The 72,089-nt window shown below is 38.1% G+C and overlaps 1 protein-coding gene across 1 annotated transcript; it reads right to left on the reverse strand.

Moving 5' to 3' along the window:
* Window positions 1-20,414: 20,414 nt before the first annotated feature.
* Window positions 20,415-52,381, reverse strand: LOC311305974 (heparan sulfate glucosamine 3-O-sulfotransferase 3A1). Its single transcript, XM_084434042.1, has 2 exons — window positions 51,405-52,381; window positions 20,415-21,182 (listed from the first exon to the last, which is right to left on the reverse strand). Exons 1-2 carry the CDS (start codon window positions 51,989-51,991, stop codon window positions 20,561-20,563), a joined length of 1,209 nt encoding a protein of 402 aa, XP_084290168.1. The 5' UTR covers window positions 51,992-52,381; the 3' UTR covers window positions 20,415-20,560.
* Window positions 52,382-72,089: the final 19,708 nt, after the last annotated feature.

Consider the following 72,089-nt stretch of genomic DNA (forward strand, 5'->3'; position numbering starts at 1 on the left):
CACTGTTAAATGTAATCTTTAGAAATGTTTCATGTTGTAATGTACAATATAATGCTGTGAAGTCTAAATTCAATTTAGACTAGAATTATAATATCAGCCATTTAGCATAAAAATAATCAAAATTTTCTAAATGTTAATATAGCTGCATCCCTAAAAATTATACTTTGTATTTAGGTTGTAGTTCAATGCTCTGATCATAGAGACATTCCTGTTGCACTTATGTATGTGTTTGGGGATATGATTTAAATTAATAATTATTACATTTTTATTAATTTTTTTAATTCATTGCATTCAATTAAATGTGTTTTATTGTCAGTCTTAATTAAGACTGGACAATAACAACTTCATGATTTTTGGTAATTGGACCTTGCCGATACCAATTACTGATACCCGTATTTTTTGTTTTAAAAATATTTGGTAAAGAAACCAGAAGAATATGATTCCTATTAGGTGGCTTAATTTGTTTAATAAATAGATGTTTCCTTTAGTTCATGCTTAATTACGCCTTTTAAAATGTATTGTACAAGCTTCTGTGTAATTGATAATTTACACTTTTGCATAATAACTATTACAACACTGTCAACATTTTCTGATTTCCTAATTTGATTGAGCAGATATTTGAGGTTTGTTTTACTAAATACAGTCGAGCACAGTTGTTAACTGCGTTTGTATTAGTGTGACACTATATCAAGGGTAAATGAAGGCTAAAGATTATTATCCTGCTCTGTGTATTATTATCATATTTAAAGAAGAGAATGAAATCATTCTTTATTTTAAAGCTCATGGGAACATGGACTGCTATTACTGTTTGCATTGGGAGCACAGTATTAGACCTTTCAATCACTAAGAGTGACAGTCCCGCCACCACAAAGGAAACCGTATAATGTGAAGTAGAGGCTAGCCAGCACTTCGCCAGCACCTTGAACCCCTGACTGTTTCCATTTTCCCTTATTTTCTCATTTTTCCATCAAAAAACACCCTGTCATACCAACTTTCTAGGGCCTTGGGGTCTGCACTGCAACTTTCAGCGATAACCTCTAAAGAACAGCCGTTCCCGAACAAAATTACGGTCAGTGTTTTTGTGAGCTACGTCCCCTCATGCCCTGCTCCTCGTCTGGCCTTGCTGTTTTGCGGGCTCTATAATGGATGAAATCTGTCTAACAGCTTGTTGTGAAAGCTTGTAGTGAAAAAGATCTGCTTCACAGGGAGCTTGCCAATTAAACCAAGGGGCTTCCCTTTCTTCATGAGCCAAAGACTTGGAGCAGATTCCCCTCGCTGGGAGAGAAGGAACAGTTGGGGGAGAGGGGAAGAGATAGCGAGAAGAAGAAAGATGTTGCGGTCATTCACAAAACAGCTTGTCGGGAATGGAAAACATGTTCCTCTGAACACTAAACTTGACATACTCCCTCAAGGAGCTCCTGAAGTTTGACCAGTCACTGACCTGATTTCCCTGCTGGTCAAAGTAAGTGCATTGTTTGGTAAAGAAGTCTGGTCTGGGCCAGTATTATAACCTGACCTGGATCTGGATCAGGATCAGTGTGAGTATTTGAGTGACCCTGATCAACCTAATTATTGTAAGAAGCCGCATTGGTTTGGAGGTATGGCATAAAGTTCATCGTCTGTGTTGAGAACCAGAGCTAGTGTTGTTGAAATAGCTGACGACAGGCAGCTCCGCACACATTTTTCTCTCATGTCCTCTTGATGTCTTTCTTATTTGCTGCTGTTTTTTCCTGCCTGCGGTAAATGCGGTAATTTAATTTCACCCTTATTTCTGCTTTTGTATTTATTTTTTCTTTGAGTTTAATTTTCCTCTGTAGTGGGTGCCATGACACCTTTCAGAGCCGACTGTTGAGTTCTTTCGGTTTCTTTATATTTATGTGAATTATATTCACTTGGTGAGTGACCACAATACCAATCTTAACCCTGGACATAAAGTGCTTGAGTACTCCCTGCTCATCTCTGTAAAAAGAGTCACAATGGCTTTTTGTTTTTCATGTGTTAGACTGCCATGGTGAGCAGATGCCAAGTATGCATTTCATAAAGTTAGAGATGCACAACCCATAATTCAAACAGAGAAAGTCAAGGGATTTTTGTTTGGTTAAAATACATATCCTTGAATGCTGAGAGGTGCAGCAGCATATCCCCTTTTAAGTAAACGGAATCGCTCATATAGATTTAACGTTTACTTTGCTAATAATGTTCTCATGCTGAACATTTCCAAACTTTGAATCAACCAGAGTCATCATGCTTACTTTGTGAGACCATTCTGGGCCTCTTACAAAATAACTAAACTATCTCTCTGCCCCAGAAACTTTTATCCAGGTTAAACTAACAGGTGTAGCGCAGAGATATCTGTAGTGTGTTGGGAACAGCTGTGCTGATGCCACAAAGGCTTGTTCCCACTGGAGCAGAAGAGCAGTGATTTCATTAGCTACACTGCCTGGTTTATTTAGACAAGTCACTATAAACAGGAACCGGTATGATTCAGCAAACAGACGAGCATACACAGATGTAGCCGGCAGGCAGGCCTCATTAATCGATGATTAAAACCATTGCAGACCTATCTCTGCACCAGTGTGGGAGGTGACGCAGTATGTAATGCAGTGGTGTCACTCAGAGTTTAGTCATTACATTCAGTTTTGTGGGTACAACCAGGAAGTTACTGAAGCAACTATTTTTCTAGTTTTCTCATCATGTATCCCTGATCCTGTATTGGACTAAGCTTAGTGTTTTGAAACAGCATTCATTTTCTGTGCTGAAACTAGGAATATTAAACCGAATATAAAACCGAATATAAAATATACTATCAATCTATCTATTTATGTTAGGCTATTTATGTAAGGTAAGGCAAGAACACATTTTTTTAAGAACATTTATTTGATTTGATTATACATTTTTAACTAAAAGATTCCATTCCTTTCCGAAAGCATTAATTTTCTTGTAAGAGATGGTTTACAGTGCGTGCATAATTATATTCTGATCATATTTTTTTCCCCAAGTACATTTGACCAATTCCAAACCACATCAATCTTAATAACATTTACATTTACGCATTTGGCAGACGCTTTCATCCAAAGCAACTTACATTGCATTTCAAGGTACACATTTATATATAACTTCTAATAATAACTTCTGTTCATTTTGTATTTACACTTCTTTTACTGGTTCAATACTGGTAAATAATTTTTAACGAAACATCAGGTGAGAAATGCTCGTTAGTGTACCTTAATACAAAGAAATGTTGACTAATTTCTGGCATGACACAGTTGATCAGATAATCTCTCTAAAATTCCGCCCAATATGTCACGACTTTACTAACATTAGCTGTCCGCTCCGTACCAGCCAAAAAAATTCATTCCAGGCCTGTGTTTGTTCTTCATGCTCTCTCCGTCTCTCCCCACGCTTCAAAAATTCTGCATGTTCTCCCATTTCCTCCACATATGCTTCGCACACAGATGCCCAAATTGTTTTCGCAGCTTCCCACCTCTGCATCCCAGGAACCACAACTGGCCGGGCCCAGACCTGCGCCCGGCTCCCCACTTCCTCCTCCTCTTCTGGAGAGCTCCCACAGCTGTAACACATGCAGGCACGGTTTGATTAAAGCTCGTTCATGTATTTTGGCGCAGACCGTGGAGGTTGTAAATGCTCCGCTGTTAACAAACGGCTTGCATTCGGCTGCCAGGACCAGCCCCACAACCTGCTCGGAAATCCGCTACTCGCTCCCGTGCCATCCCACATCCAGACCTCTTTCCACTCATCCACACAACCCGACTCATTCATCCATCACTTCTGCTGCTGCTGCTTGCCCTTTTATCCGTCGCAATATTCGTCCTCTTCTCTCTTAGTCCCTTAATCCGCCTTTTCATTTAACTCATTTTCCAGGCTTTTGTTTTCCTTCTCTTTCTAAATGTCTCTTTCTGTCTCGCTCTGTCTTTGTTTGTTGTTTGGCAATGTCTGTTTGCTCTTATCATATTTGCACACAGACCCCCTGTCGTTCAGATTGTTCTAGAGGGGTTTGTTTCAGTCTCTGAAGAAAGAGGAATGAAAAAAGCAAGAACGACTGAGAATGAGAGAAAGCATCAGCATTAACACATCTGTTGTAGCGTTGCTGCTGAGGAGTTGAGCGCTGGCAAAAAGAAATCACGGCTGCACCCGAAGCTTTCAGAAGCAGAGAAAGAGTGTACTGTAATTGTGAGGATTCATGGCTTTTTCATATGGATAGAGACCTTGAGAGAGCAATCTGTTAGCACCACAATTCTTGTTCGTGGGCATTTTTGAGCCAGTCGCCAGTCAGTGATAAATGGCATTTTTGCTAATATGTGCATAAGTAAGCATATACAATAGAGAATGTAATAGTATATGTTGCTTGCAAAAAGAATTAGGGAGGAGAATCGATGAAAACAAAAATATTTACAATATTTTCAGTTTTCAATCATTTATACTATAATATAATTTTGTGTTAATTTTATGTTGCTTGTAAAAAATAATGATTATTTTAATCATGTTAAGTGCATCAATTACCCCAAATGAATGAAGAATCATCATAAGTATAGTATAATAAATGTTTCAAAATGATATGTTTAAATAAATAATGTTTGTTTAATACCATCTTTTTTAAATTAATAAATACTGATGAAGACTTGGATTTAGTGAGTTTAAAGTGAAAGTATATTGATGAACGTATACTATGTGCGGAGAGCATTTGCATCGGAGGTCTTCAGATTATTCATAAAATACAAACATTTGGATGCAGCATTTCTTTTTTTTTTAATAGTCCAGATTATTTGGAGAAATAAAAAATAGGGACTTTCATTCCTGCATTCCTTGAGCATTGTGATTTTAATTTATTTTTTATTTTTGCTTAGGGTTATGTACATACAAGGGAAAAAGAGTAAAAAACATAAAATTACACAAGAAAAAGCATACAATTGCTTCTATTTTTCTTAAACAGTGACTTCCTAAAACTATGGCTCTCTCTTTTTAAATAGAAAAAAGTCAATACTGCTGCAACCGGATATTTGAAAACTTGCGGTACGAATACATGTACCATTACACCCCAACTCATTCTTGTTTCTGCAAATGGTCTGTCTCCTCCTATACCGTCTGTGGTATTGGCTACAAAGCTTGTAGCAAATAACTGTAAGTTGTCTGCTAAAAGTCAAACCAGTGAGTTTTCTTTTTTCGTTTCATTTGTCCATGTGAGGTGTGCATTCGCCTAAGTTAAACACGCTCCCACTAGTGACATCTGCATTCTTTTAACAGTATGTCCTGAGTATATCTGACAGTGTCTTTCAGCTGACCTGGTATCTTAGACATTTAGAATAAAGACAAGACTGCAATTGATATATAGCAGAATGATGAGATTATCGATCATAAATCCATTATGATGAGACTGGGGAATGGTTTTGGAGGGGAGATCTGAAGGCAGACCGAACTCCTGGTGCAGACTGGATACGTTCTCCTTACTGTGAGTCATATTCTTTATGTTCCAAATATTTCTTTTTGTCTCCGTCAGAGGAATGCTTGTCCACCATGCCTGTTGAAGGTTCTTCGTGGAGCTGCTAATAACTCTTTGAATCATTGGCTGAAAAAACAGGCTGAGAAAATGTTTCTACAGCTGTTCCCAAGCTGTGCTGTTAGTGTGCGCTGAACCTTTTTCTAAGCCGCTGGATCAACTCTCAACAGCCACGGTCATTCATAAAACACACTGTATACCCCAAGAGCACCAAACCGTCACCTAGGAACTTGTCACCACAGAAACCTTACCAGTAAACCAGTCAACACTTTGCAATTTACGAGCTGAGAATACAAGGATTGAAATGTATCACAACAATGGCACTCAGGCGACGTCATGACGGCTCTGATTTTCTGTACCACTGGTAAATTGAAAGTGATACAACTGAAAATTCCTTTGGAACTCGTTGTACATTTTTTAATCGGAGCTGCAAGCTTTATCATTATAGGTTTAACAGATTTTGGTACATTTACTCTTATTTTTGCAGCCGTTTTATACAAGCTTGTCTGTAAGACAACCAGGGCTTTGGAGTAGAATGGCCTCCTTAAAAATTCAATTCTGATGCTTCATTGACCAAGATTTGATAGTGTTCCACACTTTACCCTTAGACTTTTACCTCCCTGTATTAAAATTAACAATCTAGAACTGCATGAAATGTTCTGAGCCCTGGAACCCCGAGAGCATGAACTATAGAGACAAATTTACGACGGGTTTCCGTACGTTACCACAGCATTACGAGAATGTGTGTGCCTCTGAATATAATGTTCCATGATTTTTTTGCCTTCTGTTTTCCTGGAAGTCATTAAGTTTGGAGCTATATTTTAAAAAGATGCATTTTGTGGTTTGCTACTGATATACAGCTCTTTATTTGCTATCTGGCCAATTTAATAATTTTTTAATCTAAAAAAACGCATTAACCATTTTGTGTGGCTATCCATAAACTGTTAGTTCACTAAATCATGTCTGTGATCCATGAAAGCTCTCCAGGCATTGGTCAGGAATTGGTCACACTCACCTGCTGAAATGATGGATTGGATGACTTTGTTATATTTCAGGACTGGAAAATCCCAGATCCAACTGGCCAATTTTGTTGTGAACCAGGGGACTGAATGATGTCTGTGAGGCAGAACCTAATGTTTATCACTGTACTGATGGAAAAACAGACCAAATTTAACACATTAAACCATGACTAGACATCTTCCCCCCCTAAACTTTGGGAAACTTGATAGTTTATATTTTGCAACACCAAATAGTATAGAGGCCAATGATACACTCTACTCTCTAAAATTGTCACATTTTCCATTTTCATTTGTAAAATTTCCTTAGAAATTCTCTCTTGTCACTCAGGGCTTCCAAGTCATTTAGTCCTTTTTTTGTACAGTTTAGCTCCACACCTGTTAATCATTTAGTGGCTATCTGAAAACACACTCACCTCATGGAATCACTCATCCAGCATCTGTTGTTCACATGCAGAAAGAATCCATTCCTTGGCATCTGTCGAGCACTTTGACATATGCACATAGTTTTAAGAACGTATTTTGCATTCACATCACTCTTGCACCTGTCTCATCAAAAGTAGGATAAAGATACATTATGAAGAGCAAGTCCAAATTTGGTGCTAGTTCATAGCTTCAAAGCTTTAATAGCTTTAACTTTTACAACATCAGGTCCTTGACTTCAATTGGATGCAACAACTGGAAGACCGATTCATCTTAACTCTTTCCCTGCCATTGACGGAAATTTCTGGCTTTCCGTGTTTTCACTCTTATATGGTAGAGGGCGCTATTATGCATCTTCTGTAAGACTGCTGAATCTCCTGATCAAAACACAGGCGAAGAAGCAGAAACTAGTGATATCATATGTAAGCAGATGCATATGTAAAATAATGCGACCATCAACATTAAACAGCATATAAATCAAAACTGCCTAATGTTACTGAATGAAATGTCGACCAAGGATGAGCTACAGGACTGTGCAAGCTTTGGGGGTGTTGATGGAGTCGATCTCCATCTATATGTTTTGATCATCTTTCTGAATCCGATCCAGAGGTAGTCTTTGACAAAAACACAATTTCTCAGATCTTTTTTTTTTTAAACTTACCAACATTCAAGTTTTGATATAAAAAAGAGTGCATGAAGCTAGAATTTTTTATTTTTTTAAAGTAGATGATTTGTTCTTTCTTTTGATATATTGCATAATATTCATACAACAAATTATTCTGGGGCCATGTAACTTGTGTGAAAATGATAAAAATGCTGGCGGTGACTGGCAACTTTTTTCAAAATGGCTGGCGGGGAAAGAGTCAATGTTGTAGTCTTGTTTGGTTCTTACCAAGAAATCACATTTGAGTTTTGCATGCTTGTGGTTGAGAGAATGAGATACATACACAACCTGTGCTATCAGTTATCCTGTTGAAAAGACAAGCATATGTTGTTGTTTTCTTGTGCTGTAGATCCTGTTTCTATCAGACTTCTTAACTAGCATACACCAGCCTGGGAGTGTCCACTTTCCATTCTTCCTCACCTTGTTCATTTTGCATACAAGCCCATTTGCAAGTAAAAAATTCTTTGTACACCGAAACCAAATGCAACCTTTTATGTAACTCAAGACTATTTCAGCTCATCTTTTCCCACAAGCCAGTCTTCTTGTCTAATACAGACAGTTGTCAATGACTGATTAACCCTGCGTCTTTTCCTCTGCTCTTACTTTAACTTCCCTCCCACATCTGATGATTTCTGACATCTTTGCATTACTTAAACTGACAGCACTTATACCATTTCCAGTGCTCTTCTGTTTGAAGATTGCTCCATGTGTCCAGAGGCAAGTGCTCTTGAAATGAGGATATACTACTTCCCAATTGAAGCCCCTTGAATCACAGATGCTCTTTAGGAGCGAGGCCCATCAGGTTGACAAAAAGCAACTCTTTAAAAAGCGTCTGGACTGCCCTGGTGATCCAGAGCCAGGAGCAGCAAAAGGTTAAAAGCGCCCGAGCCACACAGATGCATTCTTCAAGGGGCGAGTAATGGGATCAGGGTTTCCATAACTCTTACGAAGAGCCAATCCTCCCTCGTTTTGCCTGGTTAGTCCTCAAAGGGAAGTCTGTATGTCAGTGGAGGCTGGGTAGAGATTTTAACGGCTTGCTGCTGCTGCTTTTTTTTTTGGCCTGAAACTCGATTTTCATGGTGTACTGGAGAGGACACCATTTGAAACCAGGAAATAAAGATCTATTAATGTGGGCCATATAACCTGCTCTGGCATGAAGAGATATAACTGTGATTGAAGCGGCTGAAATAGTCATCGTTTCAGACATCCCACAGGCTCCACGGGAACCAAGGAAGGTCCAGGTTTTTTTCCGTTTTTTTTTTCTTTTCAACTGACATTGCTGGCTTAACTTTTTTTTTTTTAAATTAAGAAATGTGTTGATGCATTGCCCGTTCTTTGTCATTATTCATCTTTAAAATCTACTCCAACAACTTGCTGAGTGACTTAACACAACCCTGTTTCTCTTATCAATCTCTCTTTGGCCTTCATCCTGGATTGCCGTTCCCCAGACGGCCCTGAGGCGAAGTCAAACTCCCATTCTGAACCACTGCCTGAGAAAGTCCAGAGAGAGGGCTTCATCAAAACACAAACTTGACCTCTCACCTCTGTTTCTTCTGTGAGAACCTGTGCGTCTGTCTGGTGACCTAATGCCAAGAGTAAGTCACCCTAGACTACTGTATCCTTGTGATGATAGGTAAGCTCACCTCACCTCTAAATCTCAAGAGGGGCCTCATTTGTACTTTGTTGGCATTTGTTTCTGCTCTAGTGACTCATTTATCATGGTGGTCCCGTGTGCTGTGGTGTACTGTATTGGGGGCAGGATTTGGGATGTAAGTGTGGTCAGACTGCTAAACTTGGAAGATGGAGAGCCAAAGGCCCAGCGGGCGTGTCAGACTTCCGCTGCTGAAAGAAGCCATGGTGTGTTGCTCATTATGAGAAGCCGTATTTCAGTAATGTGGGCTAGAGAGAGGCCTAAACAAATACAGGCTTTCTGTAACCTGGAGGTTAGAAGTGACGGCGTGCCTGCTCCGTGCTAAACGTCAAAGTAATTGATTCAAAACATTTCTCTTCATGACAAAGAACACACCCAACCAACATTGCTGACTGCCTGACTGAATTGTATTAAGATTTTTATCTTTTAGTCTTAATATTATTGTTTAAGATTAATTAATATTAGTGCATTTTACCAGACTACATTTTTAGAATTTTTTTGATAAAAAATATCTACAGTATGTAGTTACACCCCCTTGACATTTTGACGTTTTGTGATCTCCGTTACAAAGCAAGCTGAGGAAAATATTGCTATTATTATTATTATTATTATAATTATTACTAACTTGGAACAATATGCACAGGTAAATTGTACACCAGGAACGTGCATTTAAGTAATTAAGGTCAGTTTTGATTTCATGTCCACTGTAGAAATCGATACTGGTGGCTCAAATCCAAATTCTCAAATGATATCGGCAAACGTGAAGCACAGAGCAATTACTGTACAGCCTGTGTTGGTAATGCTCGCCATTCATCGACTTCTCTCGAGCGAAGCCCAGCATTGCTGCTAATTAAAAGGGCTTCATTGTGTTGATCCGAACCCCTTTTCACCTCACCTTGGATCAGGTGACGCCAACAAGGGAGAAAATGAACGAGGGATTAGCAATGCAAAACAAAGCTCTCTAGCATGTCCTCAGAGTGCTCCTGGTTTGCCACCTGGACTCTGTTATCTGACCCTAGTTGACACACATAGATGCCACTACACTTACCTGGATCATATTCCCCATATCACCCTCAACCAAAGAAGGGCTACAGTAAATGTTTGTTTTGTTTGATTTCATCTGCACATAATTAATCATGCAGTGCTGTGTGCAATGTTCTAGGATGAAAATTAGCTTAACATGCTATTATATATACAGTGCATTAGTTAAGTGCTACTACAACATAGACTTTGTTTACCTAGAGGTTAGTCACCTGAGCAAATACAGCCTTGTAATTGATGTCTTTCTTGGATTTTTCAAATTGCCAGCCAGTTCGTCTGTATTTGTAGGCCTTATTCCATAATAAATTCCATAAATAAGTACAGTATTTCATGTAACTTATATATAAGTCTCAGGAGAAGGTGCCTAAAGTAAAACAATGGCACATTTCATGTCATTCTAAAGCCAAACATGGAATGTCTGTGTGAACTTGTCTGGCTCAACCATTGGCTCAGACGTAATATAACCTGTTTACAATGTCGTCACGGTTTAAGATGCATTAATCATACAGCGAGACCTTGAGAAAACCCACTCCTGTGGAGAAATAACAAACTTCCATATTTCTAAGGCTGTAACTGGGTTTTAAAGACTGCACTTCATAGCAGCACATTTGTCACAGCTGGAGAAACAAAAAATAAATGAGGAAGTTATTGCATGACGCATTATAGAGAAAAGCGAGATTGCTCAGAATACTTTTTTCAATTATCTAGGGGCTGTTCACACCGTTATTAACAAAAAACGCAAAACTTTTTATGTGTTTTGGCCGTTTATTTACATGACAACTAAGTTTTGATGACCTGAAAATGCAAACATTTGAAACCGGGTTTCAAAGTGCAAGTTTTTAAAAACGAGACCGTTATCGTCCTTGTGTAAAATACAAAAATGTGAATTTGTGAAAACAGTGATGTCATGAGCATGCGTATTACATGCTCGATGCTTTCGCCATCTTGATTGTTTGGCTGTTTCAGAAATCGCATGCTTCCCAACTATATAATTGGTGAAAAACAGTATGACAAAAGAAGTATGTCTGAATTCACAGTACTCATACAAGAGTAGGCAAAAAGTGGATTCTAAAAATCTAAAAATGTATATGAATAGCTCAGATAATTTGGGCTTTAGATATAATATGTATATACAATCAACAATTTAGTATATGGTATGTCAGTACAGTACATTACCTGTGAATAGCTGATAATTAATTTTTAATGACTGCAATGTATTGTATATTAGTATGGAAGCTTGTTTCCGCCACAGAATAAAAAAAAAAAAAAGATAATTGCGACTTTTTATCTCACAATTGCGAGTTTACATCTCGCAATTCTGACTTTATTTCTCAGAATTGCGAGATATAAAGTCAGAATTGCGTGAAATAAAGTCGCAATTGCGTGTTTTAAAGTCAGAATTGCGAGATATAAAGTCAGAATTGCGTGAAATAAAGTCGCAATTGCGTGATATAAAGTCAGAATTGCAAGATATAAAGTCAGAATTGCGTGAAATAAAGTCGCAATTGCGTGTTTTAAAGTCAGAATTGCGAGATATAAAGTCAGAATTGCGTGAAATAAAGTCGCAATTGCGTGATATAAAGTCAGAATTGCGTGATATAAAGTCAGAATTGCGTGAAATAAAGTCACAATTGCGTGTTATAAAGTCAGAATTCTGACTTTTTTTCTCGCAATTGTGACTTTATATCACGCAATTCTGACTTTATATCTCAGAATTCTGACTTTATATCACGCAATTGGGAGATATAAAGTCAGAATTGCATGATATAAAGTCGCAATTGCGTGTTATAAAGTCAGAATTGTGAGATATAAACTATTCTAAGGTAAAAAAAAAAAAAAGTCAGTCTTTTTTTCCCCCTTAGAATTGGACTTTATATCTCACAATTCTGAGAAAAGATGTCAGAATTGCGAGATATAAACTCGCAATTATGTGTTATAAAGTCAGAATTGCGTGATATAAAGTCAGAATTCTGAGATATAAAGTCAGAATTGCGTGATATAAAGTCGCAATTGCGAGAAAAAAAGTCAGAATTCTGACTTTATAAGACGCAATTGCAACTTTATATCTCAGAATTCTGACTTTATATCTCAGAATTCTGACTTTATATCTCAGAATTCTGATTTTATTTCACGCAATTCTGACTTTATATCTCGCAATTCTGAGAAATAAAGTCAGAATTGCGAGATGTAAACTCGCAATTGTGAGATAAAAAGTCGCAATTATCTTTTAAAATGTTTTATTCAGTGGCGGAAACAAGCTTCCATATATTAGTGTATAGTGCACAATGAAATCAATAATTGAGCCTATATATTTACATACTGACATGAATATAAATCAGACTGCATTATTTTATAGATATTCACTTTGTATATTAAACCCTTGGTATTATACATTATGCTAACGTTACAACGCATATCGAAGATTTCAGAACAACTTTGTTGTTGGCTACTTCCTATTTTTTTTCCTATTGTTTAAAATTAGGTCATTGTGGTTTTTTTTTTTTGGTCGGGACATGCCATTATAGTCATTTGAAAGGTCTCATATGTGCTTTTTTTTTTGTCAGATGGAACAGGAGTAGGAAACGCATGCTGTGATAAGAGTAGGGTGACAAGTAAATATAGATTGCTGGACATCCTGATTCCCATTGGGTTCATTAGACATTGTTCTCTTTCTTTCCTACTCTATTTCATTCACTCTGACACTCTCAGAAATTTTCCACTGGTCTGTTTCACCTTCTCTAAGAAGGTTAATTGCTGCCCTTTGGCCTCTTCGTGCCCGAGCAGAATTTATGTACTCTCCACAATTTCCATTTTAACCACATACAACCTTCCGGAGCACAGCTTGATTTATCCAGCAGCACCCAGGCAGAATGTGTCGGCACACAGAACCCAATAAATCCAGAGCAGACTGCATTTCTAAACCGTTCTTAAGCTCTTCAGTGAGTGTGGTCTTTTGTGATGTTGACCGGGATGGCAAACAAGCGCACTATTTAGGTGGCACCCTGTCCATCACTGCGGGTGCTTCTTGATCTGGCGGCCCGCATGGTGTGCTGGGGTCATGAATAATTCCCGCTCAAGTCGCTGACTTTGCCCCCCGTATGTTTGCATGTCATCTCTTAGCATGGCACTTTGGCACTCGGACGGCGTTAATTATTTATAACGTTCATCATCACTTGCTTTGCTTGACTGAGCTGTGTTGTTCAAGTGTGTGTGAGTGTGCATTTTTAAGTGTGCACGTGTGTTTTAATGTGTGGTTTCTTCTGTGTGTGTGTGTGTGAATACAGTGTGCTCTATGTGTTGTAGTGTTTTTAGGTTCTGCCCTTTATAATGAGGACAGGGTAAACACTGAGCTTTTCATTAATTTATAAACTTACTGAATGGACAAACTCGTTTATTACTTATTTAGAGGCGTTTGTTGCGGGCCACCAAGAAACAAGACGGTCCCACTCGTCTCATGCCGCTCTTCCTTACTGTCCCTATCACAAGGACGAGCCATTTATCAGCATGTATTTTTGATGGAGTATCTGACTGAGTGTTTCGTGTTTCAATAGGCTGATACGGTGTCATCGTGTTCACAAGTTTACACGCATAGCTCTTACTGGCCTATGTCCGTTACACTCAACCCAAACCTCTCTCCCATCCGGGTCACGGCACCAAATGTTACCGGTCCTACTCGACCCGCTCCGAGCGGGATCTGAATATCTATAGATTTATCAGCTACTGTGCCTGTCAAATGCAGAATGTTTTTTTTTTTTTTTTTTTTATGCAGTTAATTCCTGAATGCGGTAAAAAAAAAAATTCTACATTTTTTTTTTTTTTTGATTATGGAAGTAAAATGAGATTGATGGGCCTGCAGAACAAAAAGAAACCTCTGTAAGTCAGAAGCAGCTCACAGAGGCCTTTTGAAAGTTTTTGTCCAGCTCCCTGGCTCTCTTTGAGACTGCTGTTACCTTGTTTTTCTGGGCATTGAGTGGAACTTTTCATTAATATTTCCAAAAAAGCTGCAAATTTCTTTGAGAGTTCAGAGCAATATGAAGTCTTTTAAAGAGGTTGTGCTGTTTTCCTTCAGAACAGATGTGTTAATATTTCAAATGTTCAATGGGACGGTCGCATGCTCTCAAATTGGCCAATTTTGTCCATTTTATTTCCAGACTGGCACTTGAAAAGAAATCGCTCTGTAAACAACATATTTCCAGTAAGAGTGACATCTGTTCATAAAATACCTCTTAATCAGATCTTAAAAGAAACGGTCTGTTTCATGACAACGACAAATGACTCTATTAAACGCAGATTTTGATATGTTTACCCAGGGCGTTTGGCCTTGAGCTCTGCTTCATTTGAAAATCACTTGCTCTTTGTGTGGACTGTACATTCACACGAAGATGAAACAAAACCGTTTAAAAACCCATCCCAGGCGCGGGGCTGAAAAGCTCTTTTATTAATACAGGCTTTAGGCTGTGCTTTTGAATCGTGTTTGCTCAGATGATTATGAAGATTAAGCGTTGTTTCTGAGATCCAGCGAAAACAAAGTGCAGATCCCCCTGATCGCCAACCGCAGGCCGACTGCTCCGTGTGTGTGTGTATACAGTACGCACGATATAATGTCAGAAAAGTTGCATGTGCGCGTTGTAGAGACCACCACCACTTTACAGCATCAAAGGTGAATACTGATCCCCTCCACATTCTCATTTACATTGCATGACCTTATTAATGAACCGTGCACGCAACATCTGTACTGGATACCTTTACCGGTCTCAAATACCTCTTCCTTATTTTCCTGTCCTAAACGTTGTGGACTTTGTAAAAGTAGATTTGCCTTTTGGTACTTTATCTCTTCACCTCTTCACATGCCGCAGTGACTGATATCTTTATTCACTGTCTCAGAGGTGAGCCGGTGAATGTGGAGCGATTTGATGAAAACAAAACTAAATCAGCTCCTAAATCAGAAACCTACACCACCTACAACAACTGCAAAACTTGAAACAGAAATTATATCAAAATGTATGGACCATTTAGAGCATATAATGTCAAATACATTACAGACCGTTTAATGTAGAGCTTCTTTCCTGGGTAGATGAAGGTGTAATTGTCTAAGAATAGGTCAGTGTTATTTTAGTATCATTGAGACACTATTACTATTTTTTATATTTTGTTTTAATTTTAATTTTAGTTGAAGGTTTAGTAATTTTTTATTTCAGTTTTAGGTTTAGTTATTTTAGTACATCTAGCTAAACTAACTGAGAAAATGAGAAATGTTGCTTTTTTTATTTTATTCTATTTCTAAGTTTATTTTATGTTAATTTTATCAACCTCAATATATGTGTGTGTGTGTGTGTGTGAGTGTGTATGTATGTGTATGTGTGTGTTGTGTTTGTGTTGATTCGGATATTTTAAGAAACAGCCTGAATTATATTAGAGTTTATTTTACAGTTTATTTAAAGCTGCAGTCCGTAGCTTTTTTGAGTTAAAAATGATCCAAAATATCTTTTTGAGCAAGTACATAACCAGCCAGTGTTCAAAACTATCTGCTTGCCGTAGCTCGATTCAAAACGGTAAGCTTGTAATAATGTTTTTAAAGGAGAACTCGGTAACTCTAGCGAACTCTAGTCACTTCTTCGCTGATTTTCCCTTTTGTTGTCGCATGTTTTCCCCACGAGCTCCCCCTACAGCTGTGGGGGGGGCGTATATTTCACAACACAGTCGTAAAAAACTCACTTGCGGCGGCCTCCTCCCCCTCTCTACCGCTGCTCATGTGCGTTTGTTTTGATCAGAGCAAGCCAACTGTATCGCGTGGAGCTATGTCTACCGAGGTGGGTAATCTGGTAATACATCATACATGCGTGTTTGTTTATGTCGAATTGCCGTAAAGCAATTTGTGTTTCGCGCTCGTTTTCGATCTAGTTCTCGCTTCTCACGAGACTTCCAATTTCTATTTTGCCGGGACGGTAGTCCCCAAGTTGCAAGGTTGGTTTTCCGCCTGGGAACGCTGGGGGGAGCGGGGAAAGTCACCAATATCACCAGAACAGGTTGTTTAACCATCCAAATGATTTCTAGACAGTTTTATTAAGTTAAAAAAGTTACCAAGTTCTCCTTTAATTCCAGTGGTACTGGTGGATTTCCGCGGGAAATTCGAGCATGTCTTGGGGTGGCGTATCCAGAAAGGTTCAAATGACAATCACCAGTGACAACTGGAGATTCACCCGAACAAACGCGAAAGACTTCGGAGAAAAAAAGAGACTGCAATCGGCCCATGCGAAAACAAGGATAAATATCAAAAGGGCATTAAATATAGTCACGCAATGCTGATGTTGTTAACATCAACAATTTGAGAATAAAGTATAATTTGCACGGTTTGACGTGATATGATAAGCAATCGTTAGATTTAATCGGCACAATTTACTGCAATGCTTTTTTTCCTTAGTTGATCAGAACAAAAGTGGATGTTACTTACTTCTTCAGACGACATTTTACGGTGAAAATTCTCTAAACAAGTTAGAAAATTCCCCTCACAATCATTTTCAAGCAGCAAATATTGCCCCATGGTAAAAGATAAACTTTTAATATTGCTATCTGTCTGTCTTATTGCAGAACACATGGTCTTGCTGAGGCAGGAAGAGTGTGTTATCAGGGCTAACAAGAGACTGAAAGGGGGTAATTGTGCACAAGTGACTACACACAGGTGTCTTCACCCTCCCAGTGTTGAACTGACACAGGCCCTCGCTGACAGCTGAGGACAGGTATAGTGTTTTGTGTGTGTGTGTGTGTTTGTGGCCTTCATTTTCAGAGCCTCACTGTGCCACTGTCGTTACTATGCAAATGCAGCTTAGATGGTTAAATAGATTGAAGAAAATCAAATATGACATCATTGTTAGAATGTTCAGCATTTCAAATCTGATCAACAGCAATGTAAAGGCTGGAATGCACTATAAAACCTTTGCCCAGATTTTGCCCCAATTTTCAGCCTGGCCGTGTTGACGCTAGTTACCGAAAGTCTGCAGATTTTTGGCAGTCAGAGTTGATCGATTTTTGGAAGAAGTTATTATTTGTAACCCTCATTTTGAACTTCTGTCTAAAATGATCTGTTTTTAAGTGGTGGCTCCGTTATGGCGTGTCTGTAAACAGCCACTGTTATGATTGGCTAACATCTTTGCATAGGAAAACGTATCAACACCTCCACGCTATTGCACGTGAGTAAGTGTTTTGAAAACATCATCCATATAAAACCGCAATTTACAGACAAAGCATTATGAAATAATTAACAACTGCTGTCAGATCCAGTACAGCTGACTTCTTCATATGTCAACAAAAGTGTCTTTGCAAACTCTCCGTTACATTGTGCCTCGTTTACAAAACAATCTGCGGTCAAATGCTCCGAACAAACACATAAACGCATAAATGATTTCTCATGTCATGACCCCTTTAAGATTTTAAAATCAGTTCAGATTGTAAAAGTTGTGAGGTGTATTCCAGCTTTAAGTAGAAGATTTTCAAAAAATTAAGTTTGCAAAAACTGAACTAAGGCAGGAATTATGGGAATGGGAGTCTATATCTGAATGGTTTTGAACTGATTACAGAAAAGTCGACTGAACTTGAAAAGTTGTTTGCAAATCAGTATGATATATTCCCGGTTATTTGAGAAACTTTTACATCATACAAAGCATTGTAGATTTACAGTGATGGATGATTATTTTGACATTTGGATTATTGCATGTGTTTAAGCACTTGTGGCCTCATTAGTAAGTTCTCAATCCATAAATTCGACAGCTTTATATAGATAGTCCTTGATTAGGATTACGATGTGGTTGAGCTGAACAGCTGGAACGGAGCCTGTAAGAAACCCAACCTGTGGAATTTAATTTTGATGCGAGTCAGGTTAACACACGGTTTAAGTTAATAAAAAACACTGTCAGATTTAAGTTCATAATGAACACTGTCAGATTCCAGCCTGGCTGCACAGTCTCTTTTTAAACAAACGCACGGAGTGGATCGACGGGACTCGGGGGAGCACTGAGGCCAGCGATGAAAACGAAAACAAACGAAAGCCAAAGAACGAGGGATTGGTGGAGAGCTGGTGGCTGTCAAGAGCCTTAAAGCGGAGGTACATTTGCAAGTGATAAACTGAGAGAGCGAGCAAAAGATAAAGGTTGGGTTAAAAATCCAATTCCTCCTCAAGAGGTTTATGTGGTTGCCAGCGCAAGTGGACCATCCAAATATCCATTTTGTCCATGTCTTGCCGTCTCCGTTTCCAGCGGTGCTCGACAAATGGTCGTTAACCAGCCAAATTAGAAAAGCAAACTCCCGACAGGCTTATGCACAATCCAGAAAATAATAAACCCACAATGAGGAGCATCTTCTGGGGGCCTCGAAGCATCCTGGAACTGTCTGGCGTGGACAGAGATAAGCTAAGACAATGAGGCTGGATGGAGCAGGACAGATAGGACTGAAGCCAGTGGAGGATGAGGGCTGCTGTCTGCTGCCATGGTCTTGAGCCTTTCTGCAGCCACAAAACACTGCATTTTGATTATTTTTTTGTAATTTCATTTATGTAGAATTGACTAAGAACTGAGTGTCATAATTGTGAGCTAATAAGCTCTTATTGATGTAGGATTGCAAATAGAATCACAGTCTGGGAAATGTTTTTTTATTTTTTTATTAAAAGTGTGCTTTATAAAATCCATTATTCAAATTAAATAAACATAATTATAAAATAATAATGTCATTGATAATATTGCAAAGGAAAAAAATTTATTCACTCCCTCTGAACTTAAGGTGATGTGTGTAATTTCTGCACCGCCAAAAGCAAAAGGAAACAAATAATAATGACTTTTTAAGTTTCTAAACAGGTAAACCCACCCCAAAGTTTTGGAAAGTTTTAAAGCATTTTCACATTGAAAACTTACACAAATCACCTTTAAATTGAGTGTCACCCCAGTCACATTCACGGCCCAACTGGTCAGCCCCGGAGGAACTTAGGTTTTGGTGGGCCTAAGTCTAAGTCAATTCGGGTGACCAGTTGGAAAAGGGCCGCTGAGCTCCAGGGCCTTAACAGCTGATGCCTAAAGCCCACCTGGCCTCACTCTGGTCGGTGAGAAGAAATCAGACAAGGTCAAATATGACCGCGATGGATCATACTGTATGAGGCATTGAAACACTATTAAGTGTCTTAAAGGCACTGCTGCTTTTTAACAGTGTCTTTCTCTCTCACACACTCACATCATTCACATAGCTTTAAAATGGACTCTTAAAAGCTTGCCATCCAGTCAAATCACAATTTGTACCAAAAAACTAACCATGGGGAAATGCCATTGCATTCTGCATGTTTACTTCATTGGCAGCCCTATTGTTGTCTTTTGATCCATTGACACAAGGATTATTTTTTTAAATAACAATGTTTCATAACTCAAATATATTTCAGTAAATATAAAAAAAGCAATCTCAGTGAACTGGATGGTAAACATTTAAATGTGCACATTTGTAGACCACATTAAAAGTTTTAGAAAAGGCATTGTGTTATATGGTTCAAAATGCAAAATAAATCACCCCTGCACATGCAAAAAAGTGAAGGGAGGTGTTTAGTGAAGATTAAAAATATGTAAACTGTTTATGTGTACATATGTTTTTTTTAAATAAATACAGTTAAAAAAAATACACATTTATATTGTTTTGATATTTTCTTCCAAATAATTGCAAAGCTATATAAGCAGCTATTGTTTTTCTACTTTAAATATGGCAGAAGGACTAATCTGATCTCCAACTCAAGACATATAATTCACAGTTCAATGTCCAAATGCATAGTTCTAGAGGGATCTCTTCAGCTTTCAGCTGTCTCTCTTAGGTTCTCTTACGGTACAGTATGTGGCCGTTGAAATGACAAATATAGCAAAAACCCAATGGTAAAATTTAAAGAAATAAATGCCCACACTATTTATCAACAAAGGCAATGTTTAAAACTCTCTTTTTGTCTGTATCTTTTTGCCTGATGAGGATGGAAGAGGTCACATTTGAATCTGGAATCTGAATAGCACATTTACTCTTGTTTTTGACATTTGTTCAAAGTTCTGTACCTAACTTGAGTTGGATGTGGACTTCTCTTTACACTTTTGCTCTAATTTCTCCACAGCCAGATTGGGCTTTTTTTTCTTTTCTTTTTTTCAGAGAGAAGAAATTATCATAGTTATGTTGCTGGTGAGGTCACAGTAAGGTTGTTTCTTCCTTTTTCCAACATTCAGGGTCTATCTCACGGTCTACTGTTAGTCATCCCATCCAAATTTCCTGCCAGTCATCTGGTAGAACTTCATGTTGAAAGGCCTGTAGAAGTCTCGAAGTCTCTGCACGACCTCAGGGTCAATGTTTGGGTGGGTCCGCCCTTTGGTTTTACCCAGGCAATGGGGCTTGCTGCTGCCCTCGGCCTTTTTGAGACAAGGGAAGCCCTTGGTCTGGTTGAAGTAGAAGTGTTTGTCTGTGATGATCCTCTTGAGCCCCAAGAAGTCCTGCACGCGGCCCAGCTCTCCGGCCGGGTCGCTGATCAGCCGTTCTCCGCTCACGAACAGGATCTGGCTCATGGGGAAGAACTGCAGCCAGTTGTCCAGGTGTTTGGCGTAGATGCCGATCTGAATGGCGCTCCACGAGGTGTCGATCAACCCTGTAGTCCTGTTTTTGAACGTCAGGCTCTCAAAAGTAGGAATGTCAGGCTTCTTGGACAGTGTCTGCGTGTAGTCAGAGATGGCTCGTGTGACGGGGTCCCGGACCACCACGATCAGTTTGGTGTCGCGGGACAGGGCGTAGATCCGGGCCGGAGCCTCGCGGGTCACAAAGTAGCTTGGTGTTTTCTCCATGGTGATCTGGCCCTCCAGGGTCTTAGGCATCAGGTCTCTGTAAAAAAACAGAGATCAGTTGATGAAATTATAGCAACAGTTATGCTAACAGCTAATATGTACACTACTGGTCAAAAGATAACGGTGTGTATATATATTTGTATATTGTCATGACTCATGATGTATATTTTTCATCATTTTACAATATTTTTGTCAGTAGATCAATTGGTAAACTGTATCTAAAGCTTTGTTCTCTCTCTCTAAAACAGCATCTAACACTCAGAGTTCTCAAAGTTGACCTCTGTTCATTTCTGAGAGAATGTCTGCTTTTCTCAGAGGCTCTTAGTGCTAATTGAGACTCCATTAGACCATCAGGCAGTGACCTGAACATCACATGACCCTAGACCCCGTCTTCTATCGTATTGGTTTCTTTCCCTTTGTAGCACATTTACTGACAAGACAAATTATTCGCTCAAACTGCAAGACAGTGTATCTGACCAAAAAAAAAAAGTTTCTGCTCATGCTGGCTTTTAAGATAGTCCTCTCTTAAGAAAAATAACCATTTGTTTTGTTTCCATTACAAGCCAAGCAGGGGCATGTGATTTTTCTCTTGTGCTTTGCATTCTAGCCCTTTCAGATCTTGAAGAGGAAGAAAAGAGTCTAATCTGTTTGTCCATGCCGCTCTCACTCTCTCTAAGCCCACTGCTCTCTAGTGCCTTCAAGACACTGACCTGAACCAAAGAGGATAAAAGCAGTGGATTAATGATTTACAGCACTGCACTCCACCATTTAGAGCCTCATAAGGCCCGTTTGCTTCAAATTCAGCCCGAGTGCAGAATGCAGCCCTCAATTATTTATCTCCCTCCACTAGGGGGTTTAGGCCCTGACAAAATGGCCTCCCTCAACCCCGAAGTCAGTTTATGGGCTGTAATGGCATTAGTGGGCCGGGGTCAGTAGCTTTAGATAGCCCTTTAGGTCGCTCTGAAAAAGGTCCTTATTTTTCATTGGCAATTGTATTTCTTGTCACATGCCACCACAAATTCATGCCTCCTGGTAAAAACAAGAGCCCAGCGACTATCCAGCATGTAGCAGCGAGTGTTTATGTGCTGTGCAGCTGGGCCACTTCGCTCAAGTGAACACCGTAGGTTTCTGATTGAGTCGGGCTTGCAGCACTCCCACAGACGGAAGTTGTTACTGGAGCACAAATTAAAGTGGTGATGTAACACACAGCAAAACTTTTTGCATGCATATTAATAACTTGTTTTTCCATTTAAGCCGATGTTTTAACTGACTTTCAGTATGCTTATAACAGGTCCCCCCAAAATAACCAAGAATAAAGTGTTTTGCTCATGAGGATAACGATAGTTCAATGAAGGTTTGAGGTACTGAGGTTTCAACTTTCAGTGGTCATCAGCTAGGGGTTTTAACCACCAGCTACACAAATACAAAATCCCTTGTTTTTTCATTTACTTTTAGTTATTTATTATTCTTTTATAGTTTCTTAAAATGTGCATTAATTATAGCATGCATGTACAAATTCTGTTTGACAGGTTTACTGACCTAAATTTACTACTAAATGTTTCTAAATATGCTGCAAAGTTACAGAACATTATGAAGCCAAAAAGACAAATGTGTTATATATATATAATTCATGTGGTGTTGTAAAGAATTCAACACAATTTAAGTAAGCCATATGAGCTCCACATGTGAATTTGTGACTAATTATTGATGGGTAGATTCCTAATGGCCAGGTGGGCCTGACTTGCAGGTCATATCCTGCAGGTTGTAGGGGCATCAGGGACAAACTTTGTCCGTTGCAAAATGTACAACATTGCCTATATTATGAAATAGACATGAGCTTGGTCCAAACATAGCATTTATATTTAATAAGTTGCATTCTTCTTGTTGTCAAGGCAAAGTAGTTGTGCTGAAAGTAAGTCCAGGTACCACAATTAATTTAAAATAGTGGGTAGGAAACTCTATACAGATGTCATTTTTTGTTATTTACTACAGTTCAAAGTTTGGGGTCTGTGATTTTTTTGGTCTTATGCTCACCACGGCTGCATTAACTTACTTCAAAATATAAACACAGAATATTTATTACAATTTAAAATAACAGTTTTCTATTTTAATATATTTAAACATGTAATTTGTTCCTGTGATGGCAAAGCTGAATTGTCAGCGTATATAATTAAATACAAATTATATATTTTATAAATATGATTAATTTCATTTTTAATTTCAGTGCCCATATGCTTGAGTTTCATTCTTTCAAAAACACCTGATTGCTGTCTTTCTCCTTATCTGTTTCAAGGATGAATGGAAATCATAGAGGTTTGGAAACACCATTAATAATTCATGACAAAATATTCCTTTTAGGGTGCACTAACCCTTAAAAATATGAAGAAATGAGTACAAGACGGGAATCATCTTTTGGGATGCGATTGTTTGAAATAGACCAGCAGTCAGGATAAATCTTCTTTCTGTCACAGCACAAGGCCTTTTCTCAGACATTAGAGCCCGTAGAGAGTTTAAAAGTTAAACAAACTCTTGTATCAAATGATATAATTGAGAGAGAGAGGGGAGGGAGAGCAGGGAAGACATAGCGAAAGAGAAAAGATGGACAGCTTTCACAGCTTTACCGTTCTCTGAGGGGCAGTATAAAAGGGAGGGTGCTAGAGAAAGAATATTTTTCTCCATTCCCTGGCAAGGGAAAGTGAGGCTTTCTCTAACAGATGTTTATTGGCGGCGCAAATGATGTAACACTTGAAGTAGCGTTGCCTCCGAGCACAAATGATTTACAGTCCTTTCAGAGCAGTGTTTGATGTCTTCTTCACGCTGTACGAATATGACTCCCTGAACACACATTCAGCCATTTAATACAGGCAGAAAGCTTCAGCCATTAAACACATCCGGTTCATTGCAGGGTCCGACACGTAGCGATCCAACTGAAGAATATCAGCCAAATGCTTTGTCTCATATGCAGACAATGAGCTTTAAAGGGACAGTTTCACCCAACAATATAAATTGTCATAATTTACTCATCCACAGGTTGTTTCAGCCTGGATGACAATTAAAAACGATGCAAAAAGGACCTTACAACTATTACAACATACAATCTAAGAGAAGTAGTGATATTTGATTAATCTTTTTCATGTTTGAGTCACATATTTTTAAATAATCATAACAGACTCAATAATCTGGTTGAATTACCCACTTATTGGAGGGGAAGATTCATTGTAGTTTACATAAATTTAGCTTTTTGTGTCATTTTTGAAGCCTGAAAGCTTAAGTTGTGAAAAAATGAAACAAAATGAAACTTACACCAGTTTGGACAACGTGAGGGTGAGTAAATGATCACACACTTTTCATTTTTGAGTGTACTATCCCTTTAAACAAAGCAAGTTACATATATATTGGATCTTGATGTTAAATTCATGTCCAAAATCAAACTAATTAAAAAAACATATTCATAATATTACAAGCTGCATGACATTTTTTTGAACAAAATGGCTTGAAAAGACACTATAGCATATTGCACAAATTCATTCAACCTTTTCTTAAAGCATTCTGCTCCATTTGTGTTTAATGCAAATGAACTGCTGCCAAGCATCTCTCTCCATATCAGGCCAGATTTACGTCTTCCTGCTGTAGTGCAACTGTGGCCCACAGGGACAGACGGGGGCACAGCGAGTCAAACGGGCGGTAATCACAAAAGGCACGAGGGTACAGAGGCCACACCGCTGTAGATTCATGTCTCCCCATAGAGAGGTAAAGCACCCATAAATATCATCCACAACTCCACGCTGGCAACCAGGGCAGATAATTGTCAGATAATTGGCTCAATATTTCTAGCCTCTGGCCAGACAGTCTCTTTCTCTCATTCTTTCTCTTTTTCTCACCGCTGAACTCTAGTGGAGGTCAATGGAGTGTGTCTGTGATTTACAACGACCGTCACAGTCTTAGCGTGTGTGAGTCTATGTGTTTTGGAATAACACAAATTAACTACAACTGTCTGACTTTGTGACCCTGTCAGCCGGTACTTTATGTAGCTGCGATGGTTCACCTGTCCTGAAGCGGCCCGAAGTTTGCGAGTATATGCGAGAGGGCGAATCACTTCTGACGGACAGCAGAGCAGGTGAGTGCTGGAAATGATATGTTTCCACTCCGAGATCACTCAACCATCAAGAAGGCTCTGGCTGTTGTGAAAGGCAAAAGCTTTGCAAGCTGTTATTGTCTGACATGTCTGTGAGATTTTGTTATTTGCCATCCACACAGTTTAGTGGCAGAGAAGTGTAGATTTGTCATCTATTGTAGTTTTTTTTTCACTTCACTTTTCAAATGTCTTGCACTTAAGGCAAAGAGTGAGATCTGTGTGTGAGAGGTTGTGCATTTTGCTTAAGCAATACAGATTGTATTAGAGTGGCGAAAGTCATTGCATCACTACCATTACACAGATCTCTGGAATACTTGGTTCTGATTGGTCAATCAGAGCATTCCGCAGTTAAATATTTGTCTATATTGCAATGACTGCTAAATCACATAGTTGAACAGGCTGTGATAGGCGTCGTATTCCTATAGGTAGATGTGGATCAGCTGATGCGAGCTTGACTGACGTGATCTGCCAGAACTAATGATTTGCTTTACCACAAAATAATAAATAAATAATAAAATAATTTTCATATTAATTAAATAATTTGATTTTAAATATATAATATAAATAAAAAGGTATTTTTATTTTGTTAATTATAATAGATAGATCACATTAGAGTGACCGAACATGACCATCCAAAGGTAAGGTAATTCAATCTGAGTTTAGGAAAGTGCAAAATTAGCAAAAAAAACCTCTGGAATTCAAGCTCTTGGATTTATAGCTGCAGGGAAATCTGCAGAAAGGTTTACTATATTTCGTTTCATAAAGCGAATAAACTGGATAAAACTGTAGGGACATATTTCTCAAGGAGACTAAATATGGGAGATGAAATTTGAAACAAATGGCTCATTTCATGACATATTCAAGAATGTGTACACACACAAAGATTTTTACTGGTACCTTAATTCAGTCAGTGATTTAAACTCCTGTCACAATCCAATAAAATCTAATTTAGGCATTTGAGCAAAGTTTCCAGACCACACACACACACACACAAACACACGCTGTACTTTATTCAAAAGACCAGAATGGGCCAGTCCAAGTGCACACTGAAAGAAACATTTTTTTCGCTCTACTTTCACTGTAATAGGAATAATGGGGTAGCCGGAATTCTTTATATGCCTACAAAAATTCTATATTGAATGCTGTTTATTAAACCTTAGTTTGTACAAATAAATCTGTCCACAGGAAGTGTGGTAAAGTGTTGGTTTGGTGTGTTGCAGGTGTTTTCTTTCTTTCTTTCTCCCCCCCTTTCTACACCAACTACCTTTGCACAATTTCGTAAAAATTTTATAGAGTTAGCTTTACAGTCTGTTCTTATAAATATATCAGCAGCATTTTAAGCACAGTGTGGCTTTCTCTGTCGCTCTCTCTGTCTACGTCTCTCTCTGTGCCTTGAGTGAGTCCCAAGTTTATTGTGTAAGAGAGGAAAAATAAGCAGTATCTGTGTGGCAACCTTCTTTTGAATAATTCACCCTCTCTAACTGTAGAAAATGATGGGCTGGAATGAAAGAAAGAGAGAAACCACACTCTGTGCCATCAGAGGATGAACATGCTTTTACGTTCCACCGGTTAAAATCCACACCCACCCACACACACACACACACACACACACTCACACACAGACATGAAAAACCTCTTCTCCTCCTTACGGCCTTCCGTTACGAGATGGGAAACTTTAATGTTGCATTTGCTTTGAGGGAAAACTCTGACCGCTCCTCTGATCCTCTTGGCAGCTAAACTGGGCTGTGGATTGAAAAGTGAATGCTTGAAATGAGCCGAGTGTGGCTGAAGACATTTGTGGATTTATAGTCCTGATCCCCCACCCCGCTGCCGTCGCAGAAACAGACCAAACAGCACGGGTTACTAGAGAGGCATTTCATGCATTAGTGTGAGTGTGTGCAACTGGAGGATTGTCAAAGTGTCTGTGTGTGTGTGTAGTTATGTTCAGAATAACATACTATAGTGTAGTATGCATACCCTGACCCTGTACTGTATGCATAGAATATCCTTAATTTTCCAAAATGTGAAGTACAGCACAGTTTACTGCTTGGAATACTGTATGCCACAATAACCCTAAGCCTAACCTGGGGCCGGTTTCACAAAGATAGACTTTGACTATTTTGACTACTTAGATATAGTAAATAGTCAGACTTAAGATAGACATCTAAATCAGACTGTTGCACAAAGCACTTAAGACTCTGACTATCTTAAGTAGGACTACACTGCAATGCATTCTGGGTAAATTAAGACATTTTTCAAAACAAAAAACATGGCGGATTGAGTAAGCGCATTCAACCGCTCGGTGCAGTTTACCCCAGCGGAAAATATGTGTTTGTTGGAGGAGTATAACAGTTACAAGGACATTTTACTTGGGAAATTTAGCGGAGAATGTAGTAACAAGAAGAAATGTTTAAATTATGAGCCATTTTCCCTTTTCTTTTGGCTGTTTGTAATGTAACTGATTGTTACTGCTGGTTGCCAAGGTAACAGAGTCTTAGACCTAAGTTAGCCTGGGGGTAAGGTGTCTAATTTTTTTGGTCTAAATTAAGTCATATTTTTGTGAAACAGTCTAACTTGCATTAGACTAGTCTATGAGCAAATTTTAGACTTGTCTAACACTATAGACCGGTCTAAAATAGCTTTGTGAAACCGGCCCCTGACTTGACTTGACCTTGACTTGAATGATCAAAGAAATTACCATTGTGTTATCATGGTTATTACGTTATCATGGGATCGGACTGCCTAAGATATATTGGAGTATTATAATGGATTCTACACCCCTGGTCACTTTGATAATTGAGATGCAAAATAAATCTTTGCATATGTGTTTCCAAGTGTGTCCGGGTATGTGCATATGTGTGTGTGTGTTTGTGTGGTAGGCTCAAGCCAAAGGCTTTGGTGTACGTTTGAAACTACACTTTAACATAGCATCTGCATTACTTTTTAATGTTTTTCTGACCCACTTGTTTCTGAGTTGCAAAGTCACAGTCATAGGAGTTACAGACCAAATTATTCTTAAAGGTGTTAGTGTCTTACACACTTTCAATCTTCTCTTTCAGCAAATTCAAGAGGATATCAAGAACTTAAAAGACTGATAAGATGCCTAAACTTAATGCCAAGCCTCATTTTTCGAGGTTTTGTATTCCCTGAAGATCAGCTTAATACCCAAGTGGTGCTGGTTCTTCCAACTTGTCCATGTAGAAGTCTGATTGTAACAACTTTTTCAGTAAATCTGCATTTGAGGTACTGAAAATTGATGTCAAATGACTGGTCAAGTGAAAGTGTTTAACTTAATCGTTTCACTAGGGTGCAGGACACCGTATGTTTATTAAGAGTCAGCACCGAATGGAAAAAAAATAAAAATGTCTGTGTGTTCGATTGCTGAGCTGTGCAGAGATTAGTTAACTTTAAACGGCCTATTCTTTAGTATATCCTCTTCCATTTAAGCCCTCCGTTAAGAGGCAATGATTTTCTGCCAGGTTCAGTCTTTCTGCCAGGCGTGGATACGATCCCTCAAGAGGAAGCTGGGGACGATTAGACATCTGTTACACCAGACCTATTAAAAATCCCCCAGTAAGAACCACATAAGGAAAAAAATAACAAAAAAAACTTGACCTCTGCAAAACAACAATCACTTCATCCACATTCCAGACTGTTTGATTTTACAGTATTTTAAAGTAATACCTTGGATTAAAACTCCTTAACTTTATTGATAAGGTCCAGGTATACAGAGAGATGTACTATAGCTATATAATTAAATTTAGAGAACAGTGAAAATATCTCTTTGTGTATTTTTGCTAGAACTGCTAGTTCCAGGCACCTTTTGATGATACTAGCACATTTAAGCAGAATCTTACTAGATTTGCTGTAATATGTCAGCAGTTGGAAAAATCTATACAGACTGTACATTTGGGCTCGATACAGAAGGCATAACTTACGTTCACCGCTTCGACTGAGTGATTGTTTTGTATGTGCAGCTCAGTTTAATTTATTATTTCAGTTTTCGATTGTCAGCTCTTTTTTATTTTTTATTTTCAGGGTTTTATCATTTATTCTAATTTTATTTTACTATTAGTATTTTTGTGCTTTCAAACTGTTAAATTATATAATTCAGATAGCATCTGTAAATTTCTCAGGTTCGGGTAAGTTATCTCGTGGCATTTTCATGTTTGATTTCAAATTGTAAACCTTTATTGAAACCTGTATTTTGGCCACTTTTAGTTTTTAGTTCGTTTTTGGATGCATGAAAATAAACTTTGACTTAATTAGCACAAATATATTCACAAATACACACTTTTTTTATGCTTGGCATGCTGAACCAGAAACACACATGCTGTGACCACATTATGTTCTTCTGTGTTTTCTACAGCTGAGGTGATCAAACCCAACACATATGGCGGCCATGCTGCGGTGATGCTCGCAGTATCATTAGTCTGGCACTCCTACAGTGAAATCTGCAGGTACTTGCTTCTTCTAAATGACTTTCAGACCTCTAGTACGTCTGCATATGCTCTCTATTATAACAGAGGCTCAGAGGAATCGCTCCACATGTCAGAGTTCTTCTTGTTAGTTGTGACGCTGTGGGTGAGAGACCTGCACTGACTGCCAGTTCAAGTTGTGCTCTAGGCACCACTGTGATGTTTTGCTTGGTATTTTACCCCTTCTGTGTTCTCTATGAGGGCTCTAATATCATTGCCAGTGGGTTTTGACCCCTCTGTCTGCAGATGCAGTATGCAGAGTAAAGAATCAGGTTCTTCCAACTCTAAATTCTGATTAGATGAGCCTGCAGTACTGTTGAAAAACATTACTCCATTCGGGTGTAAATTCTGAGAATGTGGACAAATTCTTGACAGTTTTGGATATAAAAGAGGTACCCTGAAGCAGACACTTTGTGGAAAGAGCTTGCACCGACACATCTGCTGTTATAAACAACCAGTGAATAATTTAAATAATAAATATTTAAATATATTTGAATATTTTGAAGCCATACAATAGCTTTCTGTGACGTACAGACCTAAATTTATGCCATTATTCACTGATAATATTCACTTCCAGTGAGCCTATTAACCACTGTGAACAGAACATTGAGTCAGCGAGTTGAACTCGAAAACTGGATCAGTCATTTAGTCATTCATGAATAGATAATTCAGGCTGTATTTGTGACAGAATCAACTGCTCCATTGGAACGATATGACTCAAAAGAATAGTTTGGTCGTGAATTTCACATTGTTACTTTTTTTCCTTCCAGTTTTGGCCTATCCCTCACGAGAATTGTATGGCTTCTAAAGACGTAGTATATTTAGCATGAGTCATATAGACTACTTTTTAAAAAGTGTATATGATCGTTTTATGGTGCTTTTGAGTCCTTTTTGAAGCTTGAAAGCTTTGGACCCCATTGTAATTGCATGGAAAAACTGTTAAATTTCTCCTGTTATATTCTTCAGAAGAAAGAAAGTAACTCATATGTGTGACATTAGGGTGAGTAAATTATGACAGAACTGTTATTTTTGGTTGAACTATTCCTTTAATCTGTAGTCGACAATTAAAAAAAAGTAGTCATGTAGAAAGTTGGTCTCAGAGAGCCTCATTTGTATCGCAAACATCATGAACGAAACTTGCAAAAAAGATTATTTTGTCTAGTCCACGTCCTGAGATTAGGACCAGAAGAGATGGTTCAGCATTCTCCCAAGGAGAGAAAATCATCAGAGCCACTATAAATCAAACTGGGTGAAGATGACATGAACAAGCTGCTCTGTGCTCAAACTCTCCTCTTTTGTGTGTTGCTCTGGTAACAGAGCTATAAATTAGACACTGTGCTCTCATTGCTTGTCTAATATGGACCAGCAGTTCTGAAACCAATGCCCTATGGCTGTGAAATAAGTCCAAGAGGCTCGTTCATCATCTGGATTTTTTAATCTGTTGAAATAGAGACTGATGTCACCGTTTGCTTCTGAGTTCACTCCCGGATCACTCTGTGTTTGCTGCTTCAGTAAAACTGAAGTAATACAAGTTAATGTAAGTATATGACTTAATAACTGATAGTGTGGGGTATGCTTGTGTGAATGCAAATAGGGCCAGCACATGGGTGCACACTCACACACCACCAATGCTGTAAAGAAGGGAAATCCCAACTCAATTCCCGGCACCTGGTCCTCCCACAATATAAGATGATGTAGAACAGCAGCTGAATAAAGGCAGCCATTGTTCTGCTCTAAAGGCACCAAACCCTGTCTGTGGACAATGGTTGGTCAAAAGTTTGGGGACAGTAAGATTCTTTTTTCAATCTGCATGATCAAAAATAAACAGTAATATTATAAATTACATTTTATTCCTGTGATGGCAAAGCTGAATTTTCAGCATCATTACTCCAGTCTTCAGAAATCATTCTAATATGCTGATTTGGTGCTCAAGAAACATTTCCGGCACCAAACATATGAACGGTACTGTAATAATTATAGCCGTACTACTGATTATAAAGTGTTTTATAATTGTGACTTGTTTGAAATGTGATTTAGTATGATATAGACATAATAATAGTAAACTAGTGCACCAGTGCATTATTATTGGGATATAATTATAGTATAATGTCATATAAAATAGATGCAAACAAACCAACCTCCTTGCATTTGTGTTGTGGGCCATATTAACCGAAAACTCGTGGTCTTTGCCTCAACAAAACTTGCCAATATGTTGCTATGGTGTTTTGGGTCGTTTTTAATTTATTGCTGTGCATGTGCTTACATTTGATAAAGATCCTACTTTTTGAATACATTCTACAAGTATGCATGTTTGTAGTAGAAATACAGTCTGGACATATCTTTCATGTTCAAATGGTAATTTATAAATATGAATACTCCTCTCCAATAACTTAGTAAAGCGTCCATTGATGGAAAAGCATTGGATGTGCATTTAAGAATCCCAGGGGATGTCATTTGGTTATTTTTCTCCTCCTGTTTTATGAATACTATCTCGGATAGTTTGGCGCCTAACCAAAAGAATGAACAATAATGATAGTAGTTTGTCAAAACTAAAAAAATAAAATAAAAAAAAAAACAGAAAAAGTATGCCAACCCAGCGCCTTTTGATACTATTTTCAACATACTGTGATTTGAAATGTACTAATCTATAAGCTTGCATACTATGTTAGATATAGTATGCAGATTGGGATGTCGGCCTGAGCTATTATATGATATTGTACATCTATCCCACTTTGTACACAAAAAGCATACAGAAAAAAGCTATGCAGGGTCAACCTGGTAATGGTATTTCTACAAAAGCCAGAGGTTTAATTCCTTTTTATATTATAATACAGACGTTTTGGTGTCTGCACCGCTTTTATTGACCTATTTAGACCAATAATATGAGCTAGAAGGAGGCAGAGGCCGACTAGTGCGGTTTGGGAATGGATGAAAGTAGGGAAAAGGGAAGATGATAAAAAAAATAAGTCTTAGGGATGAACCATCAAGCACTTTATGGAAGAGTGAGGAGCAAAGCTGATTATACAGAGTCTGCTCTCTCCCTAAGTCCCTCACTGGTTGTCTTAAACTTTTCTTCTCTTACTGTAAGCTATAATCTTTATTTCTTCCTTGTTTAATTTCTGCTCTTTCATCAGCCTTACTTGCACTTTGCTGTCACTCTCTCTCTCTCTCTCTCTCTTCCTCCTGAGCTCTTTCCATGTGATTATACTTGAGTCTGTTCTTCACTCAGTCTCTGTTCCTCATCAGTTCTCTCTCTCTCTCTCTCTCTCTCTCTCTCTCTCTCTCTCTCTCTCTCTCTCTCTCCCTTCTTCCTGAGCTCTTTCCATGTGATTATACTTGAGTCTGTTCTTCACTCAGTCTCTGTTCCTCATCAGTTCTCTCTCTCTCTCTCTCTCTCTCTCTCTCTCTCTCTCTCTCTCTCTCTCTCTCTCTTTCCATAATACTCTTATACTTTGAGCTCTGCTAACACAAAAGACTCCCATCCTGCTCTGCCTGTCATGTTGCCAGTTCACTCACAGCTCTTCCCTGTGCTGCTACAGCCTGCCATCATACAGACTTCACAGCTCAGATTAGCATGTTTAAAAATGCCATTTTATCCCATGCTTCATATAAACTCATTACAGTGCTTGCAAGGCAGCACATAGATTAATATTGCTTAAACATTCTGGTTAGGGGTTTGTTTTAAATTTTAAATCTGTTATTTTTTATTTTCATTTTTTTTTTTTTTATTCATAGTTTTTAATTAACTATTTATTTAAATGCATACATAACTATTTTATTTTCGTATACAACATTTAGTATGCAAAAAAATCCAAACAATGTCAATGACATTCATTGGTTCACAACGTCATTAGTTCTCAAGTACATAGTAACCATCTGTCATAATGTTGAACCTGCGCATTTGCATACTGAATCACAATTAAGGGCCCTATTTTAACGATCTGAAACGCAAGTATCAAGCGCGAAATGCAAGTAACTTTGTGGGCGGGTCTTGGGCGCTGTTGCTATTATACCAGCGGGATAAATGACTCTTGCGCCCGACGCAAATCTAAAATGGGTTGGTCTGAAGTAGCTTCATTATTCATAGGTGTGGTTTGGGCATAACGTGAAATAAACCAATCAGAGCGACATCTCACATTCCCTTTAAGAGCAGGCGTGCTTGTTCCATGGCGGTTTACTATTATAACGGCGGATTTGCCAGGCGCACGCCAGGAGCAGTTCACAGCCGAGGAGACCGACGTTCTCATCAGAGCCGTAAAAGACAGAGAAGTGACATTGTATGGGAGAAACCCACCCAAATTAGCTTCGGTTAAACAGGCGTATAATAATTTGGGTAAATGTGTAAGCTAGATTTATGCCTATTTTTTCACATCTTCATGGACACAACAATGATTTCCCTCGTGTGTTAATATTGTTCCTTGTAATAATGTATGATTTGCAAAAATGAAAACTGCTGCTTCTGTGTAGATGAGAGAATCAAAGTGTATGCGCGTTGTGCACACGCTACATTGATTATGGCCAAGCATGCGCCCTTAAAATAGCATATGAATAACATGCGCAACGCGGAATCGTTTTCTAAACCTGCAAAATAGCATCAGGGAACGTTTGCGCCGAAACACGCATCCTCTTTTCGCTGCACCGCCCCCCGGGAGCGTAAGTTCATTCCCTAGTTTACCGGCGTGCGTCTGTGGAGGGAAAAGTCCGCTGTGCGCGGGTGCAAAATAGGAATGATACATGCGTCGGTGTACAAAGTCAATTGCGCTGGGTGCAAGATAGGGCCTTCTTTCTTGCATGTATTTGCATACTGAATTAAGATCTTTCTTTTCTTTATTTAAAACCAAAGTTTAAACCTAAGCTTACATTAAACTTTCTACCTAAAACGCCTATTTTTTTGCTGCCTTTCCTTCAGGAAATGCAAATCTAGTTACATATACTCTCATATACTACATTCTACAAGGATTTTTGCTCAGTACTAGCATGTTCAGAAACAAAAAAAACCCAGTGTGGTTGTCCGTCACAAGGCCGATTATAAGTCTGTTGCTTTAAATATTTGATGGGATTTCGTCCCCCTTTCCTCTTACATATTGGGCGGAACAAGTAATGTGCCTCGTAATAATGTGTTAGCACTGTAATTTATCCGAACGAGAAGTGTGAAGAAAGGCAGGAGGGCTAGAAAATGGGAAAAAAGGGGAGGGCTAATGTGCTATTTCCATTTTGGAGGCCTTTTTTTGCATTAGCCATTAAGTAAATAGCTCAAGGAAAAATGGAGCTGCGTGCACCTCGTTCAGATCCTGCAGTGGCTGAATCATGTGGTACAGGTGACCGTGACGGTAAAATGAAAGAACTGCGCTATCTGCGGCAGTTGAATTAGTATGTTTAATATGCAGGGAGATTGAAATAGAGGGGAAGAGATGAGTGGGAAATGAAGAAAGCCTTTGTGGTTTGTAACGTGTCTGAACTGAGCAGTGGTTGGACTGGGCTTGAACCCAGATTCAACAGAACCAAAAAATATGCGGTGAACCCTGATAAAAAGAAATATCTGTCCTGGGAGAATAGAAACATGTAGAAATACCTCTTCCTTTTTCCTACAGAGAAGGAAAATCCATACCGCTGGGTAGAAACGGTCCTTTTGCTGATAGGAGGTGTGACGGAGGGTGTTGTGAAAAGCTGTCAACAACGGTTAGGTTTCCGACGGGACTGTTATTTAAATGAAGAGGAGAAGATGAGGAATGGATTACAGAAGGATGCTGTTGTACGACTTTAACAAAAGACCTATTGAGAACTTGCCCGTTGTCTTGAAACAAAACAGAAAGATTGGTTTTTGATAGAGTGACTGTTTGGAAAATATGCCACTTCTGCAAACAAGAAAAACAATGGAAGAATTTAAATTTCTAATGTTGGCAAGCTTAGGGGTCATGGAGCCTGTCCCGGAAAACAAAGGACTGGTAATTTTAACACAAACTGACATAAAGTATCTGACATCCATGTGAACGATGATGCTTCTTTCGGTGGTGTATTTATACACAATCATAGTTATCTGTCTTAAAACTAATGTGCTTATTTCAACTCTTGCTAAACACACTATTCAAAGCTACACACTCTTCATGGCAGTGATTATAAATGAAGAGTTGTCTGTGTCGGCCTTAATGGCATATAGGGGTGTTGGGGTGGGCCGTCCCGATATGATAACTCGCCTAATCAATCAGAGAGATTTTACTCTATTTTTTTATACTGATGCAATCGCTCCTCAAAACGCATTAGCATAATGGGAGAGTGCTGAAGGAAGATAATGTGTGAATTTTTGTGGAATCGAGAGAGAGATTGAGCGAGGAGGCCATGCTTGAAAGACAAATGCCCTGCACACACCAAACAAAGTCTATGAATAAAAACGGGGCGTGAAAAGAACGATTAGAGATTGAAATGGATTATAATGAGGCCTGGATCACTGTACGAGCATCGCTTAAGGAAAACACATTTACCAAAATATAGAGAATAAAATGCGTATTAGCTGCATTCATATTCTCGGTGATTTAACATCTGATATATAATGGCATCTGATTTGCATATACATTAGCTATCACGAGCAGTGCGATGTATGAAAATTGCAGAGGAGGCAGTTGGTCATTTACGCACAGTTTGAGGCAGCAGAAGTGAGTAGATTAAAAACAAATATGTGTGTGTGTGTGTGTGTGTGTGTTGGAGGTTTTTTTTTTTTTTTGCAATTATGCGGAAAGCATTCTGCCAGCTCTAAATCTTTCAGTGCTGTAGTTTAAAGAAGCTCCGCATCAGTATTTGTGTCAGTGTGAGAAAGTGATGACAGGTAAATGAGCACTTAAAAATGACATTGACATTTCCACATCCTCCACATCATTAACACATTTCCACATATTTAAATCGGTTACGTCAAATATGGTGCAGCGTTCAGCCCAATCTCATGAGAAAGCAAGCTGTGTGATTTTAGCACAAACAATGTGGGACAAGTTATTTGCAGGGTCAAAGGTTTTCTAACCAAAGTCATAGGGATAGGAAGACCCAATAACTGGTCCGTTCTTCCCTCTTCTCTGAGCAGATGATTAAGGACCTCATGGTCTGATCTGGCTGTATGTCGGAACATTGATGTGTGGGATTGTCGTGTGCTTAGAGGATCATTACGTGTGGTGGGAGGGCCTGATGCCTCGTTTGTGTTAATAAAATGTCTCGGAAGAGTTTGTGTAATAGAATTATGGTTGTTGCGGAGACTCTGAGGGACCTCAATTAAGGTGATAAGCAAATGAAAATGAATCACCCACAATGGTCCGCTTGTGTACAGTAAACACCGGAAGGAAACAGGAAGGGATCTGACTGAGAGATTTCTTCTTTTTTTAAAAAGGACATAAATCTCTATTACAGCATTTTCCCAAGCTGTTTTCCCAAAGGTCTCTTGCTCTGAACAAAAAGGAGGATTTCAAACTTCCTCAGAGATAAAATGAGGAGGAGTAATAAATACTTCCAGAAGACTATGGCTAAATATAACTTGAGTTATGTGAGTTTGATAAACTAATGTGGATAAGAAAAGGCCAGTTCCTCTTGAGTTGATCATTCGAAGCACTGCAGTAGAGCATGGTGATTTAAAAGTGTCTCACAGACTTTTTTCTTTTTTGATTTCACCCTCTTCTAATGTAATTCTTGCTGTTGTGACTGTGTGTATTTGCATGCCACACTTAAAATGTATTTCAATAACAAATTATCTAAAAAAAAGTGGCATCTGAGGACAAATTAAGCCCAAGCTTTTCTCAGAACTAACATTTTTCCTTTTCGGTTCTAGCAAAATAACCACAGATGTAGTTCATCCAACCCGATCTCACAGCAATACGTATGTATTTTACAAGGTGGCTAATTCGTATGAAAACCTACCCATCACTGGGGTTTAGACAAATCGTACGAATTCATACGATTTAGCCACCTTACTCGTATGAATTGGTATGATAGCATTGAATTCATGACATTAACCATGAACCTGACAACCAGAAAGTAAATTTTAAACCTTATGATACTTTGAGTGATTAAAAAAAAAAAAAAAAAATCCCATTGGTTTTTATATTTTAAATCTTTATAATAAATTGGTTTGATTATTTTGATATTTTGTTAATGACATTAACAGATTTGTAAATGTGTCTAAAGTGTCCAAATACTTTCTGTGACCTCTATGTACAGTGAATTGTGGTCAACAGTCAATGTACAAACAAATACAAGTAATAACTACTTGTGTTTCAGCAGAGACAGCGGAAACGTCAGTACTTGAGACAGTAGCTGAAGGGTGTGTCTTTCAAAAGGATGAAGGAATGAGAGATTTGAAGGACCTCAGAGGCATCGCAGTTCTCAGGGTGTCCTGTTTCAGTAGGATGTCATTAAAAACAATCTTTTCCTGTCTCATCTGTCCAAGCTCTTTAAAAATGCTGTCACACTCACTCTCAAAAGAATGACATAGATACAGTACTAGTGTGCGGCCTGAGTGTTATTAAATGTTTAAGGCTTTAGGGTTAGGTCGTGAAGGGGTCATACAAGCTAGTGGTTGATTTTTGTTTTGAGTACTGGACAAATGAGGAACTAGTTAAAAAACATCTACTGTAGATGTAGTTTAGTTTATTACCATTCAAGTAATTGAAAGTGAAATGGGAAATGGGAAATGGGAAAGTGAAAAACTAGGGAATTTCAAAAGTGTGACTGAAAAAGTCATGGCAATTAATAAAATCATAAAAGGTTATGGAAAAGTCATGGATAGGCTATTTATGAAGTCTATTTTTATTATTTTTTCTTAGGCAAGAAATTACTCTTTGTGAGTGCAATAATCTAAACAATCTTTTACAAATCATAAAAAAATACTGGATAAGTCATGGAAATATTATCTATATACACTTCTCTAACTATTTTATAGACTTTTTGTGAGTATGATCTCTGAATTTTTTGACCAAGAAATGACAGAAAAAGTCAGAAAATGTGGAAACCCTGTAACTAAAATAAGTAGAAATCAGTCTTAATGTTTAATCCTTCCCTTTGGTATTATCTCCCTTGCTCTGTTTTTTAACAAATACAGCACCTTTTTTCACTTTATTGCAAGTATAATCGATGTCCCATAAATGCTTCATTTCTCACAAACAAGAAAGCAAAACAAGCAAAGAAGTGCTTCTCCTCCATCACTTAGACAAGGCGTTCTGTCAAAGTTCCTCCAGACTGTTTTATGGCGAGTCAAGGCTGGTTCCATTAGCAATTAGAAGTGTTCAGTTTGGGACTCATTAAATTACTGGACCTCGTCTGAGGAGTCTGTGGTTACAGTATCCATCACAGGCCTACACTCTATCTTTATGCAAAAGAGCCAAGCTCTGCCAGCGGGCTTCATTCGTCAGTGCTCCGGTGCCAGAGTGGGTCACTCTCTCCTGATGACTGATTTGTCTGCCAGCCGTACTGACTTGTAGGGTGAGCTTACGTCTCGCTGAATGCATATTCATAAAGAGGATGAATGAATTCAACAAACACGCATGCACACGTTTCATGTTATTTGTCTAGATTGTGAATTATATGCAGAAAAACGTCTATTGATCCTGAAACGAGTCCAGTAAAAAGTGTGCAGTGTCTCTTTGGGAATTATGAGACTCTTTAAATAACAACAGAGATCATCTCTTGAAATGTCTGCAGAATACGTAAGAACAAAGGAAAGAATGTTGGAACATCTCAACCTGCTAATTATGCATCATAAATCCACGGATATTGCGGTAAGGATTATATGGTATTCAGACTAACACCTTAAACACCGAAACATGGTTTATTGCACCGTGTGCAGACTTTAACATCCGTATGGTGCTTGTATGTTTATAGAGACGGTGGCCACCTGAGAGGTTTAACCACAAGAATAAGGATGAATACAGCATTCATAGGTGAGTTATATATACCACAGAAGTCTCTCTTTCTTTCTGTTTTGTGTGTTTGTATGGGAGATCAGCCCAGTTGTGCTGAGACTGCCAACCCTCAAGTGTCTGTTACTGGAGCTGTGGTGTGCACGAGGCTTCTTGCATGTTTCTGTAACACTGGATTAGACTGCAACTGCCATGATACATTTCCCAAATTCATTTCCAAAGGCAAAACAATATGCCTTGAACACGAACACATCAATGGATAAAAATAAAAGCAATATGTGCACATATTGTGGATTATGTTGCCTGTGATTGGGAAATAAAGCAGAATTATGGCCAGGCTAATATCCATGTGTTATTTGATAGTACTGCTACTACTGAATTTATAGTTCAAGAGTTATCGTTATTATAAGAACTTGAAGATAGCCTTCAGAATATTTAGTTTTTAATCTAAAACCAATGGAAAAATACTTTATCACTAATAAAAGAATAAACAATAAATGAATTAATGAACCATGTTAAATAAATTAATATTTAATACATTTCCTAGCTTTCTAACATGACATTGTATGAATGGTATTGGCTCTGTGATTATTTGGCAATGCTTTTGCGTTCTCTCGCAAATGTTTTGCATTCCTCCGGGAAACTTTTCATTCGCTCGCAAAGAACGCAACAGTCTTGCGAGCGAACGCAAAGTTTCTCGGGGAACGCAAAACATTTGCGAAAGAACGCAAAAGCATTGACTTATTATTATCATCATTATTATTATTATTATGTTCCTCTATTGTAAGTTCCTTTGGATAAAATCATGCATGCAGATGTAAATAAGTTAATTTATTAAAATAGTTTCTTGCATAATATTGAAGAACTAAGCAAGCAAATCAGAAAACATCAGCTATAATAAAGTATATTAATATATGTATTGCTATTGTCTTCAATACTACATTTATTGCAGTACCAGTAGTACTGATAGATGCTGCTTTCAAATGCTCGATTGTTTGAGCGAAATTTGTACAGAGATCCTCAATTTGTCTGGTACTAGTACCGACTACTGACATTTTGGTACCGTGACAACCCTAGTTTGGAACATCATAAAGTAATTCTTATATGAACACGCCATCAGTCTTTTAAAAACGGTAAGTTGTGACTAGATTTGTTCTAGATGTGTTTATTTGTTTGTTCTTTCAGAGCTTGCCTTGCAGGCAGAAGTGCACAGGGAAAGAAAAAAGGTTAAACTGGGCTGACCCACATGCAATTCCATTTTTCACTTGGCATTTCTCTGCAATTCTCCCTCTCTGTCTTGTTTTCTCTCTGATTCACAGTGGCATAGGGACCACAGGACTGGCATGGTTTGTACTGCTGGCACGGGTCACATGGAAAGATAACACACACATTACACACAGCAGCTCTCAGGACACCCACAGCGTTAAACACCTAACAATAAGAACCACATCAACACTAGTGCAAACTAATCATTTAAAACAGCTCTTAGATTTCAAATGCGGCCGAGGAACAAAGTATGCCAAAAACGCAAGAAAAAGTCTACTCATGTTTTTTAAAGAAGGCCTTTGTGCTGCATTCATGGAAGTGATTATAATGGGTCTACATTTAATTTTCACCAGATGATTAAGATATTAAATGTCACTAATTATTATAATCTTACTAGAAAAGTGTTTATTTTACTTATTTAAACCATTTAAATAATTATTTCAGGATTGAAAAGGAACTACGGATCTTTTTTCTGGTTTTCCGAGTGTCTCTCTCTCTCATGTCTGTCTTAGCCTCCTGAGACCCAGAAAAAAAAAGTTTTGTGAATTTAGTTTTTTTCCATGTCATCACACTGTTTAGAGCACAATAAACAAATGGTAAAAAAACATTTTTGAAAAATAATATTTTATTCATACGTTATGCTATGTCCTCTGTAGTGGACGCCAGGACTAAGTTGTTTAAAAAATAAAATGACATGAAATTATATGTATAGGCAAAACCAATGGGATTTTTTTTCAATCACCCATAAATTTTGGGGTTTCAGGATTTTTTCAACCAAAATTTGTATAAAGATTATTCTCACCTATGTTATGAAAGAAATAACGGAATTAATTGATACACCATTTTATTTTATGCAATATGTGGGTAAAATGTCCATAAATTAATATTCCCATTCAATGCAATGTATCTATACACTGTATCTAATTTGCACATTAATGTGTTCTTGGAGCAACATTTAATGAAAAAAGAAGTGTAATAATTGGAGTAATAATTGGCATTAATTGGAGTAATAATATCTAATATTTCATAGGAATATTGATGTATAATTTATTTCCATATTCACTTCTTGTGTCTCACAAAATGCCTGATAAACATGATTTAAGTCTTGATGTCCTCTACAGTGGACACGTTTGAAATCAACGCCCTGTTCTGTAACAGAAAGTATTTTTTTTATTTGAAACCCCTTAACATTTTCTTGAGATGTTGTTTTATGAAATACAATTTGAAAAGTAGTCCAATTTAAATTATAATTACAATATATTATCATATTTCCATAAGAATGCTACATTTGATCACTAAATTAATGTCAGACATTTTTAAAGACCAAGGAGTAGTTGTTTTCATGGTGAAACCTCCAAACATTTGGTATCTCTGAAAAGTCCTGAATGTGCTCTTTACAGGACACCCAGGTTCTGTCATGTGACATGTATGATGTCAGAGAAATTCACTAAAATATAATGTCCACTACAGTGGACAAAAGTCTATTCTTGGGTCCCAGGAGGTTAGGATGGAAAATTGCTCTCTCTCTCCTGTGATAAAGCTGTTGCCTGTGCAATGGGAAAGTGAAATCCATCATGCGACGGAAAGGGTTTATTCCACCATTCCGCCCCATTGAGGCCCGTAACACGTATGTGCTCTCGTCGTGCATCATTAACCCACAGCTCTCTTCCTTTTTGTGTCTGGTCTCGGTACCGTCTTTTGGCTCGCTGTCGCGACAGCTATGCTCACATGCAGTCTTTTGCAGGATTGATCTATTGTAGTTGTTGTTTTTTTGTGGGTAGTTTTGTTCAGTGCTGTTGGGTCTAGTTCACAGACATCAGCGGCTTCTTTATATTGTCAAACTCCCTTTGCATTGTTCCTGCAGGCTCTGCACGGACATAAACCCACATGCACTTCTACTGCCAAGTGCTTGGTGTACTATTTCAACTTCTTTCTGACAGGATAACACTTTGCTACCACTTTCGAGGTTTTTCTAAGGAGACGGAGAGGAATCTGCGGAGGAAGGTGAAATGATACTAAATTGCTGCGAGTGCTGAAGTCAGTTTTGAGCTGCTTTGGTTGATACATTGAGAACCGCCCTAGGTTAGCATACTTTAAAATATACAAAAACATCAACCAGTATGGTTCCACGATGCTCAAAGTGAATAACAAACATTTACATTCACAGACATGCCCTTAAGAGCATGTTGAATAAATTGCTCTGTATATCTGTGAAGGTTTCACAATTTTGTGGCAATAAAATGCCTCCACTTAGATGAAAATATTCAAGAGATGTCTTCATTGGCAAAACAAGACTGAGCAAACGCAGCTGCTGTTAATGTATGCTACCAAGACTTGGTCCTGTCTGTGGCTATGCAGTAATTCACGCGTTAAAGAATCAGTAAAGGTGCGATTGCACTGACAGAGATTAGATGGAGGTCACCATGTTGCAGTAATGTTTGTTGGCTACAGATTTCTCCTCGAGTATCCAACTGTTTTAGAAGGTGGATCACACAAGTGCCTGTTGCTCGTCACCTAAAATCACCAACTCTTATTGAAAACAGTCACTTTGTCACTGTGAATAGTTGCAAATGTAAACGCCACTTAAAGGGATTTACTCACTCTTAGGTTGTTCCACACTTGTATGACTTTCAGAAAACGACTTTTGGTCTGTTTCTCACAAAGTTATCATATGATTTCAGAAGACTTGGAATATAGTGCATTCGTTGCATGAAACACTTTCAACCATTGTATTAGGTTGCAGGTCAGTTTGACCCATTTAGATTTTTTTTTCCGAGTTGTCTGAAATATGATGTTCTCCTTAAAATTGTGACTTTCTCACTTTGGGGTCATGAAACCGCCTGTAAAGTTTCAAAACACTGATGTGTTGTGGAATGTGCGTTTCTTTTACGATTATGATGATTGCGGGTCAATTTGACCCACATACTTAAATTATTTTTTAGTTTTTTTTATTATTACATTTTTCTATTTAATTTGTTAAAATGTTTTAAAAAACGGCAAAAAATTACAATACTGTTCATAATATTCACAGTTTGTGAAAACAAAAAAGGCTAAAATATTTTTTTAAATATAATATACATATTGTTTAGGTAATCAGTGAATTTATATTAAAAAAAGTTTTGTGATTTTATGTGAATTTTATTTATGATCGTAACCATTTAAAAAAAAAAAAAACATGTCAGTTTTACGTGTTACGATACTTTTTGGGTCATTTTGGAGTTTGACAGGCCTTTTTTTAATTATGTTGAAGACTGACCAGAATATTAATTAAATTAACCTTTTGTTCTTGACAGAAAAGTGAAATTCAATAGGGTTTGAAACTACTTTAGGGTAAATGATGACAGAATTTTCTTATGAATAATTAATCGTTCATTGCAAGCTGGTCACAAGAGGTACGTGGATGGCGCTTTTGGACTCGTAAGCATCTTTCTGCACTTTGATGCTGTGCCATACAACATAAAAAGTTGCCTAGACACCATCTCTGTAGCTGAAAATAGCTCTAACGGTTTTCTCGGGATCAAAGCCTGCACAAATCGAACAACATAAACAAGTGGTGTCACCCGACTTGTGAGTAACTGATCCCTTGCATTCCCATCTGTGTCTGCATGAGGGTCACTCTCATGGCAGACATCTCTCGCCTTTTAGAGTTGTTCCCTGTGACCTGCACATTATCAATCCCTTGTTCCACTCTTCATCAAAGCCTGCTTGCTTGCTCTCATCTCAGTGGCAAAAGTTGCAAATGTATGTCCTGCTAAGCCGTGTTCAGGTTGTGAGGTAGCTGTGGCGGATAATGGCATCAGGTGTGTTTGTGTGTGTATGGAAGTGTCTGTGGAGCAGTCTCCACCTGCTCTCTCTCTTCAGTGCCCACTGGGGGCTGGATTCCCAGAATGCCTTTCAGGCAGCTGTTGACAGCCAGCACTGTGCCCTGGCCCCCCAAACGGCTCTGGGGATCAGCTGCATAAGAGGCTGTTTGCGTGTGTGTGTGTGTGTGTGTGTGTGTATTTGAGGGGGCGAACACAATGTGTGTTCTGCTGAGAAAGTCATAAGACACTTGTTGTAAATGTGTATGTGTGTCCTTGTTTGTGTGTGTATGTATTATATTATATTATATTATATAAAGAGAGATGGTCAAGCCCTATATGGTTTTGATACTAGAATGTAAATGATCAAGCAGCATTGTGCGGAAAATTAGTTATAAATTATATAAAGTGTTTACATAGTGTTTGCTATAAATAAAATGTTAAACATAATCAGACATAAACAGCAAAAGTTGTCACTTAAACTTTCTTAAATTCTTATCTTTGGAAAAGTCTTATAGTTAAGCAAACACATTCAGAATATTTAATATGTTTATGTCATATTTCAAATTGTCATGTACTGGGTTTTAATTTGAGATTCTTTTATACTAAAAAATATAATAACTATTTTCCTACAGCTCAATTAATGAAGAAGCTTGTCATCTAAATAATCACTAATTTTGAAATTGGCATATTGGACAAAAGTGAAGCAAAATGTGTGAGAGTCTTTCTCCAGCTCAGCACAGTTTTAATCGTGAACCAATTATGACGTGATGCATCGTGGCACATGTATCGCAATGTCCACTGTATTGTGAGGTAGTTCGCAGCCATACGCAGCCATAGCATGCTATCTGATATACACATAGACAGACTTAAACATTCTCTGAACAAGGGTTGAGAGACCTCTCGAGTTCCCTCTCACAGTTGTACCCCTGACATTAATTGTCACCCTCCTGAAGCCAAGTCAAAGTCCTTCACTTTACAGATCCAGTTACTGACCCCTCTCACCTCCAAACATGACCTACATAAAGTTATGCACCTTCCTGTGACCCACGTCCGTACACACACACAAACAAGCACATTTATATACTCTCAGCTTCTCGTTGTAAATCACAAGGTTCTAACATGGCTCACATTTTAGTTGCTGGCATCTTGCTTTACAAAATAAACAAAGCCAACTTTTAGTCAAGGGGTGTTTATACATGTGCAAATTTTACACTGGTAACAGAGTCGTTATCTAGTCATGCTTTGAGCAAAATATGATCAGCATACCTGTTATAAAAGTGTTTGAAAATGGTAATTATGTAGTCTAACTATTTAACTGTCTACTGAGCTTTGTAAGAAATGCAGAGAGAGATGAGAGTGTTTCTCTGTATATTTGCGGTAACTTGAGTGAACGTCACAGCGGTGCCCCTAGCCAAACCAGATCAAACGCCAACACACACACACAGGGGTCTCTTTGTTCAGTGTGATCTCATGTCCCAGCTGGCTTATGTCATCCTAGCACTACAACATTACAGTACAACCTGCCCCAAGGCTGGCTCAGGTAGAAAACACTATAATGATCTAATAAAGCACATGCAGGTGTGTGTGCGAGCAGGTGAACGAAGCACCCCTATAGGAGAAAAACGTTCAAAAAATATGATCTCATTAGTATTATTAAAAAGTGAAGTGGTTCAGGTATACCCAACTACGTTATGGGGACCAAATGGCAATGGACATTTTTTGTTCTCCATGAGGAAAACCTCTTATAAGTCTTACAAAGTTATGTTTTTTGAAAATGTAAAAATGCAGAAAATTGTGATGAGTATGTTTAGTGGTATATGTTTAGCTGATATATACAGTTTGTTCAAAAATCATTATGTTTGGAATGTTCCAACACTATCTCACGACCAATTCGTACGAATTCGTACGAATGATAAAAAGTTGGCGAATTCGTACGAATTCGTACGACCTCACTCGTACGAATTTGTACGATTTGTCTAAACCCACGTGATGGGTAGGTTTAGGGGCGGGGTCAGGGGTAGGTCATTTGTATGAATTCATACGAATTGGGTACGATTTTGCAAAAAGGTGAGGTCGTATGAATTCGTACGAATTAGCCACCTTGTAGAATTTGTACGTTTTCCCGTGAGATCAGGTTGAATGTCCCCATAAAACATGGAAACACAACATGTTCTGAAAGGCTTATCTTGTTGTTGTTTTTTCAAGTGATTTTTTTTTAACTTTTGTGATTATTAAATTCCTCCAAACAAAGATGCAAATGATGAATCTTTGATTTAATTTATAAATAAATGTGTAGGGACGCACAGGTAACATATCTGTTATTGTCTGATATTTGAGAATTGTATTACTATTAAGTATTCTTAAATAGTATTTAATATTGTCAAAAACAATTAAATTAAATTTGGTTTCCCCAAAGAACCTTTCTGTGAACCAATTTTTTCTTAGTGTGAAGAACATCATTTGAAATTTTCAACTATGGTGCCTTTTTTGAAGTTATGGATGGAAGTTAAATGTTCTTCATGGAATCATAGATAGCAATAAAGAACCTCTGTTTTTAAGAGTTTACGTACAGATATCTATGAATATGATTGAGATCATGCTGGGTTGAGGCAACGCGTTGAAAAAAATACTCCACCTGGCCAAATGTGAAATAGTGTGTTGAATGCACATGTATATTACTGACAGTCAATTTTTACTGTACTCATGTAAATCTGTCCATATTTCTATTAACACAGGGGTTTTATTTTCCCAGGAACTTTGCCACTGCACTGTAAACCAGTTACCACAGGCTGTGTCTGTCAGTGTGAAGCGAACACCATGTTCTGTGTACGAGGAACTCGGTCTGTGCCACGCATCACTCAAGAACATTCCCCATATTCCAGCGAAGTTCACACTACCCTCTGCCAACTGGCCAGCCAGCCTCTCCACGGGTTCTCCAAACACTTCTCCACAACACCTGTGATGAGAGACGTGTCTACCAGCTCCAAACAGAGGCGTGTTTAAGAGCCTGCTACTCACTTAATCACAAACCAACTTTACAAGTCAAACCCTGCTGCTGAGAATACTATTAATGTTCACAGACATTTGGAGTCGACAGAGCTTGTGATTTTGCTGGGTAGTTTATTTGCACAATGCAAACTGCAGCTTAGGATAGTTTAAGGAGACAAATGTCCTAAAGAAGTTTCTACAGACATGTGGCCTAGGATTTTTTTTCCCCCCACATTTTCTAGCCTGAATTTTTAAAGAGGTTTTAATGTAGTTTGAATGGCTATGCTTTGATATGCGTTCCTTGAATCCACTTGAGAGAAGCCCTCACCGCAGGGGCTACGGAGGGGGAAGAGTGCAAAGAAACAAAAGTGCACAAGCTCTCCAGATGTGTAATTACTTAATTTCCTCACATATAAAACAGTGCTATAATTAAAAGGAAGTATGCGATTTACTACAAATATAGTGGCCCAAATAATTTATGAACAAATTCAATGTATATGACTAGTGCAATACCAAAAAATTTGATCAGATCCTTTTGTTTACTTTAAAAAAAATTCTTTCGTCAATTCGTCAATTTATTTGGCTGTTGCAATTCATGTTCCTTGGATGTTTCTGTGTGGTGACACCTGAATCTGCTGTAGTTATTCATATGGATTATTAGGCCCTGAATTGTCAATACACTGTGAAACTTACAGGGATAGTTCACCCAGTATCTATCTACTGGAAGAGTCACGTGTTGGAGACCAATGGTAAGAGATGATTGTCCAATTCTGAGATGCAACACAACTATTGTAGCCATTTAATCAATAAACTACAACCCTGGACACAACAGGTTTCTGGAAGGTTAAATTCAGGAGCTTTGATTATAACAGACTTTAATTTAAGCAAAGACCACTCATTACATCAAGTCTTTCAGATGATCTCTTTTTGCACTCAAAGAACAGATTTCCATAATAAAAGCCTTGGGGTTTAAGTGGCATTGTCTCAGCACAAGAAAGAGAAAGTTTTGTGTAAGCTGGCAGTGAACCCTGTCAAAATGGAGGGTTTCATTGGTAGCCCAAATAAAAAGCGTGCCTTTCATAATAGTATATAATCTAATACTCAGTGTTTTACCTCTCACAGATGTTCTGGCTGCGTGTCTGATTTCACTATTGCGAAGTTGACTGCAGATGGGTGAGTAATGTTTTGACAAGCAACCACCACACTGATATTTGTAGTAGCACAGATGCATGTAGTTTTTGTTTTTTGACAAATTGCTGAAAACAGTATAAAGAAAATGCTAAGCACAGCTTGTGGCAGTCAAAAATTCAGCACTTTTTGCACCACCAATAGGACCAACTGGACACGAGCAACTTAATTGACAAAACACACACACGTCTCACATTCCCACAGAGAAGCGAAGTTGTGTGATTCCTTCACAGTGTCCGTATCAGCCATTACGAAATACAAAGGACCTTCATCCCTGCAGATGGAAGTTTCTGTGTTTAAACATTCACAGCCTAGCCTGAAAAGAGTCACATAATTCCAGCAAATTGGACACAGTGATTAGTGCAGGGAGAGAGAAAAAAACAGAGCCCATTCATAACTTCAGCGGTCAGGAGAAACGCAATTATTCCCAGAGGGTTTGACAAAGGGTGAGAATTTATGCCGCAAAAGTAATTTTATGTTTGTTTTCTTTATTTGCAAGACATTTGCACAGATCCATCAAACTGTCCTGCCTTGTGCATAAATTCAGGAAATGTCTTTCAGCTCATTTGAAAAAAGAGAGTGAGAGAAAAACATTGGCCGCGTAGTTTATTTCTTTATTTTTTCCTGTCTTAGAAAGTTGACACCCATCCAAAGTGTTTTAGCTCGAGTAAAGCACACTTCTTAACGTTTTCTGTTAACCTAGTTATCCCACTCGCTTTTTGATGGACCTCCCAACACTTTTTAACTTGTTGTTCATGCAGACGTACTGTAAATGGATGAGTAATCTGGCACATGCTGTTATCTAGCAACTCATTTTGATGTTGCAGTTATTGTTTTCTAATGTAATTTTAAATTGAGGGCCCATCCCTTTCTGAAGGATGGGGGGGGGGGGGGGGGGGGGGGGGGGGGGCTGTTTTCCGAACCGTGTGTCGCATTCCCAAGAATCCTGGCGACTCTTTTAGATGGATGGGATCCTCGTGGATATAACAAAGCACAAAGGATGAATAGCAGTGTAGGGTGTGAGAGTGATGCGAGAAAGAGAGACTGCATGTTGATAAAGAGAGTGAGTGTTTCTGAAGGATTCATGTATTTTTTTATTTTGTATTTATTTGTATTGTTTTTATCTATGCTTTTGACAATAAGAAGTACTAGAAGGCATAATCAATTGAAGGAGAAAGAGAGTATTCGGGCAAGTATTTTCCATGACCTGGTATGTTAACTAAATCTGGTGGTGAAATATACCTTGCGGAGACAGACAGGTAACCTTTCATTACGGTCATAATCCCTCTTAATAACAGAGCTGTGTTGTCTGATATGCTCCATTACACAGAATGGCAAAAGACAAACTGATGTTAAACTCTAACAGCAGCCTGAAGATATTGAATGAACCACACACACACACACACACACACACACACACACACACACACCATATAGATGCAGAAAACATACAGATACATATAAAAGTATAACAAAAATACAAGAAAACTGTTTTTCTTATATTCTTATAAGTGTACAAAATACACTTTCATATAGATTTTCATCATGTAATCTTAATTCCTATAGTTAAAAAGTAATAAGAAATGGTAGCAAATAAACTGATACAACAATAAAACAAATACATTAAACTTTCTATATAGTAAAAAAAGTTTGATGGAAATACATATTTTTAAGAGATTTGTTTTCTTGAGAATCTTCTTAGTGAGTAAAATACTAGCTTCTTTTTTATTGCATTTTTTTTTTCCATTTAATTACCAAAAAATATTGACCTCAAACAGCTCTATTGTGCATTATATAATATTGTGAGGATGCTTTTTAGCTTATGCTCTCCATTTAATTTGATGAAATTTGATGAAATCTGAAGTTAAAAATTCCCAAGCAAGATAGTTTCCTATAATGACAGTGAGGAGTTGATTATCATGGATTAGAAAATGAGCAAATCAGAGCTGGGCTGTTTGTACAATTTCAATCTGATAATAATATTTGCATTTTTATTTGCATGTTTTTTTTTTTTTTTTTTTTTTTTTTTAAATCATTTCCATTTATTTGAATGTGTAGTTTTCAAGTCACAAATAGTTTTTTATTACCAAAATAACATAGACTATTATGTTATATTTTATTATAGGCTACATACCAAATATTTATAGTGTTACTTTTAGATTTGGCCTGACTTTTCTTTTTTTTTTGTGAAAAAACTTATTGGCCATCTACAACTGACAAGCTTAACACCATCGCTACTACAACACAACTAATTAATTACGAATAATAATCATATTGACGTTATATTATTATGATTACATACAAATAATATAGGCTTCAATACATTATTTATGTATATATGGTTTAAAAGATAGGCTAGTTATTTGTGATAATATTAATGTTTCTTCTGTAGTCATTAGGGGGGAAATCTATTAATCTTTTTGAGATATCTAATAATGATAACGCTTTTTTTTTTTTTTTACTCTTGTGTAGATTGGGCACATCATTATCACTGATCATAAGTTAACTTACCTGTACCAGTCCAGTCCGTTGTCATAGTTACGGTCGAAGAAGTGCGGCTCCGCTCCGACCGCGCGAATATCTGGATGCACGCGCAGAAACTCTAGCAGCGCGCGCGTCCCTCCTTTTTTCACGCCGATGATGATCGCCTGAGGCAGCTTCTTACTGCCCTCGCCTAACGAACTCAGTTTACCTGTATCAAAATACGAGCCCCCCGTCTCCAAATCTTCATCCAAAGAGTCTGACAGCTGTACGTTTGCCCGAAAAATGTGTTTATCTGCCTCAATTTTAGGTAAATCCTCTTCACTGACACTTTCGAGCCGGTGGATTAATCTGTTGTGCCTCATCACCTGAGGTCTTATGGAGGTCCATTTCTGAAAAAGTCTCTTTCTCCTCAGCGACCCAAAATCTTTAAGTTTCGAGGCGTAAAATTCCTCCACCGGACCCGTATCTCTTCTCTCCGTGGGTATACAGGTCCCGCATCGATCCGTGAGGCAGTGGAGAAAGTACAGAGACGCAAGTATAGACAGCAACATGACCGCGAAGGTCTTAAAGATGCTCTTGGACGGAGGGTCCGAAAAGACGCGGCTAAATGCCATGTCGGTCCACGGGTGGCATGAGTTGGAGAGACAGCCATGCTAGACTGGCATTATTCGGTCTTGCCATCAAAAAATAAAGCAGCGTTTGGAGCTCGAGAGCATCAAAGGTGGTTTAGAGTTCGCACGCGCCGCTCCCCAAAATCCCTCGTGCAAATGCAGCCTAAAGCTCGTCGTCCTTACATAAACTGTTAGATTAGTGAGATTTTATTAATTACTATGTTATAAGCGTTAATCATGATCCCTTTAATAGTTTGTTTTAAGCAAATTGAGTCCCTTAAACTAGTCAAAAGTGTAAAAACAAAAAACGATTTTTTTTTAGGCCATCCTTTTCTTCAAATGATTTGTGAAATTCTGATAAACTTTCATAGCACTAGTAGCTCTCACACGTGTGTGCATTGTATCTAACTTCAGAATGACGTCACCTGAAGTGACTGACATACTGCGGCCCAATCAGGTTCCCCAAACTTTTCAAGAGCGCATGTAATTTGCATTGCAGTAACCAATAGGATGCAGGAAGAGCGGGACAGTCCCCGCCCACCTGTCAGTTCCGTTGAAGAGGAACGGTTACGCTCGTGTTCAAAGCAAATGTCACTTTCAGCGCCTGTGCTTTTGGCCACTGCCAAACAAAATGTAGGTTTGTAGTTTACGCAAGGTGGTTGTAAAGAATCCAAGAGAGATGGTTTATAGATTCAACATCAGCATATTTATTAAATAAATCAATACTGAAGACTTAAATTTCTCCTTAATATATCTTATAATAGTAGATTTTAAACATTAATTTGCATTAAATCCCTTACTAAATCTAATTAGAAATCAGGCCAAATGCTCTGTCATTTTGCTTGGAAATATTATATAGAATTTTAACTAATGCTAAACATATGATAAGCCGTTGGATAGAGGAAAAATGTTGTATGAAACTGATACGATGTTTGATCTCTTGTGCAAATGTGTGTTTAAACAGTCATGGTAATGTTTTAATAAGATTATTTCAGACATGCTTTACTGCATGACTAAACCTATAAACATTATCTCCAAATCTAAGTGTTGTGTGCACTTCATTTGTGCGAATGGATAAGAGAGAGAGAGAGAGAGAGAAATGTCGGTGTTCATTCTATCACAGGTTTCACCCCTATTTTTCTTATTTCTTTACAGATATGTCACTGACAGATTTCGTAAACATTTGGCTCTTTTTTCACTTCAGGCCACCAAGGACGACCATCATTTCCCCCCCTTGTTGTTACCGTATTGTCTTTCTTTTTTAATAAGGAGAAGAACACAGCATGGTGAAATGAAAGTAAAAGCAGCGCATTATCTCTTTACAAGTGAACAAGAACAGAACCAAATGTTTCACATCTGCTCCTGTAGTTTGCAGCATTACCATGTGAAAGCCAAAGGAGTGTTTCAATGCAGTACAGCCCACTGCTTCAGAATGGAGATGGAGACCTCAGTCAAAACACCGGCTTGCTTGTGCCAGATGTCCCCATGATGAGGACACAATGAAGGGGCTGACTCGCATTTAACAAATCACACCCTGGTCCTTTCGGCCATCCCGGGAGAAAGAAGAGGCAACAACCATAGTAAGGCCATCCTCCTGTGATGCCCCCTGGGTCAAATGTTTTTGCACCACCATTATTTTCACGATAAAGGAATTTGCAGAGACGCTGTTGCTGAGTGGACAACACAGGCTAAGAGAACTTGTTCATTGCACAATATCATGCAAATATTTATGTATTTTTGGGTTCTGTCTTTGTGCAGTTTTGCTACTGCAACTTTGTGCTTTTTCCATTTCTTGAGTAAAACGAGGAAATCTCAGCATAATTATACAGAGGATTTGGTTTGAATCAAAAATGTAAGAGCATACACAAATAATAGATAACTTTCATCTCTGTTATATTTACTCTGGATACTTAACAGTGTACTGAATTGTAAAACCGACTCAAGGATTTACAACAAATAATTGCAAGTATCTGTTGTCATTTGTTTAGAGATATATCCATTTTGAAATTGCAATACGGTTTTTTATGAGGTTAACAGCTGTTATCACTCTTCCTTGTTTGTTAGGATCTGCAGTGTTTTTATGGTCAGCAAGCAAAACCTCAAGTACACAAAAAGACTTCTTATGCATCAGAAATGTGAATCCTGGGCTCCCATGGGTTGCTGCAGTTTTCTCTGGACAGCTTTATGTGTGGATTTGGGACGTCTCAGCATGAGAGAGACATCTTTACGGCCAGTGCTGTCGGAAAAATACAGGGCAGGTAAAGCAGCTCTGTCATAGAACCTCAGAAGAAACAGAAGGGCATGTGAGGTAACTGTCCAGTAAAACTCTGATTGTTTATACATGAGGCAAACCTTGTTCCAGAAATACAGATAATTAGGTTGATAGATAGATTAGAGTGCCTTATACAATATATGCAAACTTTTCCTGTAATACATGTTTGTCTGAGAGGATTTATACACACATTTTAAGAAAATGGTTAGGACATGTACATACCCTTACGAAAATAAAATATATTTCCCAATATATGAATGATCAATATATTAAATTATATAACAGTATATTTAAATATAATATATTGTGTTATTATATTACAGTATATTGAATAATACATAAGCAATTGCCATTTTTCATAAATTGAAAAATATGTGATGCTATATTTACTAATATATCATAATGTATGTGATTTTAAAATTTAATTATACACTTCATAATATATAGATATATTGGTGATCAGATATGGTACTGTATGTGCACTTTATTGCAGATATATTTACTCATGCATTATAAACACATATATAGAGAAATACATAATGTAATATATTTCTTGTATTTAAAATTAATTAAAATAAAGTATTTTTTAACCTTAAAGGTATTTGGCCAAGCGTCAACCGAACCACAGGCTCTACTCTTTAGCACAATGGTAACCCCAAAATCTCAGACATACCAGAAAACCTATTAAAATCCAAAATAATAGAACATTAAACACTAACAGATCTCCCCCTATATTCATATTGAGCAAAACACATCAAATAACACTTTTAACATTTGCTCTCCTTTAACAGTCAGAAGCAAAGCATGCTGGGAACTGGAAATCTGTTGTAACTCATTTCGTGAATTTACGTTTATATGGGAACAAGTATGTGCAATATATGTACACAATGAATAAAGGAAAAAAACTGTGAATATTACATTTTATGTGTGTTAATATATAGCCATACATGGTCAATGCACATATTGCAGTATATTGAACAATAGAAGCACTAGTTTCCCATATATAGAAATGTATTATGTAATATATTTTGCAGTATATTCCCATATATTTTTGTTCCGTAAGGGTAAACACATCCGTGGTTCAGACATGCAAGCAGGAAAGTGTTTTTTCCGGTAGTGAAGAGGAAGGGTTTTCATTAAGAAATGCGGAAATGCAAATAAATCATGCTCTTAGTCAAATTAAGAGTCAGATTTGAAATGTTTAGACCGACATTGATTGCAATGAACCACCCGTGGCTTATTTACATAGAATGTTCTACCTTTATGGGTGCCAACAATAGACCCTATGTAAAATAGATTTCAAGAAAAAGTGTGAGAGTGTTTATTAATAAGACTTGAAATTCCTAATTAAGTGCAAATGTGATTAACTGTGTGTGTGTGCCACATCTTTGTGTGATAAGTGTGTGACACATTCCAACCTCTAAGAGGCAGCAAGACTCAATCCTACTTGAGGAAGTTTTGATGGGCAGAATTGAGAGGGAGAGAGAGAGAGAGAGAGAGAGACAGGAGATGGGGGTCATCCAGAGAATGACTAGTGCATGTAAAACATGAATCATATTATTTGAAACATATGAGAAGATTCTTAAATGCTTCAAATGGACTCATGGAAACATGATACAAATCCAGTCCACAAAATAGATATTCTAGCCGATAGAAATTATATTGAAACTTGTTAAATTTCCTGTGTATATCACTCTAATACAGTGCATTGGTCAGACTGTCTCTTTCTGTCTCTCTCTCTCTTTCACATTGATCACACTAATGGGCCTGGCTTTGGAGATGAGCCTTGCAACTTCCCTGTGTGACTCTCATCTGAGCTCTCCTCTACCAGAGGCCCTTTGAGAAGATGACTCAGTCATTAGATGGATTGCTTTCTTACATAAACAAATGTCAGCCATGATCCCGACCGCCCTGTTACTCTGCTGTGGGACCAGAAGTATGTGATATCAGAAGTGTAGAGACCTAAACAAGCTCTCCCAACTCATTAAAGGCAGAGAGTAACTGCTCATTAAAAAGCAATACAAATGTGTGATTCCCTTTTTCCAATAAATGTCTCGTTAATTTAAAGTTTTTTAATATGTGTGTATGTATATATATATATATATATAAGACCCACCAATCAGAGTCTCAGCTGACCCCCAGCATAAAAGTGTTTGTTGTGATTTCTTTTGTCTTAAAAGCTAATCTGCTATATCAGTTTACATTTTAGATTGACTAAGCAGAGAAGCATTATTTTATTTAACCATTTCAGCTCTTACTACATTCCTCCATAATTATTTTGAGCTGAGCCAGATGTCATTCTTCACCGCTAATGTGTTAGGATTTAAATTAAAGTACCACAAATACAGGAGTACTCCATTCTAATATCTGCTGATTGACATGTTCTCTGATTTCTCTCAAAGGGTCTGCGTAGTTTTCAAGCAAAACCGGAGAGATCTCCTCACTCTTTGCCTTGTCCACAAGACCAAAGAGAAAAGACCAGAGGGAACCACTGAAAGCTTCTGCATATAGGTAAAACTGGTTACGATGTGCATTTGTACATGTTTCCCAGTATACAGATGTTTATTAATGAGGTGGGGAGCACTGTGTGTAACACAGGTTTTTATTCATTTTTCTCTTCTACATTATGACTGTCCAAGGTTCCATCTGAGGCACTCAAGGGATAGATGATACAATTAGTTTTGGTTTTTCACCCAGTATATCCCATCTTGTTAAGACCTCTGAGTTAATGTTCTGGGGAATGCCGGCGTCCCAGTCAGCCACCTGAGTACACACTACCTGCATCAATTCCAAAAACAGTCCATCTTTTTTAATTTGATAGAGTGTGGAAACTCTGCCTTCTCATGAGCCTTTGACAGTCGAGACAGCTGGATGTAGAAATAACTGCTTTTTGGCACTCATCTTGACTCGCTGATCCTCTGTTTGACATATGAGAAAAAAAGGTGTGCTATTTGTTGTATTTGCTATAGTATTATTTGTAACAGTATCTCAAATAGGTGTCATAAATGTCAAAAAGAGGGAAAGAAAAGTGTGGGAAGAGAGAAAAACTGTCAGAGGAGCTTAGACTGCTCTCTAATCAAGGCTGAAATGCAGATTCCCAGAAAACAAAGGTAATGTAATGCAGAGAGAGCAAGACTATTTTTATTATTGTTTCTGATAGACAATCAGTTAACATTTGCAATCACATACTGTAGCATTTTTCTAGCCTGACTACGTCAGACTTCTTACTTCCGCTCAATTTCATTTCGCTTCTGTACTCAGTCTGAGACAGCGTAATAGCTTTCCGTTTTCCTCCGGCCTGAAAACAGCCGGCCAATCAACGAACAGAGGGCGGGCTGAGAGCCGTGACGTAGACACTGATTGTACCGTGGATGCGTAGATTTACTTCACATAATCTGCAAAAGTCGTTCACAGCCATGTTCACTCCGGTATTTCGCTCGATGGTTTTGTTTTCGCATCATACATGTGTTTACAGTGGAAGTTAGATGCGGCTGAGCATGCGCATAACACACGCCATAACCAAACGTTATGTGATTGGCTTACGGGAACCAATGATTTTAAACTTCAGACAAGCGCCTCCCCGCGAGAAAGAAAACGCTTTTCAATTATGCCATGCCAGACTCTGTCTACGAAGCAAAGCGAAGTAGCAGAGTTTGGTATTACCAGGCTAGCATTTTTCATCCTTAAGTATGAACTTCTTCCCCCACTGATATTTACATATAGGAAGATCTGACCCGGTCACACGGAAAATATGTAATGAACACTATTTGTTAATGTCAGCTTCTAGCCTAATGCCATTAACCAGGACATAAGCAGAGCTCTCATTTATACAGTTAGCATTTTTTACAAGACCCAAACTGTATAATTCATTTTCTGCCATCCATGACTTGTTATTATTTGCCAGAGCATGAAAGATACCTTGTTAGCCACACTGCGTAATCAAAGAGTGATGACAAATTGTACTGATTTTGCATCTGGGAAGAGGTTGAGCGAGTTGGCCAAAGGGTGCTTGTTGCTGTTTTTTTTGGCTTTTGGCTTCCTTGGCTTTCAACAGAAAGCTCAATGGCTCTTTAGGGCAACCAGACTGAATTGAAATGTTTGGTTATGGTTGTCTGTATCATTTATTGTATTACAATATTTCATATTTTCACAGCTGTCTACTTAAACTCACATTATTATTATGTTTTTTTAAATGTAGCTTATTCAAATCACCTGATGCCAAAAAGACTGTGAAGTCATCTTAATTAGTACCCCTAAAGTGAAAAGGATAATTGGAGAAAAGTTCCTTACTTCAGAAGCAGCGACTTTTGAGTGCGACATCAGACACCTCCAGCATGTTTAAAGGTTTTGCAAGTGCCTGAATGGCTCCACCAGTATCTAAAGTGGTATGTTAAGGGAGGCGCTGATGGAGACAGGGATTTCTGTTTTGTTTGCTTTAGAGCAGCAGTGTAATTGATACTCTGCAAAATTGTGCTGACCTGTTGGTCTCATGAAGCATTGTTTTTAAGCAAGAAATTACAGTCTGGCGAAGACTCAAAGGCGACAGACTCTACTTAGTGACTCTGGGTGGGGTCCAGGTTGGTTGATAAAGCTTTTGAATGTACACGTTGCACAAGAAAGGAGATAGATAGGTTGTGTGTTTGTATGAGTGTGGTCTAACTGATAAGATATACAGTATGTGTTTAAAATAGTAAGTGAGACTAATATTTGTTACTTGTTCACTATGTTCTCAACATCATTAAAGCACAATCTTGTTTTCTTTTAGTTCAGCTTAATTAAGTGATTATTCAGTGTATGTCTAGTCCTTTAAAAAAATATATATATATATATTGTGAAACTAATAAGGTAATAGTTATGCTTTAGGTATGCAGAGATAATTGTTTGGATTCTTTCACGCTAGCCTGAAAAACATTTTCTAATTAAATTTCGTTTTGCATCTTTCTCACAGACATTTCTGATTTTGATGTTCTTTTGTTCTTGTTCTCTGATTGTGTGTGTGTCAATATATATGCCAAATGTCAATATATACACCAAACCAAAAGAGTCTTTATTTCTCTTTCTCTCTCTCATAGTCTTTCCTGTGTTACCCATATGTGAGCAGTCCAACAAGTCCAAATCAGTGTATCAGAGGTCAAAATTAACTTCACACCTGGATGTACAGTTAGGTATAATGCCTTTTCTCAGGCCCATCTACATCCCAAACCCCCTCCCACCTAGCAGACACAAACATAAACATGATAATACATGGCATAAAGCCAAACCTCTCCCACACCCTCTCATATCTCTTTCTCTCGCTGTCTTTCGGTCTGACACACAAACATATACACACACCTCTATTTCCCTCCTGTCCTCCCTAAACATCCAAATGGCAAGCATTCCTTCCTCCCCATGCTTCCGCTGAAAAGGCCTCCCTCATCTGTACAGAACCGTACTGTAACCTCACCGCTCATGTTACCACCTCTGGGACAAGCAGGTGATAAAATAGGACTCTGGCCAGCCATCTCATCCTCCCGCATCTCTTATAATGAGCACAAAAAGGGAGAGCTGGGACACAGAATGGACTCCTTCCCTTTGAACACACTAATTATCCAGGATGATTTACACATTTGTTTGCTTGGGAATTTGAAGGGAGGATGGCTCGGGCACCGGTGTGAGCCTCTTGTTGAATACTGCGTTGTCTTTAGAGATTAGCAACTGTGAGCTCTTTTTCTGCTGAACCCCCTTGCCTATTCCAAATTGCTTTCGCTGTCTTTTTTTGACAGCATGGGCAGAAAACATTTACCGTTCTACAAAGACAGTGAGAAAGAGAGAAAAAAAAATATGATTTAATGAGAAAAATCCAGCAGCAATCGTTGAGCTGTGTTTTGAGTACCGTTTGACGCTGCCCTCGCTCCCCCCGTCGTTGCTGTGCCAGTGTCACCTCATTTTGATGGTGCGATAGGGGAGACGGGGCCGCCACCACAATTTGACACAACTAATTTAGACCCAGGCTTTTATGACACCCCAGAATGTATTACCTCGCATTGGCGTAATAATAATGGAGAAGCATCAATCAAATGGACCCTGTGCACACATTGTGCAATAAAGCTTATCTCTGACTGCCACAGTCTGTCTGACTCAACCCGGCTCAGTGACAATGAGTCTGTGTGCGGTTCTCTGGCATCAGCATAGTTAACACAGCATAAATATGCAGTTTACGGGTCAATGAAATTTTAATAAGCTTTCGGCTGACAGATCGCACACTGGTGTTTGGGAAAGTTTGGGTATATGCACAGGGTATACAGGGTGGCTTTGGGGAGATATAAAATTTGTTTCTTGCATGTTCACAAAACACTTGATTGAGTTCCTACTCCTCCATATTCATACATTTTTGTCAGATTTACTGTGACTAAAATGGCATCTAATTTGAGTAAATGAAAATACCATTTTAGCTAATGAAGTGCAAAATTAACCCAAATATTGAAACATTTTATATACTATTATTTAAAAGTGGGCTGGGAAGGTTTTTTTAATGTTTTTGGAAAAAATGTTCACCAATGCTACATCTGTTTGATCAAAAATAGAGTTAAAAAGTAATATTTTTAAATATAACAATTTATAAGAACTGTTCTCTTTCATATATCTTCATATATGTACTTTATTTCTGTGATGGCAGAAATCATTCTAATATGCTGACTTGGTGTGTTTTCTCATTATCATCAATGTTCAAAGCAGTTGTGCTGCTTAATATTTTTGTATAAACCGTGATGCAGGGTTCTTTGATACATTGAAAGTTCAAAAGAAGAGCATTTATTTAAAATCTAGATTTTTCTTCTTCTTCAAAAGATAAAATAATAAAAATTATTAGTGCAATGTTAACATACAACACTGCCCTCTCTTTGCCTGTATTTACAATTATTCACTCTTTGCCATCTTTTTTGACAATGTTCTTCCTTTTCTCTCCTGCCCCTCTCAGAGTTCCCTGTGTGCCGAGAACGGTGATGTCATGGGCGGCGAACACCTGGAATTCTCTGGAGCTCATGTCACAGTATGTTTAGATGAGACGTATGGAGGTGTGCTGGCTGAAAGCCCTCGGCATAGCAGGAGATGACCTATTTGTTCGAGCTGATTAATGTCCCTGCCTGCTGAACTCAGGGTTACAAGTACTGGTTGGTATGGCTGCCTGCTGATAAGTACTGCTCTGCTGTTTTTCAGACTACATCAAGCATGCCTTTTCGTTGACAAATGTTATCAATTTTAGGCAAAAGGCATTCATAATCTGCTTTAATACCATTATTTTGGTTGAAGTTTTGCCAGTAGAGTAATAAAACATGACTGCTTTTACCTCCCTGGTTTTGACAGTTTTGTCAAGCGATTGTAGCACATTGAACGGGATGTCTTTGAGAGTCCTCCTGTCAGTCAGATTTAATTGTTGCCATGACAGGGTCACAGACCCCCTGCCATGTGGAGACAGTCAGGTTGCTCTATAAAGGCTCCAGTTGGGCTAGAACAACATTAGCTTCATACAAGCAAACTTTCTACCACACACAGCTATGCCAAGTTCCAACGGTGAATTCTCTCTCTAAGAAATACTTGGCTATTGATCTAAACTGGCAATTGTTAACATAAAGCTCCCTGACACCAGGGATGAATGCAACTAGTATCATTAGCTTAGTGACTTATCCGCTATTGTCATCCGCTCTTGCTTTAAACAACAAGCATCCAAAGCTGTAAGTTTCACCCATTCAAACTGTAAAGAGTTTATAATCAGAGTTAAGTAGATGTACAGGGCAATAAGACATAGTGACTCCACTCATTATCACCAGGGATATTGAGTTTGATCCCTTTACGTGCAGACTGAGGTACATTGTCTCTGTGTAATGGATGTTGTTTGGCATTGGTTTTAGAGGTTGACCATTAGGCCTCATTCATATTGATCACATGATCAGTTATGGCTCAGACTTTACATTACGCGGGTTGTTGGCTCATGATAAGATTGTGTTTGTGTCTGTTTTAACACCTTGTATCTAAGTAAAATACCAGCTTACAGACAATGCAGTCACGACAGAGAGAATTCCAGACATACTGTACCAGACATCACATCACAAGCAAATTTTTGTGTAACTGTGGGGTAAAATGTGGTTAGACTAGCATAACCTAATGTATGTCCGCAGTATGAACCCAATGATGTGTTAAAGTGAACATGCAGTTTTTATACATTACCGTTGAAAAGTTTTGGGTCAGTAAGCTTTTTACTTATTTTTTAAAATTAATTAAGAAACTTTTATTCAGCAAAGATGCATAAACTTTATCAAAAGTGACAGTAAAAACATTTATAATGTTACAAAAGTTTTCTGTTTAAAATAAATGCCATTATTTTAGTCATAAAAAGTATCACAGTTTCCAAAAATAAAAAAATTAATATATATATATATATATATATATATATATAAACTGTTTTCAACATTGATAATAATCAGCAAATCAGCACATTAGAATGAATAAAGGATCATGTTACACTGAAGACTGGACTAATGTCTAATTACACTAAATTCAGGAATAAGTTACAATTTAAAATATGTTCAAATTTAAAAACATTTCATTTAATTTGTAATAATACTTGACAATATCAATGTTTGTTTTTACAGTATTTCTGATCAAATAAATACAGCCTTCTTTCAAACACATAAGAATATATATATCTTACAGACCCCAAACGTTTAAATGGTAATATACAAGAAGCACAAACTCTTTCAGACTATGTGTCAAAACTTTCCGATAACCAGTCCAGCCATATTTAACAATGTCCTGGCCCAGCTAGCCCTCTGTGGCACACCCACATCCCAGCTGTCACAGGCCCTGAGCTTTATTTAATGCCTTGTCTGGAGGTATTCGGGCTGCCATAATGCCTGGCTCTGAAATTGTGGAACAGAAGAGGTGTTATATTGGGGGTCTGGCTGGGGCGAGGGTGGCTTAGAGCCTGTCACCTGCAGTGTGCTTGACTTGACCATAAAGTAAGTGATGATTAGATTGTGGATTTGCCGGAGTGGCTGCAGGGCTGCCTTTAAGGTCTGGGTATATCAGATGCTTGGTTTTTATGGCAATTTGAGTTTATGTTGGAATGGCTCATTCACACTTTGTTTGGGTTGCACTTTTCTTGACACTCTACTTGCCGCCGGTTGTATTGACCTGTGTAAACAGTACAAGGAGTAAAAGAACAGTTCACAAAGGCTTGATATGTAGTTCCCTGTGACAAGGCAGTAATTGTGTTTTTTAGCTTTCCTAATAAAACTCGTTTGTTCCGCAGCCAAACCCTTCTGGTTTACTCAACCCTCCAGTGGTGAATGTTTCTGGCCTGATCTGCAGTACAACACTTGTTTTTGGTATTATAACTCTATAAGAAACCTTTGGCAAATGTAAGAAACGTGTCATTTGAAATAATGAGAAGCAAAAACCATGCTGAATTGTGAATTTAACAGAGCATAAATCATGGTATTAAAGGAAATTTAGAGACCCATACCTAACAATGCCAACTAAAGCACAAACAGTGACAGGGACACTTTGTTCTGTGGGTTTGGAAAAGTTACAATCGCAATGCGTATTAAAGACATACTGTATGTGGTTACTGTAAGGGCTTCTTATAATTTTTAAGCAGGCTGCAGAGAGAGGAGTTTATATACATGGACTTAGATGACCCTTTTGGGTCATTTCTACCAGGCTATGCATTTTAAAAAAGAACATAAAGATGAAGTGGTGTTTGTGCTGATAGATAAGATGTCTTGACACCATAAGGCCAGATTTACTAACAGCTTTACTAACCCTTTTTTGTCGTTAAAAAACTACCGTCAGGATTTGCTAAAGACAAACAGTGAAAAAAGAGCGCTGAATGGACAGGGTTATTTTTTCGGCTGATCTTATTATATATGCATTTGTAGGAGTTTCCCTTTGAGAAATTTATGGGAGGAGAGCATTTAAATGAATCATGCAAGGTGATTTACTAAGGTTTGCGCTAGTCAATTTACTGGTATTTGTGCCATTACTTGCCACCCCAAAAAAGCATGTCTTAAACCAGACGCTAATTTGCGCTGCTCTTGGTAGATTGCGTTGATCATTATGGAAATGATTCGAGTGTTCTTTAATTTGCTGCTTTTTTTTTTTTTTTTGAGAGAGAGAATTGCGCTCTCACGATAATTTGCCACGTTTAGTAAATCTGACCCTATACTACCATTCAAAAGCTCAGTAAGATTTTTTTTTTTAAAGAAATTAAAGAATTTAAAGACATTTACAATGTTACACAAGATTTCTACTATTTCTATTTCTATCAAAAAAGTTTTGAACATCAGGTTGGTGTTCTTGATGTCCATCACATGAAAGATTTTCCTGACACCCATGTTAATACAGAACACTCACACCTATGTTGACATTTGCAACGTGTCTGTTGATATGAGGTCATAGATTAATGTATTTGTGTACTGACTAAGCTTGTTTGTTCTCTCTTATCCTAAGGAGGGCTGGAACATTGTATGTTTTAGATTTAGGTGCCTTGCAAACTCAGTTGTATGGGTGTGTGCTCCTTATGTGGGTCAGGTTATGGCTACATGGAGACCAAATGTACCCAGAAATATTATAAAACCTGCAATCACCTTGTAGGTAAACGGCCTAGTAAACATAATGTCTTAATGAAATTCTTAATGCAGAAATGTCTGTGAGAGTTTTCAGTGCGGTTGGGGGATAGAAAATTTCGTAGCTCAGTAAAAGCAACAGAAGTCAAAGGAAAGTCCTCACCAGTGTTTAAAGTATTCTTTGGTAAAGCACTACGAAGAAAACAGTAAATTTTTGTGTCCATTCTTATCTCCAGTCTCCCTGCAGAATCTTTATATACAAAAAGCATTGCACTCACCACTCCACATCTTGCGGCACGGAGATACTCCGAAGATGTCAGTTCTCCCTAAACAATCGTAAAAGCTTTTCCATCAAAGCTTCTTTGTGTTAGGTCCAGCTTTCCCCCATCACAGTCAGCGATAGGGAAGCATTATCTGTCTTTAGAGACTGTAAGGAAGGTGTTAGAAACCTTATTTATTGTCAGGATTATTATTATTTAGAAACTTACACAACTTTGACCAATGCCGTAAGTGGATAAAGATTAGCTCATTAGCTAATTAACCCATTATTTGTTAGCAATTCATGCGCATTTCTTACATTGTGTAATGTAGTTTGTGTTTGTCATTTAGCCTAAATAGCACCACCTTTTATCAAAAAGCATTGAATTGTACACTTTTACATTTTACATTTATTTTGTAACCTTGTCCAATGACAGCCAAAAGCTAGTGGGCTGATGACGACCTTTTTTTGTTTTTTCAATAATTGCTGCTTCCAGCTAAGCTTCAGCTCTTGTGTTTGCTTATGTCACCGCATACAATACAATACTCACTGCTCAAGCCAAGATAAGATATTTAGAGCTCTAATAAGCTCCAATCCATCTGAATTTGCTTTTAGGAATACCAAACTTTGGACAGAACTTGTGGAGCCTTTGGTTAATGTCTCCAAGACCTTATAGGTGCAATATTTTAAATCCATCACTTATCCATTCTTGCATTGTAAATTACATTGCTACATCATGTCCAAGCCAGCTAATCCCTGACATGTGAATTAGTACATGTGTCGCTGACCTTTTGATCTGGCCGGTCGGGATGCAAACAGCTCCGGTTACATCTGGAGCCCTTACGAATGGGCAACAACATGGTCTTTCAATCAGGGCTCAGCATATTCAGGGTATCTTTCCACTACAGTATGTGGTTTGTCTGAAGAGCTGTCAGAGAGCTAAAATGGAGAAGTGAAAGGATTAGTGGTGGTGAAAAAAATGGACATTCATCAGGATGAAGGAGGGACTGAACTGGAATTCACCGCATGCATTCGTCTTCTGATCTCATGAAACTTCCAGAGTGATTTCACAGTGTCCTGGTGCTTTTTTTGGACAGCAGTTGGAGCTTAGTGTCACATGGAAATCTTGTTTATGGGAGAACCTTTGTTTCGGAATAATGTTGGTGTCCAAATTACATGGTAGTTTTCTTTTTTTATAGTACATGGCCTGCTGAAAAGACCTGTATAGTGAATTTCCATACTGGTCTAGGCAAGATTAGCTGGTGGACAAACATAGCCACCCATTGTATTTCTAAAGGTGGTTGCCGAATAAATTCTCACTGGTTCAGATAGCAAAACTTAGCTGTTAATCCTGGTTGATCACCATGGTCTTTTTGGTTAAGCTGGTTGACTAAGAAGAGAAGGAGTCTTGTGTCTTGGGCCTGATCTAAATGTAAAACTAGGGGAAATGAGCTGGCACAGTTAAGTATTCAATACTATATTCAGCCATATCAATATGGTACCAATATATTGTTTATCCCTACTATTTTCAGCATAGTTTTCTTATTTAGCTTTCCACTACAGCTTATTTATAATGCAAGGTCCAATTCTGCACAGCAATCTTTGGCACACAGTGGCATATCTGGTCATCATAGAGGAGATGAGAATAATTTATAAATGGCTGATGAATATGGAGGAGGGGGAAAGGGCTGTCTGTGGAGGATAAATGTTCAGCAATGGCTCAGTCAGAGGGACAGAGACGGCAAAAAGATACCTCTTGAACCCTCTGTTCAGAACGACAAACTGCCTTCAACCAGGCAAATGCTTAGAGATTAACATACGCACTGCAGATTCAAAGGAGCAATTTCATTTCAAAACTCAATCCGCCAGCTTGAGGATTTGCATGGCTAATTAGCAGCTCTGGCACTCATTTTTTCCATCTTCTTTCCTTCTCTCTGCTCCTTCATCTATCTTTGCAGGAGTTATCCTCTGTTGTGATAGCAAAAGGAAAGAGAGCCATACACTAAATTAAGCCTACCTGTTAGACTTATGTAAAAGATCCCATTACATGTTCAGCTACTCCTTTGCTCTATGTATTAATGCATAAGCGACGTGAATGGTCACAGTAGCTATATTTCAATTTATTAGATTAATGATGGGTTAACACGGATTGGCTTGCATCCATTTAGCTCAGAACTGAATTCATTACATTACATATGTGACATATGGATACTAATTTCATGTTAAATGGGTTGGCCTATTATTTAGTGAATTTACCAATTAGGCTACACATACATTCAGAAGATTTGGGTTAGTAAAAATATTAGTTTTATTCAGCAAGGATGCATTAAATTGATCAAAAGTGACAGTAAAGACATTGTTACAAAAGATTCCTATGTAAAAAAAAAAAAAAATCTGAAGTTTTTACTCCCTCAATAGCCATATAGCCAACTTGAGAACTCTGTACAGTGCATAAAATAATGTAAGGGCTAGTAAGAATAGGATTCTTTGCTGAACCTAAGGCATTTCTAAAAGCCATTAATGAAGCTTTATTTGTTGGAGTGCAGGCCTGAAATGTACTCGACTTACAATCTCTTGATGATCTCCTTTTCCTCTTCTCTCTTTTTTCAGATACAGAGTTACTGAGTGAGCATGAACGAGAGAGAGAGAGAGAGAGAGAGAGCTGGAACGAGATGGAGAACATCCCTATAATTACAAGTGAGGTTCATTTGAGTGCAGTATGCATTTACAGTATATGTATATCACTCTGTAGATGGGATTACCCTCATAGCCCTGCATCCAATTAGATAAACTGCCTTTAATAATTCAACCTAACCCACCGTTCCAGAATAATGAGTGAGATAATGCTGCAGTATCTCAGACACAGATGTAATTTATTGCTGAGAGAGCTGCATTTATGGAGAATGTGATTTTCTACAGGCATAATGAGAGTTCGGGAGTTCACCGCAAATGTTATGGACTTGATTCCTTTGGATGTGCAAAATGTTGCCGTGAGCTTCGTAAGTGCATTTAGATTAGATTGTTTTTAAAATTGGTTTATGGCAATAAGGTAATTGCTCAGATGAATCTGGTTGATAAAAATAACCTTTTTCTTGAAAATATTATTCTGTTGGACCGAACTTTTATGATCACGATTGTTAACAAAGTAATTTTCCCTGTCCATAAGGACTTGCACAAAATATGTTGGCATGAGAAAGAGAACAATAGTGGCTTGTGTGGTAATGATACAGTAGTGAGGGAGCATTATGTGGTTCTTTGTATCACTTTAATATCAGAAAAACTATTTTTCCATTTTCTTTTCTTTACTTCTTTCCTTTTTATATTTTCCTCTCGCTTTCCCAGTGTCCTTGACTGTCTGACTCCTCCCATAAACAGCGCAGGAATCACATCTTGGCATTCCTGAAACAACACTGGATTTGATTTTACAACCCAATTAAAGTCGAGCTGTAAATCAGTGGGGCAGCAGAGCCTTTTCCCCTTCACTCTCTTTTCCTTTTTTTCCCATCCTTTCGCTTAGCACCTTCAGCAGAATTTAGTATCCCTGAAGGCTGTGAACCAATATCAGGACAGCTTATAAAAGCAACAGGGCTGAGAATAGAGGCAGGACTGATGAGGGCGTTTACAAGGCAGCCAAGGATGCCACCCTTGAGGTTCCTAAATCACAAAGCTGTGATGGCTAGCAAGTGGATGCGTGGCTCTCGTCCATGGAGACTATAGAACTCTTTTTGTCTTCAGCACTAAATCCTGGATGGGTCTGTGTGCTTTTGGCTAGATCTAGAAACTTTATAAGCAATAGTTGTAAAGGTCATTTGAAATATTACTGTGTGATAATTATCTTACACGAGTTTTCTATTTCAAATAGATGCTGTTCTTTTGGACCGTCTGTTTATAAAGGAATCCGGAAAAAAATATACACCGTATCACAGTTTCCACAAAAGAATTTTAAACAGCAAGCATCATGTGACACTGAAGACTGGAGTTAAATAGAAAACTTTATCATTATTTGAAATTGTAATAATATTTCACAATATGACTGTTTTTACTGTATTTTTGATCAAATATATTCAGCCTTGATTCAGTCTTTCAAAAACATTTAAACACCAAACGTTAATGAACATTTATCCTGTTTTTTCTTGGAGCAGTGCTTCAACTACAGTTAAACTGGAGACTGGTAGAGCAATATTTTTCCAAGCTTTTGGCTACATATTCAAATCCTATTCGGGGCAAGACCTGGACAGGAATCTCTATCAGTCTCGCCATGTGGGATTTAACAGGCAGGAATACTGTGGCTTACTGATGTACAGTTTCCTCCAGCACACATCCGCTGGTAGATCAAACCATCTCGCTGTGTGGCAGTGTTTTTTTTTTTTTTTTTTTTACACAACATCCGTCGCTAAGACAGTAATTGCCTGCTGTAATAAATCAAAGCCGTTACAGGCGATTGTCATTTTTCATTAGCGCGACAACAGGTCAATGCAGACTCACGGCTATTAGTCTGAAATTTCCTCTAATGGCATATCAATAACTCTGTGACACCTAGCGCACTGACCGACTGCATGATCTAAATTCTCTTTTTTTCCATTTATAATAGCCAGAATGAGACTCATTTCATTTTAAGAAGAGGCGTGATGTGCATGAAAGCTTTTGAGATGAAAATTTCCTCCTGGCATTCACTTAACTGCTTAGTTTATATAACAGAAACAGAGGGTGGAATTTAAATTGCTTGAAGTCTGTTTGGGCACACTGTCTTTTATACAAAAAGACAGCACATTCAACTGAAATTTGCTTATTTTCATGTGGCCATTAATCTTTTACGTGTCATACACACACACTCATATGCACAAACACACATTATGAATACGCATCTGGCAATATGCTGCTCATGACAAATGCGAGGAACACCTCGGATAGACAGTGCGACAAAGTCAATTAGCCTCTGAGAGACATTTGAGAGAAATTAGGCCAGTGCAGTCATTGTGCCCTGAGTGTTTGTCTTCAGACCCCAATGAATAAAACCTCGCAGCACTTTCTGTTCTTGGTCTTTGTCATGTCATTAGAAGCCTTACAGATGGAGTAATGAGGAAAGGCAGTCCTTCAGTCCAACTTACTAAGCCAAGAAACTGCTTTGAGCACTGGCGAATGATATGCACAGGCCTAAGATATCAAATCAGGTTTGTTTTGTCACTATGTTGTTGCTAGTTAGGCGTTTTGCAGTAAGTTACGTGACTGGTATCGGTTAACATGCTTATGATGCATTTGGAGCCTGCTAAACATCACAAATGATGCCATTCACTGTGGAAAGTAGTATAAATTTCATTTTTTTCCCCTTGTCTATTTTCTGTGTAATACCTTCGTCTTGAAATACTTTTTTTACGTGAGTAGCATTCTGCCTCACCACAGCTCTGGCATTTGCTTGTCCTAATTTAACTCTTGATTTAATGTCTTTCACAGACTTAAGCTAAGTATAACCATCAGGTCTTACACGTAAAGCTCTGAGATCGGCAAATTTGATCACTGTTATTTCTGACTTAAGTGGACAACGATTGATTGAGGTCTCTTGGGAACGGGAAGAATAACATTGTTTTTTGCACACCATGGCTTAGGCCTCAATCAAGCAACAATTTGCACTTGGCACACCAGGTGAGCTGATTTCACAGACGAATAATGACGACTGTGATTACGGACAGAGTTGAATTTAAAGCAGTCTGTCTTCATGACCTCTTGGTTTGAATATGACTCCACATTCCTCAGGCTTGAGCTCTGAAGTGCTCCTCTCTGACCATAGCTCTGCAGCAGAGAGATCTCTACACCTGTGTGCTGCGTACTTGTGACATGTTGACGCAGCTGTGGTTTCGGCGGAGAATTTTAGACGGCAGACACACCGCAGCGAGCTTGCACCTGTGGGATTGTGGGTAGATGTTCAATCTGAGTTCAGAGCCTTTGACAGCTGGTCTATTCTCTACTATATTCGATTCTTGGTTGCAGTGTCAAAAGCTGTTGTTGTCAAATGCCAGGGTTTGTACTCATGTTTTAAAAGGTGAATGGAATATATTAATAGCACTTTTGACAAATGATAACACTTCAAATTAATCAATTAAATGTACAATTTTATCTCTTTGATTAAACGGCAATATGGCAGAGATTAGCTAGACAAACAAAAACAAAACTTACTGAATGCACATTTAAAGGCACAATATGTAACTTTTTTGCTTTAAAAATAGCAAAAATCACTATATCTATGTTATATATATTTTTTTGTTGTGTACTTACATTATCCCGACTGTTTCCAACAACTTTCAAACCAGGAGAAATTTGTCATTTAATTCGAAGACACGGACCGTTTCTTTATTTCCGTTTTGTCGCCGTCAATGTCGTCATATCCGCGTTGTCCCTGGTTTCCGCTCGTACTGCCATAGCAACCAAAGCTATGAACCAGAGCCCTCTGATAGTAACCAAAGCGACAGACGTGGACAACTGTTAGTTCGCAATGTCTATTTGCACGCTGTTGTTGTTTCGTTCAAACATTATGGACCATGGCAAGCAGACTTTGGATAAAAAAGGAGAACTAAAACGAGAATCAATATCAGCGCGGTGTTTTCGAGATGCCTAGAGCTCCCATAGACAGTATATAAAGCTCCACGTCCGAGACTTCGACCGCTCCTACATGTACTTTATTAAACAGGTGAGCACATTTACATAAAACTAATCAATGTTATATAGTTAAAAAAATGATAAAATGTTAGAATATGATCTGTATGTTATTCTAATGTTGATCTAGCTTACTGCTAGTCTCATACAGACAAACTAACACAATTTTCAACACATTTAAATGCAGTTTAGAGTGATAGTGTAATGTTAGACCAAGTGAAACAGCGCTGCGTTACCTCACAAGTTTAATTTGTCTAATAAACTGACCTGTGAGTTGTAATTCTGCACTTGCGTGTAGTTCGGTAGAATGAAATGTCCATA

Source organism: Rutilus rutilus (assembly GCF_951802725.1).
Source record: "Rutilus rutilus genome assembly, chromosome: 16".
Taxonomy (NCBI): domain Eukaryota; kingdom Metazoa; phylum Chordata; class Actinopteri; order Cypriniformes; family Leuciscidae; genus Rutilus; species Rutilus rutilus.

Bases quoted from the DNA above. Each gene is read 5' to 3' on its own strand.
- LOC311305974 (XM_084434042.1), bottom strand. From the start codon at position 51,991: ATGGCATTTAGCCGCGTCTTTTCGGACCCTCCGTCCAAGAGCATCTTT. The intron at 21,183-51,404 runs GTAAGTTAACTT...GTTTTTTTACAG, and splicing joins AACGGACTGGACTGGTACAG to AGACCTGATGCCTAAGACCC.